Source organism: Pseudophryne corroboree, chromosome 4 (genome assembly GCF_028390025.1).
Source record: "Pseudophryne corroboree isolate aPseCor3 chromosome 4, aPseCor3.hap2, whole genome shotgun sequence".
Lineage (NCBI taxonomy): Eukaryota > Metazoa > Chordata > Amphibia > Anura > Myobatrachidae > Pseudophryne > Pseudophryne corroboree.
The window spans coordinates 387,281,400-387,342,347 of NC_086447.1; the positions used below are offsets into that span (position 1 = coordinate 387,281,400).

General features: G+C 46.1%; 1 protein-coding gene across 1 annotated transcript; it reads left to right on the forward strand.

Annotated features, from left to right (window-relative positions):
• Positions 1–25,863: 25,863 nt before the first annotated feature.
• On the forward strand, positions 25,864–51,834 carry TMEM14A (transmembrane protein 14A). Its single transcript, XM_063916685.1, has 5 exons — positions 25,864–25,962; positions 34,878–34,957; positions 35,476–35,577; positions 43,193–43,280; positions 51,382–51,834. The coding sequence occupies exons 2-5, from the start codon at positions 34,882–34,884 to the stop codon at positions 51,419–51,421; spliced, it is 306 nt and encodes a 101-aa protein (XP_063772755.1). The 5' UTR covers positions 25,864–25,962; positions 34,878–34,881; the 3' UTR covers positions 51,422–51,834.
• The last annotated feature ends 9,114 nt before the right edge of the window (positions 51,835–60,948 follow it).

The window sequence follows — 60,948 nt, forward strand, 5'->3', positions numbered from 1 at the left end:
GAGCAGGTGCAGGGTTAGCGGTAGTGTAGTGTGTGTGGGGAGTGAGTGCAGGGTTAGGGATAATGTAGTGTGTTCAGGGAGTGGGTGCAGGGTTAGGGGTAATGTAGTGTGTGCGGGGAGTGGGTGCATGGTTAGGGATAATGTAGTGTGTGCAGGGAGTGGGTGCAGGGTTAGGGGTAATGTAGTGTGTGTGGGGAGTGAGTGCAGGGTTAGGGGTAATGTAGTGTGTGCGGGGAGTGGGTGCAGGGTTAGGGGTAATGTAGTGTGTGCGGGGAGTGGGTGCAGGGTTAGGAATAATGTAGTGTGTGCAGGGAGTGGGTGCAGGGTTAGGGGTAATGTAGTGTGTGCGGGGAGTGGGTGCAGGATTAGCGGTAGTGTGTGTTGGGAGCAAGTGCAGGGTTAAGGGTCATGTAGTGTGTGCTGGGAGTGAGTGCAGGGTTAGGGATAATGTAGTGTGTGCGGGGAGTGGGTGCAGGGTTAGGGGTAATGTAGTGTGTGCGGGGAGTGAGTGCAGGGTTAAGGTTAATGTAGTGTGTGCGGGGAGTGAGTGCAGGGTTAGGGTTAATGTAGTATGTGCGGGGAGTGAGTGCAGGGTTAGTGGTAGTGTGTGTGGGGAGCAAGTGCAGAGTTAGCAGTAGTTTGTGTGGGGAGCAGGTGCAGGGTTAGCGGTAGTGTAGTGTGTGCAGGCAGTGAGTGCAGGGTTAGGGGTAATGTAGTGTGTGCGGGGAGTGGGTGCAGGGTTAGGGGTAATGTAGTGTGTGCGGGGAGTGAGTGCAGGGTTAGGGTTAATGTAGTGTGTGCGGGAGTGAGTGCAGGGTTAGGGTTAATGTAGTGTGTGCGGGGAGTGAGTGCAGAGTTAGTGGTAGTGTGTGTGGGGAGCAAGTGCAGGGTTAGCAGTAGTTTGTGTGGGGAGCAGGTGCAGGGTTAGCGGTAGTGTAGTGTGTGCAGGCAGTGAGTGCAGGGTTAGGGGTAATGTAGTGTGTGCGGGGAGTGGGTGCAGGGTTAGGGGTAATGTAGTGTGTGCGGGGAGTGGGTGCAGGGTTAGGGGTAATGTAGTGTGTGCGGGGAGTGAGTGCAGGGTTAGGGTTAATGTAGTGTGTGCGGGAGTGAGTACAGGGTTAGGGTTAATGTAGTGTGTGCGGGAGTGAGTACAGGGTTAGGGGTAATGTAGTGTGTGTGGGTAGTGGGTGCAGGATTAGCGGTAGTGTGTATGGGGAGCAAGTGCAGGGTTAGGGGTAATGTAGTGTGTGCAGGGAGTGAGTGCAGGGTTAGTGGTAGTGTGTGTGGGGAGCAAGTGCAGGGTTAGCAGTAGTTTGTGCGGGGAGCAGGTGCAGGGTTAGCGGTAGTGTAGTGTGTGCAGGCAGTGAGTGCAGGGTTAGGGGTAATGTAGTGTGTGCAGGGAGTGAGGGCAGGGTTAGTGGTAGTGTGTGTGGGTAGCAAGTGCAGGGTTAGCAGTAGTTTGTGCAGGGAGCAGGTGCAGGGTTAGAGGTAGTGTAGTGTGTGCAGGCAGTGGGTGCAGGGTTAGGGGTAATGTAGTGTGTGCAGGGAGTGAGTGCAGGGTTAGTGGTCGTGTGTGTGGGGAGCAAGTGCATGGTTAGCAGTAGTTTGTGCAGGGAGCAGGTGCAGGGTTAGCGGTAGTGTAGTGTGTGCAGGGAGTGAGTGCAGGGTTAGGGGTAATGTAATGTGTGTGTGGGGAGTGGGTGCAGGATTAGCGGTAGTGTAGTGTGTATGGGGAGCAAGTGCAGGGATAGGGGTAATGTAGTGTGTGCAGGGAGAGGGTGCAGGATTAGCGGTAGTGTGTATGGGGAGCAAGTGCAGGGATAGGGGTAATGAAGTTTGTGCAGGAGAAGGGTGCAAGGTTAGCAGTAATGTGTGTGGGGAGCGAGTGCAGATTTAACAGTAGTACCTGTCGTGTGCCCAGTCCACTGAAGCTGTCTGTAAGGCTGGAGAAGAGATCCTCCTCCAGAGGACAGCACTGCAGAAGATTAGTAATTAAGGACTAATTAAGCTAATTGAAAACTTCCAATTGCTTTGTCATTAAGGAGTGTCCAAAGGGTTTCAAAGCAAGTGCTGATAATATTTTCTTAAAATATAGGTTTTAGGTATAATTGGACTTGCTTTGAAGGCGCTGAAAAAAAACTGAGCGCTCAAAAAAAAAAAAAAACTTGTCCCAACTGATTATCAAAAATCTTGCAGCTGCGGAAAAACCCCCACGGTTGCAAGATTTTTGGTAAACTCGCACCGTATTGAATATTCCCCCAAGCATATCTGTATGTGTGTGTACAGATTTAGCCTTGCTAGTCGTGGCTCCATCTGTGACTAGGCGTGCCCGCCGCGACAGAGACGCACCCCATTCACTTGAATGGAGAGCGTCTCCGTCCGTGCGCCCGGACAGAGACACTCTGAATGGGACTCTAAGTGCTCTCTGTGCTCTCCCGGTGTGACTAGTCACATGCCGGGAGTGCACGTTTGCGATGGAGCTGCCTCAGATGAGATGTATGTATGTACAGTATGTATCTATCTATCTAGGTACCTTTAGCAGGACACTGCGTCCTGCCCGTTATTACATTAGCTATTTAAACCACACCCCCAACATTATTGTCACGCCCATTTTTGCATTGCTTTCCATGTGAGAAGCTGAGCTACTTGCTTGTGTCTGGCCCCCCAGGCTGAAAGTTGCCAGCCAGCCCCTGCTAACAGTCCCTGTATTTCCCAGGGAGTGCTGCTAATTTGGATAATTTTGGCTATAAAAATTATTTGAATAATACAAAGATGATATTTATAGTTCTAAATATCTTTGTATTATTCTAATCAATTTGAAAGTCAAAACTATGGAGTATACTGAAGTATGACATGTGAGGGTTTGCTTACCCTGACTGCACATCACTGACTAATAAACACATTTTCCTGATTTTAATCAGATTTCTTGTTTCCTGTACGTACTATTGTTTAAGCTTTAAACCTAATTATTTCAGGCAACTGCTTTGACTTTTATCACCTCCCAATTGACTAAATTCAGCATTCCAATTAAATAACATGAGTAATTATTCTGTGCATTATATATTATCTCTAAACTTAAGTTAAAATTGGATTTAATGTTTTTGACATATTTTATTGCTGAATTTGGAATGTAATTACCAATTGTGCTTAATCTTAAATCAGGGAAAATACTAAACAGTGCTATAACTCGTACTGAAAATTGGATGAAAACCAGATTTGAGAATGTTTTGTGTAATTTGCAAAAAAAAATAACAAAAACCCATAAAACTGCAATAGAAATGGTTTCAGTGAGCCTGAATCATTTAACATTAAAGCTATACTATACTGTCACCTATTATTATCACCCCATACTCTCCTATAATGTCTGGAATACTCTCATGCTGCATTCAGATCGCAAATGCCGGATCCTACCCGGTAAGAGAAACGTGTACTTACCGGGTGGGATCCGGCATTTGCGCTCCGTTGCTGGCTTTCCGACCCGGCAATATACCGGGTCGGTTGCCATAGCAGCGGAGGGCGCAGCAGCAGCAGGGGCGGGGGTGGAGGCGGCGCTGGGAGATGAGCTCATCTCCTGCGCCGCCTCTCCCTGTGCTGTGAATGGGAGCCGTGTCGCATCGGAACGGCTCCCATTCACACTGCGCCTGACTCGGTAATCAACCCGGTAATAACCCTTCTTTTTTACCGGGTTGAATTACCGGGTCAGGCGACCCACTAATTCTGAAAAGGAGCTTTCACATCGCACACTGACCCGTTTCGACACGGCAATATGCAGCGTCGATACCGGGTTTTTAGTGCAATGTGAAAGGGGTATCAGATTTCGGTGGCTTAGCCAGGCACCCGGATGTCACTCCTAACTGAGGGATCTGATCAGGGGCGGATTGGGAACAAAAAGCGGCCCTGGAAAAATTTGTACTAGTGGCCCCACATGGGCAGCACCAGAGGTGTAAGGTCTAGACATAGGCCCAAAACTTTCCAGATAGTGGGCATGTCCAGCATCAAGGGGGAAGTTAAAAAGAAATAAAATTAAATATTATGAGCACATTATATGATACACCTTCAGATTTAGGAAACTATATCATTCTTTAGAAAGATATATTTACTTGCTTATTACACCAACCGTATCCCAATCACTATTCACTCAATCTTATATGTCAGCCAAGCAGGCAGACAGAGCACAATCACAGGCTAAGTGGCAAAGTAATTTTCATATATGCAAATTATTTTGCATCTTATTCATTATGTCTATAATTAAGACCACATGTCCTCAAACAAAACAGGCCCCACGGGCGCGTCGGCCCACTGGGAATCTTCCCTGTAAACCCTATGGCCAATCCGCCTCTGGATCTGAGTACTCCGAGTTAGATAATGCTGCTCGTATTGAATTGCGTCAGTATGGTCCTGACCCACTTTACAATGCCCCAAATTGGGATTTTGTAAGTTTTCGCACAGCAGGCGATCAGGTAACTGCACGTGTATGCACCGCAATGCACATCAGAAAACAAAGGGCATCGCCAGTCAGTGACGGGATGGTGCGAAAAATCCGATCACACAGGTATTCGCAAGGTGATTGACAGGAAGAGGCCATTTGTGGGTGGTAACTGACCGTTTACTGGGAGTGTCCGTAAAAACGCAGGCATACCCGAGCGTTTTTAGGGAGGGTGTGTGACATCAGCTCCGGCCCCGATCAGTCAGCACACTGGAGGAGTAAATCCTGGGCTGCTTAGAGACTGCACACAGTAGATTTTTGCAGCTCTGCGTACACATGGGATTGCACACTTGCACTGCAAATTTATACTCCCCCTGGAGGCGGCGACTATCTGAATGCAGGACAGCAAAGTTTGCAGCCCAGCAATCAGATCTGAATCACCCCCCTTGTATGGTGGGCAGGGCTGTCTTAAGCAGTATGGGCCCCTGGGCACAACAATACACTGGGGCCCCTACCCATCCTCCAGCGGTAGGGGTTGGGGGTGCTATCAGCGGCAGCTTTGATGTCCCGTGGTCGGTAGGGAGTGTTCTATCTTCAGCTCAGCATGTAGGACCTGGAGCAGTAATTTCTGCTAATTAATCCTTTACTGTACAGATGCGGCGGAGGGAACACTAAACTGTATAAGGGGGCATTGGGCTGAATGAAGGGGCCCGGGTACATGACGTCCAGGGTGGTAGGGGGTGTTTAATATGGAGGGGTGGATAGTGGAGTGGGTTTAATATTCATCATTTTCCAGTGGGTGGGTAGCTTGCTTGACTGTAGATATCTCCAGTTCTTGGAAATAGATTTCTTACCTTTGAATGGGATAAAAATACTAAAGAGTCTCATGTTTCAGGAGGTACTAGGGACTTGGGGATCAGAGTTCAGAAGCCAGAGCAATCCACCGGCGAAAATATAAAACTGCATATTAGGCATGCAGAGCTGTAGCAGGGACCAGCTGCTGGAAGGCTGATATCTCTGGTTTTGGGTATAGTAGAGACAAGCTGCCAGAATTCACCGAAAGGGGAGAGTCACAGCTTTAGGATTATACCTTCAGAAAAACTATAAGTCAAACAGAATCCGAGATATCTGGCTGGGAAGAGCAATTAACAGGCTTGGATGGGGACCACTGCTTTGAAGTCGGATATCTCTGGTTCCCCTGGCCCGATTTTCAAAAATCTGGTACCCCTGGAAAGAGGGGACCCTCAGCTATCAGCCTACGGCCCTTATACTCCTGGGGCCCTTGGGCAAGTGCCCATTGAGCCCATACGAAAAGACGACCCTGATGGTGGGAGCTTTACAACAACGATGCAATCACAGTCCCACACACCTATCCGCTGCTCCTCCAAACAAGCATTCCCCTCCCGGGAGGAGGGGGAGGGGTGTAGCCTAAATGTCTGCAAGCTCCAATGGGGGCTGCTTCATCCATGCAGCAGTTTTTCCCAGGGTCGTCTGGTTTTGCAGTACAGAACAGGGAAATTAGTCAGTGTACTGTATGTGCTTGTGGTTTTTATAGACTATCTGGCACTTAAGGGGCTATTTACTAAGCCTTGGATAGAGATAAAGTGGACGGAGATAAAGTGCGAGCCAATCAGCTCCTAACTGTCATTACTCAAACACAGCCTGTGACATGACAGTTAGGAGCTGATTGGCTGGTACTTTATCTCCATCCACTTTATCTCCATCCAAAGCTTAGTAAATAGACCCTTAATGACAGAATATGGTAGTGCTTGTAGTTCTACAAGTGCCAGTATGGCCAAACACTTTCACATGGTCAGGGAATTCAGGGATCAGAAATGCAACTTGGAAAAATACTATAATGTCTTTAATTCTATAAATTAAATCACAACCACTGCACCAAGTTACAGAACTTTCATTCGGGGCTGTTTCTTGAGGAGGGCCACGTGCTTTTTGTAGCCTTGATCCCCCTAAGGAATACAGCCCCATGCTGACAGGACTAGGGCTGGTTGCTACTATTGCAGTGGGATCCCCACGCTGTATTTACCGATTATAGGGCCAGATTCAGAGCTGATCATAGCTGTGCTAAAATTAGCACATCTACGATCAGAATCTCTGAGATGCGGGTGGATGCCTAGCACAGGGCTAGTCCAACCTGCATGTCAAGCCCTCGCTTTCGCATCTCACTGTGTGCACAGGCGCAATGCGGCCGTGGCATGTGCGCACTACACAAAGGGCTTCAGGCTGCGATCGGGTCTGAATTAGGCCCATAGTCAGCAGTGTAAACAGATCCACAGACAATAAGACAAGGCAGTACTGTGACACTTGCTTTTGTCCTTGTGTTTTGAGACTGGAAAAAAATCCCAGGAGGGTGAGGTTCTGATTTAGGGTTAGGGTTTGATTCTGCTTTAGATTCGAAGGCTTCCTCAAATTTGAAGACTAAAGGATCCACAATTTTTATTAATTATCATGTTTTTTAATTTGTTTAAAAAATAAAAATTAAACTTTATTTCAACTAATGAGTGCCCATTGGCTGTTTTGTTGGGTTATTCTAGTGAGTGGGTACATTTCGGATCCTTTGGATTAATAGATTGCAACACATCTACAATGTTGGCGATTCAGGCAAAGGAAGAAGTACGCAATGGTTTTTAAAGGCTTTTACAACAGATTTTATTGTGATCTTTAGTCAATTACATTATAGCAGTACATATTCCATTATAACCGTCCAGTATACATAGTCTGGTGTGGTAGTTAGCACTCTCTAAATTTTTTGGGGGGACAGCCTGTAACATGAGTAATTGGTTAGCACTTTATCTCTCTCCAAATTATGGTAAATATCCCCCTACAGTATATGTTTACCAGGACCTTCTGTAACATATATTTGCTTGCCAAATGGAACACTTCATTACACCCGTTTCCTCCTCATTGGAGGAGGAAACGGGTGGAGGCTAAGGACAATCCAATGTCTCTGTTTTAAAGTGGTGGTGAATTTAGAGAAGATCATGTCATTATCAGGGGGTAAAGGCTGTTTCCAACACTGAGCTATTGCTGCCATAGTAGCTGTAAGTCTGTGACCCAAAACATATACGAGATGATTAGGGATGTTAGAGGATAAAGATGCAACAGCGCAATGTCTGGTGACATACAGTCAACTTGCAAGACATAGAATATAAGCACCTCTACTTCTTTCCATAGCAGAAGGATCTGATGACATACCAGAATATACAGTATGTAATGTGTCTCCCGTAAGTCCGCAGCCACACCCACACAATAGAGAATGAGAATGCCATATCTTATGCATTGTTTCTGGAATGAATTATATATGTATTGATATAACTTTATAAATATGTCATTATGGTTTATACATTTATTATAACAAGCTAACATACTGTATGGATCTTCCATTCCTTGGGTTCCAGGTTAATGCCTAAATCTGACTCCCCTTAGATGTGGGCAGGTAATTCATCTGGGGTGAGTTTAGATAGCATAAGGGCATAGCAGGAGGAAATCCCCCCTCTCCCATGCTGAGAGGTAAGATGGGACAGAACCTTCTGAGGCACAGTATGCGAAGGGGGAGTAGGAATAGAGAATTGAGCATAGCTAGTGTCCCACGTGGAGAAATGTATAAAAATCCCTTGAGGATATGAGATGACGTGACAAAAGCTGGGAAAAAGACATGAATTAACGATTACTGAATGTGTTCTTTAAAGTTAACCACCCAACCACCACCACCACTGTAACCAGATAGTAAATTATAAATTTTGGATGCGTTGGGAGGCCTAGAACTGAAAAGTTACTAGAGGCAAGGGGCAGGGCAGGCTACTATAGGTGCAGGGAGTGCAGCTGCTATAGGGCCCACAGTTACATAATATGAACTGTGGCACTGTAATGAAGCACAATATAAAGTAGAGGCACTATAGCGTGGCATAATATGAGCTCGGGGCACTGTAATCTCCCAGCAAAAGAATTGCAACGCTTACAGCTGGTGCAAAACAGAGCTGCCAGGCTGTTAACCAACCAGCCCCGTTCTAGCCACATAATACCCATACTCTACTCCCCTCACTGGCTGCCTGTAAGATGGCGAATCATCTTCAAGATTGGCTTACTGAGTTTCAAAGCATTACATGACCAAGGCCCAAGGTACCTGAAGCAACTTCTGACCCCATACTGCCCCACTCGATTGCTGCAACTGTAGATGAAGGACTTTTAGCAGTACCTAGAATCTCCCGTAATTCATCTGGGGGTCGAGATTTTAGTCATGCGGCTCCGACTCTATGGAACTCACTTCCCCGCACAGTGCGAGAGGCCCCAACTATAGAATCCTTCAAAAGTAGACTCAAGACTTTCCTGTTTACTCAAGCATTTCCATAATGTCCCTTTTTTGTATCTTCATGCGTCTGTATTTTATGAAAATGTACTTCATTATTTTCTGTACTATATTATGCTATGTACCTGTTAAGCGCCTTGAGTCCTATTGGAGAAAGAGCGCTATATAAATAAAATTATTATTATTATTATTAATCTGGCATAATATGAACCTTAGACACTATCGGGGGAATTCAATTGCTAATGGGAGATCCTGGGGTGGCTCACCGGTAAGTTAGCTCTCTGTATGGATGTGTTTTAGTAATAGCCTTTATCATGAGGCCCTACTGTAAACAAATCACATGGCTTTATTTGGGCACTGCTATTACTGTATGTAGTGTTTGGACTGCTGATATCAGAGAAGCCGTGAAGTGGCTCAGCAGCTAAACATGTGTTTGCAAACATGTGTGACCAATTCTCTGAATTTCTATTACCAGATAGGTTCAGGTACGTTACAGGTAATTGGAGCTACCGGCCCAGTGTGATTACATCTGCATGAGGTGTGTGCGAATGGTTGCCCTGGAAGCCCAGGTAACTGATCTAGAGCAAACCGTTACGCGACTGAGGGAGATTCACAATCTTGAGCGAAGTTTAGACAGAACGGTGGAGGAGATGCGGGAGGGGTCACTGGTAGAAGAGGATGATGATCAGGTAGCCAGCTGGGTCACAGTTAGAAGGAAGAAAAAGAGGGGGAGGCTCGACATCTCCGAACTATCAAACCCGAACAAATTTGCCCGACTGGACGAGGAATCGGAGGATGATAGTGAAGAAATGACGGTGCCGAGGAGACTGCTCCCTCTAGCATCCAGAGGAGCGGTCCCTCTGGCGCGGTTGGGATAAAAGATAGTGAGGTACCTAGTCAGATGGCGGTGGTAGGGGATTCTATCATCAGGAAGGCAGATAGGGCAATCTGCTACCGGGACCGCGATCGCCGTACAGTCTGTTGTCTCCCGGGTGCTCGGGTACGGCACATCGTGGACCGGGTAGATAGATTGATGGGAGGGCCTGGGAAAGACCCGGCGGTCTTGGTGCACGTTGGCACCAATGACAAAGTTAGCGGAAGGTGGGATGTCCTTAAGACTATAGGGACTTAGGAAAGAAACTGAAGGCAAGGACATCTAAGGTAATATTCTCTGAATTATTACCCGTGCCACGGGCTAGTCCAGGGAGGCAGAGGGAGATTAGGGAGGTAAATGTGTGGCTTAGGGATTGGTGCAGGAAAGAGGGGTTTGTGTTCCTGGAACACTGGGTGGACTTCTCAGTCAGGCGCCATCTCTTTTGTCGTGGCGGATGGCACCTGACTGAGGAGGGGGCAGCGGTGCTGGGGGAAAGGATGGTTAGAAGGTTGGAGGAGATTTTAAACTAAGAGCCTGGGGGGAGGGTTTAGCTAGAAACTACGGGTCATGCAGTGAGAATAGTGGGGATGGCGGTAGTAAACGAAATGGGGGAGAAGTTGGGGGGAGGGTAAGAGCAGGCGGTAAGGTTACTAACATGGGTACTAAAAGAGATTTTACCAAAGCACTAACCAATGACGATTTCAGGTCATCATTGCTACATAAGGTGAAAGATGTCCCTAACGCAAGGGAAAATACTTATCTTAGTTGTATGTATGTAAACGCCAGAAGCATTACTGGTAAAAAGGGTGAACTAGAAATACTTGCAGCAAGCAAACAGTATGATATTATAGGCATTACTGAAACTTGGTGGGATGAATCTCATGATTGGACAGTCAATCTAGAGGGCTATACACTGTTTAGGAGAGACAGACTAAATTAAAAAGGGTGGAGGGGTGTGTCTTTACGTAAAGCCGTTATTAAAACCTGATATACGGGAAGATATTCAGGAGGGGACTGTAGACACTGTCGAGACATTATGGGTAGAAATTGCATGCGGGGAAAAAGGAATAAAAAAGTTAGTATTGGGTGTATGCTATAGGCCGCCTGGTATCAACGCATCTGATGAGAAATTGTTACTAAAGCAAATTGAAAGAGCAGCAGGAGTAGGAGACATAGTAGTGATGGGAGATTTTAACTATCCAGAGATAAACTGGAAAAACGATTCATGTGATACTGCTAGGGGCAATATGTTTTTAAACACACTTAATGATAACTACTTAGTTCAACTAATTGAGGAACCAACTAGGTACAATGCAATCTAAGACCTGGTATTAACAAACAATGGGGATTTGGTATCAGGTATTATAGTAGGGGAACCCATAGGAAACAGCGACCACAATATGGTCACATTTAATATCAGTTTCCATAAACAGCCCTATACTGGCTCAACTAGGACTCTAAACTTTAGCAAAGCAAATTTTGATAAGATGAGGGTATTTTTCAGGGATATTGAATGGGAAGGTTTGTTTTTAAGAAAAAATACTACGGAGAAATGGGAGGTACTAAAATTCCTGCTAGCTAAAAATACACTCAAATTTATTCCTACGAGCAGCAAAAAAAGGAATAAAAATCATAAACCGATGTGGCTTAACAAAAAGATTAAGAAACTTATGGACAAGAAAAGGCGAGCATTTAAAAAATATAAATCTGACGGGGAAGCAGAGTCATTTCAGCACTATAAGGAATGTAACAAAATATTCAAAAAGGAAATAAGAGCGGCTAAAGTAGAAACTGAAAAACTAGTAGCAAAGGAAAGCAAAGCGAATCCCCAAAAATTCTTTAAATACATTAATAGCAAGAGATTAAAGAGGGAGAGTATAGGCCCTTTAAAAGGCAAGTTGGGAGTCTTAAGCAAAAATGATAATGACATAGCAGACACACTAAATGAGTTTTTTTATACAGTATTTACTAGAGAGGACCCAATTCAGGGACTAACATATAATCTCAATAATGAGAATATCCCACTGATAGGTACTTATTTAAGCGAGGAAGTAGTCTGTGACCGATTAAAACATTTAAAGATTAATAAGTCACCAGGTCCCGATGGTATTCACCCAAGGGTTCTAATGGAGCTTCATTCTGAACTTGCAAAACCGCTATTTTTCATCTTTAAGGATTCAGTAAATATCAGGTATGGTTCCCAAAGACTGGCGTATAGCGGAAGTAGTGCCTATATTCAAAAAGGGAAGTAAAGCTGAACCAGGTAATTATAGACCAGTTAGTCTTACATCTATAGTGGGGAAAGTATTGGAAGGTATTCTAAGAGATAGTATTCAGAAGTTCCTTGAAGTCAATAAGGTCATTAAAAGGAATCAACATGGGTTTATGAAGGACAGATCCTGTCAAACCAACTTACTTGGCTTTTATGAAACAGTAAGCGCAAACCTAGATCAGGGTAAAGAGGTGGATGTAATCTTTTTAGATTTTGCCAAAGCGTTCGATACTGTACCACACAGGAGGCTTATCTACAAGCTACAAGAATCAGGGCTAGGAAGCACAATATGCACTTGGGTCAAAAACGGGTTAGATAATAGGAAGCAGCGCGTTGTGGTTAATGGATCTTTTTCAACTTGGACTGAAGTGCTAAGTGGTGTGCCGCAAGGCTCAGTATTAGGACCGCTATTGTTCAATATTTTCATTAACGACCTAACAGAAGGTCTAGAGAGCATGGTGTCAATTTTTGCAGATGATACCAAAATGTGTAAAGTTATAAATGCGGAGGGGGAAGCGGAGTCGCTTCAGAATGACTTAGTTAAATTAGAAGCTTGGGCAGCGAAATAGAGAATGTGCTTCAATACAGACAAGTGCAAGGTAATGCACTGTGGTAACAAGAACAAAAATAACACCTACCTACTAAATGGGGTAAAATTAGGGGATTCAGTACTGGAAAAGGGGTGTAGTATGGCTGACCGGCGGTCTCCTGACCGCCGGTCAGCTTACCTACGCCGGGATCCCGGCAGCATACCGACGCCGGGATCCCGGCGGGGAGGGGCGAGTGCAGCAAGCCCCTTGCGGGCTCGCTACGCTCACCACGCTGCGGGCTCGGTGGCGACCTGCGGTCGCCACGGGTTCTATTCCCACTCTATGGGTGTCGTGGACACCCACGAGTGGAAATAGTCCCTGTTGGTCGGCATGCCGACCATCGGGAAAGTGAGCCGTCGGGCTCGTGGAGGAGGTCATGTGACTGTCGGTCAGCTGACCGGCGGTCACATGAATACCACCCCTGGAAAAGGACTTAGGTGTCCTCATAGATAGCAAACTAAGCAGTAGTACCCAAAGTAGGACTGCAGCAAAGAAGGCTAATAAGATATTAGCATGCATAAAACGGGGAATTGATGCTAGGGACGAGAGTATTATACTCCCGTTATATAAATCACTTGTGAGGCCACACCTTGAATACTGTGTACAATTCTGGGCACCTTACTACAAAAAGGATATCCTGGAGCTAGAAAAGGTTCAAAGGCGGGCGACCAAACTAATTAAGGGTATGGAGACGCTGGAATACGAGGAAAGGCTTGCAAGACTAGGCAGGTTTACATTGGAAAAGAGGAGATTAAGAGGGGACATGATCAACATTTACAAATATATAAGGGGACAATATACAGATCTTGCGCAGGACCTGTTTTTGGTTAGATCAACACAGAGAACTCGTGGACACTCGCTCAGGTTAGAGGAGAGGAGATTCCACACAATACGGCGTAAAGGCTTTTTTACGGTAAGGACGATACGTGTTTGGAATTCCCTGCCTGAGGGAGTTGTAATGGCCAACTCAGTCAACACCTTTAAGAATGGGTTAGATAAATTCCTAATGGATAAGGATATCCAGGGTTACGGGGCATAGTCACGCACTATGGTTATTATAAAAAAAAGGTTAATCGGAACGGCAGTCAACAACTTCAGTCAAAATTTTATACAAAATAATCGTGCATAGGAGACCACAAATAGGTTGAACCCGATGGACAATTGTCTTTTTTCAACCTTAGATAATAAGATTTTACTCACCGGTAAATCTATTTCTCGTAGTCCGTAGTGGATGTTGGGGACTCCGTAAGGACCATGAGGAATAGACGGGATCCGCAGGAGACTGGGCACTCTAAAGAAAGATTTAGTACTACCTGGTGTGCACTGGCTCCTCCCTCTATGCCCCTCCTCCAGACCTCAGTTAAGGAAACTGTGCCCAGAAGAGCTGACATTACAAGGAAAGGATTTTGGAATCCAGGGTAAGACTCATACCAGCCACACCAATCACACCGTATAACTCGTGATAAACTTACCCAGTTAACAGTATGAACAACAAACAAGCATCACTCAACTGATGCCACATAACATAACCCTTTAGTAAGCAATAACTATATACACGTATTGCAGAAAGTCCGCACTTGGGACGGGCACCCAGCATCCACTACGGACTACGAGAAATAGATTTACCGGTGAGTAAAATCTTATTTTCTCTAACGTCCTAGTGGATGCTGGGGACTCCGTAAGGACCATGGGGATTATACCAAAGCTCCCAAACGGGCGGGAGAGTGCGGATGACTCTGCAGCACCGAATGGGCAAACTCAAGGTCCTCCTCAGCCAGGGTATCAAACTTGTAGAACTTTGCAAATGTGTTTGAACCCGACCAAGTAGCAGCTCGGCAAAGCTGTAATGCCGAGACTCCTCGGGCAGCCGCCCAAGAAGAGCCCACCTTTCTTGTGGAATGGGCTTTCACTGATTTTGGATGCGGCAATCCAGCCGCAGAATGAGCCTGCTGAATCGTGCCACAGATCCAGCGAGCAATAATTTGCTTTGAAGCAGGAGCACCCAGCTTGTTGGATGCATACAGGACAAACAGCGAGTCAGTCTTCCTGACTCCAGCCGTTCTGGTCACATAAATCTTCAAAGCCCGGACTACGTCAAGCAACTTGGAATCCTCCAAGTCACAAGTAGCCGCAGGCACCACAATAGGTTGGTTCAAATGAAAGGATGACACCACCTTTGGCAGAAATTGCGGACGAGTCCGCAATTCTGCCCTATCCATATGGAAAACCAGATAGGGGCTTTTACATGACAAAGCCGCCAATTCTGACACACGCCTAGCCGAAGCTAAGGCCAACAGCATGACCACTTTCCACGTGAGATACTTTAGCTCCACGGTCTTAAGTGGCTCACACCAGTGGGATTTCAGGAAACTCAACACCACGTTAAGATCCCAAGGTGCCACTGGTGGCACAAAAGGGGGCTGAATATGCAGCACTCCCTTAACAAACGTCTGAACCTCAGGCAGTGAAGCCAGTTCTTTTTGGAAGAAAATGGATAGGGCCGAAATCTGGACCTTTATGCACCCTAATTTTAGGCCCACTCCTGACTGTAGGAAGTGCAGGAATCGACCCAGCTGGAATTCCTCTGTAGGGGCCTTCCTGGCCTCACACCAAGCAACATATTTTCGCAATATACGGTGATTATGCTTTGCTGTCACGTCCTTCCTAGCCTTTATTAGCGTAGGAATAACTTCATCCGGAATGCCTTTTTCCGCTAGGATCCGGCGTTTAACCGCCATGCCGTTAAACGCAGCCGCGGTAAGTCTTGGAACAGACAGGGCCCTTGTTGTAACAGGTCCTGTCTGAGAGGCAGAGGCCATGGGTCCTCTGTGAGCATTTCTTGCAATTCCGGGTACCAAGTCCTTCTTGGCCAATCCGGAACAATGAGTATTGTTCTCACTCCTCTTTTTCTTACAATTCTCAGCACCTTTGGTATGAGAGGAAGAGGAGGAAACACATAGACCGACTGGAACACCCACGGTGTTACTAGTGCGTCCACAGCTATCGCCTGAGGGTCCCTTGACCTGGCGCAATACCTTTTTAGCTTTTTGTTGAGACGGGACGCCATCATGTCCACCTGTGGCAGTTCCCATCGATTTGCAATCTGCGTGAAGACTTCTTGATGAAGTCCCACTCTCCCGGGTGGAGGTCGTGCCTGCTGAGGAAGTCTGCTTCCCAGTTGTCCACTCCCGGAATTAACACTGCTAGTACGTGATTCTCCGCCCAACGAAGAATCCTGGTGGCTTCTGCCATTGCCACCCTGCTTCTTGTGCCACCCTGGCGGTTTACATGGGCCACTGCAGTGATGTTGTCTGACTGAATCAGCACTGGTTGGTTTCGAAGCAGAGGCTCCGCTTGACTCAGGGCGTTGTATATGGCCCTTAGTTCCAGGATATTGATGTGCAGACAAGTCTCCTGACTTGACCACAGCCCCTGGAAGTTTCTTCCTTGAGTGACTGCCCCCCATCCTCGGAGGCTCGCATCCGTGGTCACCAGGACCCAGTCCTGTATGCCGAACCTGCGGCCCTCGAGGAGGTGAGCACTTTGCAGCCACCACAGAAGAGACACCCTGGCCCTGGGGGACAGGGTGATCAGCCGATGCATCTGAAGATGCGATCCGGACCACTTGTCCAACAGATCCCACTGAAAGATCCTCGCATGGAACCTGCCGAAGGGAATGGCTTCGTATGACGCCACCATCTTTCCCAGGACTCGCGTGCAGTGATGCACCGATACCTGTTTTGGTTTTAGGAGGCCTCTGACCAGAGTCACGAGCTCCTGAGCCTTCTCCTCCGGGAGAAACACCTTTTTCTGGTTTGTGTCCAGAATCATGCCCAGGAAGGCATATACTTTGGAATATTCAGAATCCAGCCGTGCTGTTGCAACACTTCCTGAGAGAGTGCTACGCTGATCAGCAACCGCTCCCTGGACCTCGCCTTTATGAGGAGATCGTCCAAGTATGTGATAATTGTAACCCCTTGCTTTCGAAGGAGCACCATCATTTCCGCCATCACCTTGGCAAATATTCTCGGTGCCGTGGACAGGCCAAACGGCAACGTCTGGGATTGGTAATGACAGTCCTGTACCACAAACCTGAGGTACTCCTGATGAGGTGGATAAATGGGGACATGCAAGTACGCATCCTTGATGTCCAGAGACACCATAAAATCCCCTTCCTCCAGGCTTGCAATGACCGCCCTGAGCGATTCCATCTTGAACTTGAATTTCTTCAGATAAATATTCAGGGATTTTAAATTCAAAATGGGTCTGACCGAACCGTCCGGTTTTGGTACCACAAACATGGTGGAATAGTAACCCCCTCCCTGTTGAAGGAGGGGAACCTTCACTACCACCTGCTGGAGATATAGCTTGTGAATTGCTGCCAACACTACCTCCCTTTCCCTGGGGAAAGCTGGCAAGGCCGATTTTAGGTAACGGTGAGGGGGCGTCACCTCGAATTCCAGCTTGTATCCCTGAGACACAATTTGTATAGCCCAAGGATCCACCCTTGAGCGAACCCACTGGTGGCTGAAATTTCGGAGACGCGCCCCCACCGCTCCTGGCTCCGCCTGTGGAGCCCCAGCGTCATGCGGTGGATTTAGTGGAAGCCGGGGAGGACTTTTGTTCCTGGGAACTAGCTGCATGGTGCAGCTTTTTTCCTCTACCCCTGCCTCTGGCAAGAAAGGATGCACCTCTGACTTTCTTGCTTTTCTGTGAACGAAAGGACTGCATTTGGTAATACGGTGCTTTCTTTGGCTGTGAGGGAATATATGGCAAGAAATTTGACTTCCCAGCCGTAGCCGTGGAAACTAGGTCCGAGAGACCGTCCCCAAACAATTCCTCACCCTTATAAGGCAACACCTCCATGTGTTTTTTTAGAGTCGGCATCACCTGTCCATTGCCGAGTCCATAAGACCCTTCTGGCCGAAATCGACATTGCGTTTATTCTAGAGCCCAGCAGGCAAATGTCCCTCTGGGCATCCCGCATATATAGGACCGCGTCTTTGATATGTCCTAGGGCAGGGGTGTCAAACTCAAATTCATCGGGGGCCGCATCAGCAGTTTGGTCCCCATCAAAGGGCCGGTTGTATCTGTAGGTCTATGTGTCCACTCTTTATTATCATAAATTAATGTCACTGCATTCAATTATTATGTGCCCCCTTTTATAGTGCCCAGCCATGTGCCCCCTTTTATAGTGCCCAGCCATCTGCCCCCTTTTATAGTGCCCAGCCATGTGCCCCCTTTTATAGTGCCCAGCCATGTGCCCCCTTTTATAGTGCCCAGCCATGTGCCCCCTTTTATAGTGCCCAGCCATCTGCCCCCTTTTATAGTGCCCAGCCATCTGCCCCCTTTTATAGTGCCCAGCCATCTGCCCCCTTTTATAGTGCCCAGCCATCTGCCCCCTTTTATAGTGCCCAGCCATCTGCCCCCTCCATTTACTTTACTTACCTTTTACTTCTTTCTTTCTTTCTTTTACTTCTTTCTTCTTGCTCCTCTCCGCGGCGTCCGCGCGCTCCTCTGATCCCTGGAGATGTCGGGCGGACGTCACGTGATGACGTCACGTCCGATACCCAGGGAGCAGTGCGGGGCAGGAAGAAGTCGGGCCAGGTCCCGGAAGGTAAGTAAATTTTTTTTTTTAACTTGAGCCATTTTTAAAATGAATTTACTCCGTGCAGGGGAGGCTGCAAGGCTGGCGGCGGCACCGCGGGCCATCAGACAAGGTCTGGCGGGCCGGATTTGGCCCGCGGGCCTTGTGTTTGACACCCCTGTCCTAGGGTCAGTAAAATAGTCTCCCTGTCCAGAGTATCTAACTCCTCAGACAGAGTATCTGTCCATGCTGCTACAGCACTACACATCCAGGCCGCAGCAGAGTACCAGAATGTGTATAAACAGACTTCAGGATACCTTCCTGCTTCCTATCCGCAGGATCCTTTAGGGTGGCCGTATCCTGTGACGGCAGGGCCACCTTCTTAGATAAGCGCATCAACGCTTTGTCTACCCTAGGGGAGGATTCCCAGCGTAACCTATCCGTTGGCGGGAAAGGATACGCCATAAGTAATCTTTTGGAAATCAGTACTTTCCTATCAGGGGAATCCCACGCTTTTTCACATAACTCATTTAATTCATGTGAAGGGGGAAAAGTCACTTCTTGCTTTTTCTCCCCAAACATATAAACCCTCTTGTCAGGGACAGGGTTTTCCTCCGATATGTGCAATACATCCTTCATTGCTATAATCATGTATCGGATGGCTTTGGTCATTTTAGGCTGCAACTTTGCATCATCGTCATCGACACTGGAGTCAGAATCCGTGTCGACATCTGTGTCAACCAACTGGGATAGTGGGCGCTTTTGAGACCCTGATGGCCTCTGAGCTGTAGAATCAGACACGGGTTGAGACCCTGACTGATTATCCAACCTTTTATGCAAGGAGCTTACGTTATCATTTAACACCTTCCACATATCCATCCAATCAGGTGTCGGCGCCGACACCACATTCACTTGCACTTGTTCTGCCTCCATGTAACCGTCCTCGTCAAACATGTCGACACAAACGTACCGACACACCGCACACACACAGGGAATGCTCTAATTGAGGACAGGACCCCACAAGGCCTTTTGGGGAGACAGAGAGAGAGTATGGCAGCACACACCCCAGCGCTATATAACCCAAGGATTACACAGTAACTTAGTGTTTACCCAGTAGCTGCTGTTTATGATAATTTGCGCCTAAATTTATGTGCCCCCCCTCTCTTTTTACCCTTTTTCTACCTTGATACTGCAGGGGAGAGCCTGGGGAGCTTCCTCTCAGCGGAGCTGTGAAGAGAAAATGGCGCTGGTTAGTGCTGAGGAAGAAGGCCCCGCCCCCTCAGCGGCGGGCTTCTGTCCCGGGTCTGTGTAATAAAATGGAGGGGGCTCGTACATATATACAGTGCCCAGCTGTATATATGTGTCTTTTTGCCAAGAGGTATCCTAATTGCTGCCCAGGGCGCCCCCCCTGCGCCCTGCACCCTACAGTGACCGGAGTGTGTGGGTAGTGTGGGCGCAATGGCGCACAGCTGCAGTGCTGTGCGAACCTCATGTGAAGACAGGAGTCTTCTGCCGCCGATTTCGATGTCTTCTTGCTTCTGCCGGCTTCTGACTTCTGGCTCAGCGAGGGGGACGGCGGCGCGGCTCCGGGAACGGATGACCAAGGTTAAGATCCTGTGTTCGAACCCTCTGGAGCTAATGGTGTCCAGTAGCCTAAGAAGCGCAACCTAGCCGCAGTTAGTAGGTTTGCTTCTCTCCCCTCAGTCCCACGTAGCAGTGAGTCTGTTGCCAGCAGATCTCTCTGAAAATAAAAAACCTAACTAAAATACTTTCTTATTAGCAAGCTCAGGAGAGCTCACTAAAGTGCACCCAGCTCTGGCCGGGCACAGATTCTAACTGAGGTCTGGAGGAGGGGCATAGAGGGAGGAGCCAGTGCACACCAGGTAGTACTAAGGCCCTCATTCCGAGTTGTTCGCTCGTTCTTTTTCATCGCATCGCAGTGAAAATCCGCTTAGTACGCATGCGCAAAGTTCGCACTGCGACTGCGCCAAGTAACTTTACTATGAAGAAAGTATTTTTACTCACGGCTTTTTCTTCGCTCCGGCGAACGTAATGTGATTGACAGGAAATGGGTGTTACTGGGCGGAAACACGGCGTTTCAGGGGCGTGTGGCTGAAAACGCTACCGTTTCCGGAAAAAACGCAGGAGTGGCCGGAGAAACGGTGGGAGTGCCTGGGCGAACGCTGGGTGTGTTTGTGACGTCAACCAGGAACGACAAGCACTGAACTGATCGCACAGGCAGAGTAAGTCTGGAGCTACTCTGAAACTGCTAAGTAGTTAGTAATCGCAATATTGCGAATACATCGGTCGCAATTTTAAGAAGCTAAGATTCACTCCCAGTAGGCGGCGGCTTAGCGTGTGTAACTCTGCTAAATTCGCCTTGCGACCGATCAACTCGGAATGAGGGCCTAAATCTTTCTTTAGAGTGCCCAGTCTCCTGCGGAGCCCGTCTATTCCCCATGGTCCTTACGGAGTCCCCAGCATCCACTAGGATGTTAGAGATACTATGTTACACTGTATATATATATATATATATATATATATATATATATATATACACACACACACACACACACACACACACACACACAAAGACAAATGTACTGTGGGGGCTGCTGCTCTTGACAATCTTGCTCCCTCCACTCAGCGGGGTTAGGGAGCACTGTGCCCCCTCTAGCGGCCTCGCTACCCCCTTGGTGCCAGCTGCACTGACAGCACCTCCCTCCTCTTTATTTCTTCTTCTTGTCCATCTTGGCAAAGAAGTCATCCAGGTTCCGCTCCTCAGGCTTGGCCATGCAGGCAGTGTCTGGGCAATGGTATTTAAGGTGCCACATATGTGATGGGGACACAGCTCACGGCATGCACCAGTCACACTGTCTATGAGAATACATAATTCTGGTATATTGCACTCCTTAGCCAGATGAGAAATGTACCTGATTAGGTGCCTGGACTGGGCACAAATTTCTATCTATTAAGGTTGATAGATCGTGCTAGTAAAACCCTTGGGGGCCTATACGGTCTCAAACAATATTTACAACTATTTTCTCAAAAACACCAGTTTTCGTGGATTAGTTGCAAATATTAAGTATCCCCGGAATATATGTTAAGGAACCGCAGCAGATATCTCTGATACCTGCTGCAATCCCTCCATTCCCGCCGGCAGCAACATTCCCTATAGGTTTCTATGGGGGATGCAATGCTGCCAAATTTACCAATATCTGGAGTGTGAAACATTCCCAATATTAGGGGTCATTCCGAGTTGTTCGCTCGCTAGCAGTTTTTAGCAGCCGTGCAAACGCTAAGCCGCCGCCCTCTGGGAGTGTATTTTAGCTTAGCAGAAGTGCGAACGAAAGGATTGTAGAGCGGCAACAAAAAGAAATTGTGCAGTTTCAGAGTAGCTCCAGACCTACTCAGCGCTTGCGATCACTGACTGTTCAGTTCCGGATTTGACGTCACAAACATGCCCTGCGTTCGCCCAGCCACTCCTGCGTTTTTCCGAACACTCCCTGAAAACGGTCAGTTGACACCCAGAAATGCCCTCTTCCTGTCAATCACTCTGCGATCTACAGTGCGACTGACATGCATCGCTAGACCCTGTGCAAAACTACATCGGCCGTTGTGAAAGTAAGTCACGCGCATGCGCAGAAGTGATGTTTTTTTAGCTTCATCGCTGTGCAGCGAACATTTTCAGCTAGCGATCAACTCGGAATGACCCCCATTGGCCACTGCAGCTTCCGCCATCTGCAGATAGAGGTAGCCCATTGTAGTCTCTAGGCTACACTTCACATTTTCAGCTGGCAGAGGGTTCCCCAGGAAACCTCAGCCGTAAATGTCCACTGTGCATGGAGACTGGTATTGAATCATATTAAATCCTTCTTCACCACTGGGTTTATAGACGGAATCGGTGTACTGATGATGCGATTATTTTATTGTTGCATTCTATTTTGTCTCATTTGAAAGAGAGGAATGTTTATGCCAGGATATTATTTGTTGATTTTAGTTCTGCTTTTAACACAGTGATTCCGGTATCTTTGATAAATAAACTATCTGCGCTAGGCATTGATAATTTTACTTGTAATTGGGTTTTAGAATTTTTGACAAATCGTCCTCAGACTGTTAAAATGGGTAGCATTAGGTCCGGGGAGGCGCAGATAAATACAGGTGTACCCCAGGGCTGTGTTCTCAGCCCTTGTTTATATTCGTTGTTCACTTATGATTGTGTGTCAGCAGATGCATCTGTCAAAATGATTAAATTTGCGGATGATATTGCTGTAGTAGGGTTAATTAGGGATGATGACGAGTTAGCTTACAGGGCGGAAGTTGCGAAGTAAGTCGATTGGAGCAATGAAAATCATTTGTTTTTAAATAGCGGGAAGACTAAAGAACTGGTTGTGGACTTTAGGAGAAGACAGTCGCAGAAAACGCCAGTGTTTGTTGGTGATCAGGCTGTCGGAATCGTTATTTCGTTCCGCTTTTTGGGCATTCAGATTTCGTCATGTTTGACATGGTCAGAGCACCTGTTAGTTACAGTAAAAAAGGCACAACAACGACTTTTTTTCCTGCGATGTTTAAGGGCGGCTGGTGTTGGTGCTCAGACCATGTTAAACTTCTGTAGGTGCTCGGTAGAGAGCGTCCTTAGTTATGGTATTGTGGCATGGTATGGTGGTTGCACTTTTAAAGATCGGTGTGCATTAGAGAGAATCAGGAAAACTGCCAGTAAAATCATTGGCATGCCATTGCCTAGCTTTGACGAGTTGTACAGGTATAGGGTTTTAAGCAAAGCTAGGTGTATTTTATCGGAAAGCGAGCATCCTTTTAGTGAGTTCTTTATCAAACTTCCATCCCGAAAGAGGTTTCGTGCTTTGTTAACCCGAACCAGTCGTTTTAGGATCAGTTTTATTCCATCTGCAGTACGCATGTTAAATGTATGATTGTATGTTTTGTTAGTTTTGATGATGTCGCCTGCTACTTGATGCTATGTACTATTGTAATTTAGTCTGTCAAATTTGTTTGGCTGATGACAATAAATTGAACTTGAACTTGACAGTGCATGCGCGGCAGACCGAGCACCACATTCAGCACATAACAGGGATGTGCTCCTTTTAGACCCCCTGTCCCTGCCAGAGCCGGATGAAACATCCCGCCAATGTGATTGCATTCTGCAATGCGATCTTGGGCACAAATATAGCACTCAGATCGCATTGCAAATGCGATCAATTATAAATGTGCCCATTGGTGTGTAAATAATATTTATTTCAAATCCCAATAAGACAAGGTCCTATTCAAATTTAAGCATTGCTATAAAACATTACAAACATTAAAAGCGTGAAAAGTATTGGATAAAAAGATAGATAATTACATCATCCAAATTAAAATGCATTACAATTAAAATGAAACAGAAAAATGCAATAAAGAAGTTATTTAGCAATTAAAATAAGTTTGTTAATGCAGTCTATTCTGGCCCTATGTTAGAGTCCCACATTCCATTTTACTTCTATGCGAGCCTGCCCTCCATCCTCCCATTGTCTCCTCTATACAGTAGATGCCGCTTAGTGAGGGTAAATTACTGGGATGTGAGAGTGCCGCACTGTCTCCTCCATCCATTTTCGGAGCCTCTGTGGATTTTTGCCCACAGCCATGAGGGGTGAGTGCCCACATTGTACACGCCGAGCGCTCCTTCTGGATTCTCTGGACCTCAGGATTGGGGCGTGTCTGACTACCTGGGAAATGTCTCTCTGCTCCTGCCTCTTGGAGCTCAGGTGACAGGTCTGTAAGTGGTCGGGTGAGATCGGCACAGCCGTAGCGGAGAGGATTGGTAGTGGAGCGGGGAGTACAATGCCCTGGACAGCGGCGCCCCCCTCTGCAGGGACTGCTGCAGCGCTCAGGGCACGTACCCTGCTCGCCCCGTGCTTGTTACACCTCTGTTTATGGGTAAAACTTCTGTTTTGGATGTATTTCATTTTTATTTATAGCTGAATCAGCAGAATAATTATAGACCTGTAGATGTTGCTTATAGCAACCAATCAGATTGTGATGCTGTGTAGACACGGCGTGATGTGCCGTACAGCCCAACATTGACTATTCGACGTGGCCGGAGCCCAGCCCCACCGATATAGTCATTGGGGGTAATTCAGAGTTGATCGTAGCATCAAATTTGTTAGCAGTTGGGCAAAACCATGTGCACTGCAGGTGTGGCAGATATAACATGTGCAGAGAGAGTTAGATTTGGGTGGGTTATTTTGTTTCTGTGCAGGGTAAATACTGGCTGCTTTATATTTACACTGCAATTTAGATTTCAGTTTGAACACACCCCACCCAAATCTAACTCTCTCTGCAGTGCACATGGGCCCTCATTCCGAGTTGATCGCTAGCTGCTTTCGGTCGCAACGCGGCGCTTAGGTGAAAAAGCGGCCTTTCTGCGCATGCATACGGGCCGCAGTACGCACGCGCGAAGTACTTTCACACAAAACTATGTAGTTTTACACAAGGTCGAGCGACGCTTTTCTGTCGCTCTGCTGATAGGTGAGTGATTGACAGGAAGTGGGTGTTTCTGGGTGGTAACTGGCCGTTTTCCAGAGTGTGCTAAAAAACGCAGACGTGTCAGGTAAAAACGCAGGTGTGCCTGGGGAAACGGGGGAGTGGCTGGCCGAACGCAGGGCGTTTGTGACGTCAAAGCAGGAACTAAACTGACTGAGGTGATCGCAAGGAAGGAGTAGGTCTGGAGCTGCTCAGAAACTGCATGAAAATTTTTACGAGCAGTTCTGCTAACCTTTCGTTCGCACTTCTGCTAAGCTAAGATACACTCCCCGAGGGCGGCGGCCTAGCGTGTGCAATGCTGCTAAAAACAGCTAGCGAGCGATCAACTCGGAATGAGGTCCCTGGTTTTGCCCAACTGCTAACAAATTTGCTGCTGCGATCAACTCTGAATTACCCCCAATGTTGGGCTGCCTGCACAGTTTTCCTTACGATGCAGATTCCACGAGACTGCGCATCGGCATCTCAAGGACTATACACACAGTGCGATATGCACTATATTTTTTTTTTACGATTTTGACTATGTAACAGTCTCCATATTTGACTATATAACTATATACGTGTCCTGGAGACCCAAAGTCTCCAGGACACATGACTAGCCGGATTACATACCCTCTCCAGGAGGGACAGAATGCTCTGCTCCTGGACTTCCCTCTTAATGTATGATTACCATCACCTGTGCTGCAACACCTTTTTATCCATTGACCTGTTCAAAACAGGTGCCAGCAATCAAAATTAGGAGAAAAGTGCCATGTTGGGAGGTATGGGATTACAAAATCCAGTTTATTAAAGGGATTGTCAATTTGCGGACTTGTAGTTTATTGTAGATACATTTATCAATGTGATAATAACAGAGATTTTCTATTGTCACTTTATCATTGAAACATTAACTGAATGGCCATAGTAAGAATAATCTTGCATCTTTGCCAGGCCAGTGTGCGTAACCTGGATTGCTGCTTCCCGAGTGCACACTAGAAATTGGGCTTTCATATCTAATTAGGGAAAAACAACTTCCAGCTGCAAATAGAATGTTGCAGTACCGCGAAAAAACACAAGATGGCAGCAACAGACAGAAAATGGCAAACAAAAAAAAAACTTGCTGTTTGTAAAACGAAAGTTACTGTTTAACTAGTTTTGGGGAAGTTCAACTTAAAGAATCATTAAATAAAAATGAATAAAAGTGATAATTTGAACGTTTTATCCATATTCTAACGTATTTACTCATGAAACCAACATTTCTAAAGAAAATAGGAAGAATACACTCTAAGGATTGATTTAGTAAAAAAAAAAAAAACCCCTCAGAAGTTGTCATAGTTGAAAGGTTAGAGCTTGGAGGAGGCGGGGACCAGAGACAGGTACGTTGGGCTCTGGGTCCTGTCAATTCTTATGCTGTAATTAGGGGTTAATAATCTGCTTTGATTTATAATAGAGGTGAGGGAGTACACGTTACGGTGCCGTCCATAGCTGACCATTCTAGTCCCAGGTCATTGTTCTAGGTGTGATTGAGCAATAAGCAGGGAGCAGCCGCAGGCACTCCTCCGTATCTACTTCCTCACTGTTCCTTGTGCCTCTGTAGGGGGATATGGGGGCTGAAAACGGAGACACCAATTAGATGTAACAGATTTGGGAGGAATCTTTGCGTTTATATGCAGACTATAGGGATACATTAATATGGTGTGAATAATCTAGCTAATGGGGATCATAGGGCACATGTAAAAAGGCTTCTCCAACCAAGGCCTCTTCTGAAGTATGTGTTGCTGCAACGCAATAATCATACATACAGTAGTGGTCAAGAGACTTTTCTCCAGTATAGCGTTTCCCAACTCCAGTCTCCAGTCCTCCTCAGGGACCCCGTATGTCAAATGAAATAAATAGCTCCACGTGTGGATCTTCTGAAATGTATCAGCTGGTAATGAATACACCTGTGCTCAAACCTGAGATCTGTAAAACATGTTTTTACAGTGACGTGCAGTGGGGTGGGGTGGGGTGAGGCGGAGCATTTCCTGTCATACTAACGTTTTGGTCAGAATTTTGACTGTTTAAGTATATGGAAAATACAAAGAATATGTTAGAAATATCTTCTTTGTATTATTCTAATAATTTTTATATTCAAAACTCTGGTGTAAAAAGTCTATGGATGTCTATCTTTTCCACACATCTCTGATCAAAACTCAAAAATTAGCCAGCAGTGGGTTCTCCAGCAATGGGCGCTGCCCATCAGTGGCGGATCTTGCCACGGGCAAGCAGGACTTTTGCCCGGGGCGCCACCTTCCGGAGGGCGTCGACGCCAACCGGAGGGCGCCACACCATGGCAAGATCCGCCACTGTGCCCCCCCGCTTTGAAGGGAACCAGACGCTACGGTCTAGTTTCCCTTCATGGAGAGGACCTTTGTTGTGCGGTGCGCGATGACGTCATCGTGCACCGCACAGCAAAGGTCCTCTCCACGAAGGGAAACTAGACGCTACGGTCTAGTTTCCCTTCATGGAGAGGACCTTTGCTGTGCGGTGCGCGATGATGTCATCGCGCACAGCATAGTGGCACAGACACTAGGGGTCATAATTGACCTCTAGTGTCTATGCTGTTCTATGGGAGAGACGTAATAACGTCTCTCCCATAGATCGAGGAGAAGAAAAGAGCGGCGCCGGCGGGGGAGGTCTGCAGCGGTCTGGATCAGGAACGGGGATAGTAAGTATACTTTTTTTCTTTTCTTTTTACTTTCAGCGGCGCTACAGGGGGCATAAATGGGGGCGTAACTGACCACGACCCCATTTGAAGCCATGCCCCTATACTTTGCCCGGGGCGCCACAAGGCCAAGAACCGGACCTGCTGCCCATGTGTGGTCGGCTGGACGGCGCATGCGCAGCAGCCCTGACAGCACAGGGGCGGGTATCCCTGCATGTGTTAATACATTGGTAAAGTATAATCACATACTACAATACGATTCTGAGCACAGAGAGCTTAATTCACTAAGGAAATGCTAAGCTGTTCAGTCTTGCCGTCACAGTGTGGCTTCCGAGGCCAAGGTAACTGCATCTCACGACGCGGTCCTTGGACTCGCCACTCCCAGAAAACGGGGGCGACACGTCCCTGTTTTCCCCAACGCCATCCCCACGGACGCCTCTGCGTCTGTCACTCAGGCAGAGGCGTTCACATATCTGTGCTACGATCGCCGAGTCCGTTCTGCACATGCAAACATAGGGGAAATGCAGTAAAGATCACATCAGCGATCCCTACTGAATTAGCCCCACAGATCGCCTTGAGTATGCGATTAATGATAAATAGACCCCTTAGTAAAGGTAATGGGGAGAAATCACAGCCTTTTTTTTTGTCGTCTCGGCTTTACAGGAATAATATTGCGAAAGTAGCAAAGCAAAGTTTTTGTGCAAACATGTGGATGGCGCTATGTATGCTTGCACTGGAGAAAAGCATGTTTTCTTCCTGTTTTCTCCCAGAATGCACTGCTTTCACTGGTCCCCTGGACCCTTAACTGCGCATATGAATGATTAAATATGTCAAATGCAACAGATGTTACTGAAGGGAGTTATCTTCCTGCCAAGACAGTCCAATAACGCATGCAGTGTCCCGGCATGCTTACTGATATAAATGAGAAAAAGATAGACTACTGATGTTTTGGTATACCTTATCGGCTCTGTTACTAAATAGGGGATCCGGTCTGAAGTTCGACACTGTCTAGGTCGACCACTATAGACCGACAGTCACTAGGTCGACAGGGTTGGAAGGTCGACTGGGTTTCTAGGTCGACATGTGCTAGGTCGACAGGTCAAAAGGTCGAACTTTTTCATACTTAACGATCCACGTGGACTACGATTGGAATGGTAATCTGAGGCTTCGTGAGCCATGCGAGGGGACACGGTGCCCTAATTGGGGTTCCCGGTCACTCTACGAAGAAAACAACACCAAAAAAAAAAAACTCAGGTCGACCTTTTGACCTGTTGACCTAGCACATGTCGACCTAGACACCCTGTCGACCTTCCAACCCTGTCGACCTAGTGACTGTCGACCTATAGTGGTCGACCTAACCATTGTCGACCTAAACACTGTCGATCTGATGATCCACACCCCTAATTAGACCCTATAATGCGGAAACTAACCCCTGCCTTGAGCAAAGAATAAATACTTGGAAAAATCTAGTAGAATGTTTGGCTGTGAGACTTTTTATTTATAAATGTTTCAAACAGCTTGACCACCTAGTAAAATATTTTATTATAGCGGCCCTCCTGCTAGCCAAAGCACTGGAAGCTGCTGCGTGGAACTGCTTTTCCCAGTGTTCTGATCAAAAATAGAGATAATAAAGACATCGTGGCTTTGCAATTGGTCCTTCACCCTACACCTCCCCCTCCCCCCCCACACACACACACAGTTGTTGTTTTTAGTAATCTCTTTTTTGGACCATGATCTATGACTTCTATGCTGTTGGTCCATATCCTGGGCTGCCTGTCATGAATACCGTGGTTCTGTCATGTGGAAATGTATCTAACCAGGCACCCTTCACACACAAAAAACACAGAAGCCCTTAGACCCAGCTTTAAGATATAATTTGGAATCTAGAGGCATTTCACAATTGCATATATTATAGGAACTTTCCTCAGCAAGGACGACACAATAACCAGGATTAGTCTTACCCCCATATGGGGCAACAAAGCAAGTAGAATGAGTCGAGACATGTGGGGTTCCACTGTTTTTACTATTGATACCATTGCTGAATTTTTCTATGATTACTACCCTAAACTGTACAATTTGAAGAAATTTCCCCCGGCAAGATAACTTTCAAAAGTCAAATTACGTATTAAATACTCTACAATTTCTATGGCTCAGATGGGTTTCCAGTTTTCTACTAAAAGGCTTTCTGAGACACTCTTCTGCCTCTTACAATGCCCTGTCAATTGAGAATGCTCCCCCCCAATCCCTGGAGGCCCACATTACAATTATTCCCAAAAATGGGTAAGGACCCATCCCGAGTTACTGGTCAAATTTCTATAAATATAGACCTCAAACTGTTTGGTTGGTGTTGACCACCTGATTGAATTTTCATCTGATTCATCAGGACCAGGTGGAGTTCATCAGAGTAGCGAAAGACAGTTGTGCTAGAATGATCAATCAAGTCAAGGTCAAGTAAAGTCATGTGTGATATTCCTATTGAAGGAAACAGAGAAGGCGTTTGATAGGGTGGACTGGCAGTTCATGATGGGCTTGATAGAACACCTGGAATTGGGTCCTCAATGCCTTTATAGAATACTTGCTCTCTATGCCTTTCCATTGACCAGGATACAGACAAAAATACCCTATCGGACTTCTTTCCCATTTGTAATGTAAACAGACTAGTTTACACTCTCACATCTTACGTTTGTTCTTTGCATGGAGTCCCTGGCGAGAGCAATTCGATCTAATGACTCCACCAAGGGGCTCAGCTTGGAGAGGTGGAGCACAAACATGCCCTATTCACAGATGATTTCCTTATCATCATTACAGACCCAGTGATTTCACTCTCCTCTATAATTACTGATTTTTTTAAAATTCACTTTCCTAAATCAGTTCTAAACATATCCACACCTGAGATCACAATGCAGGGGCTCCAGCTGCACTTAGATTTAAATCGCATCCCATGCAAATTCACTACCTCAAGGTCTCTTGACTAATAATAATTTTAATTAACTAAGCATTTTATCTGGAGAAAGCCGTACTTTTGTTTTCTTTATATTTAATTAATAGAAAAGTGCAGAGAAATCTCATATTTCTCCTCCTTTACATTTCTCCATTTTGATCCTGCAGCCCCTTTAGTTTCAGTGGGGGCTGTTCAGGAAAGGTATTTATATAGACAAGTGTTATGGGTCTTTTTTGCCAGCTTAAGTTGGAGAAAAGTCCGACTGAGACATTCTCTTCCTGCTTTCTTGCATAATCCAATGCTTGACCCGCCACTCCCCCCCCCCCCCCCCCATCCCACACACACACACACACTCCCCTCCTCCCCCCACCGGTTCTCCAATCACTGTCTGTCAACACCATTGCGGATTCCCAAGTGTGGAGTAGCATAATAGCAGTTTCAGTCTTCCGTGAACATTTATATGCTCAGCTCTCCCAATTTCGGTTCCAAGCTCTCTTTCCACCACTGTCAGAGAATTGTTTGTTTGGTGGGGATCAGAGACTGTTTGACTTAGGAGATTCTGGTTAGTAGTAGGATTGTGTGGCAGAATCCTCATGTTTTTAGTTATTATAATTCATCTCATCTGGCATGGGCAGCTAAATGTCCTCAAAAGCTGAAGATCAGATCTTTTTAGTCCAGCCCATGTCCTTCTCCGGCTGACAAAGCTTCCTTTGGAAAGGTCTGACACTCCACACCCTAACTTCAACTTAAATTATGGCAAAAAAAGAGAGGGGAATAGGGACTGGGGAAGGCCGCACAGGATAAATTGTTGAACAAATTGTAATTATCTCAGAAAAACTGACACTCTTGGGATATTGTTTTCCCTTTTATTGATCAATTGTATACCTATAACCTAATGGTATAATGGTTACAATAAATTATGACGGTCAGTGGTGCTCCCAAGGGTATAGAGACACAAATCATGAAAATGACCACAAGGAAGACCAAAAAAACCCTGGTTGGAAGCACTCTTGTCTGAGATAACGAGAAAAATTTAATATATACTGATGAAAAATTATTAGTCTTAAAATTACAAATTTTATTTGGTATGCCTTAAAAATTATTTATACAACATCCATATGAATAAACTATTAAATATGTGATCTTCTTGCAAAAATATGTAAAAAGAGTATGGTCTGATCTAAATAACCTCAGTCAAAGACGATTAATTATGTTTGAGTCCGTCTGTGTGATAATTCCCTTCTCATAAGTATAAGAAAATATACCAAAATTTTGATAATGTGACCATCATCTTTATCATTTATGTGCCCATGTGTAAATTCTCAGGGCAGTAGTTTTGAATCATAGGTCACTTGAGGGATTATTTTGAGTTGGGTCACCTATGTATCAGTTTGTGGCCCAGTTAACGAGGTAAAATGTCTGTGTAGCCGTTTCTTTCGAGACATAACAGACCAGGGCATGCCATCAATAGGACATAAAGAATGGTACCACCTGTGTAAAGAGACAAGGAATTAAGGTTTGTGTTGATTCACATACATATATAATGGGAGGATACAAGGCACCCGTATCATCAACAAATTACCCCGTGTAATCTATCCCAATTATTTATAGGTTAATCACCCAAGGAGGGAAAAGATCAAATTACCTTAGAAATAGATCATAAAGGTTACTATATGGAGGTACGAGGTGCATGTGCCTTCATTTCCAGCAGTCTATCAGGCAATCCGCCTGCTGGATTTAAGGGAGGAAATGTTGGGGCAGAAACACTCAAGACAATTGTCTGATTGATAAATTGCTTTGTGTCAACAATTATATAGTGGTTCTCCAAAAGTAATTTACCTTAATTATCCACAACTGAGTATTCCTATGTCTCAAAGGCAAATCTTTTCTGTGAAGAACCCTGGACGTATCACTCCAAATCTCCTTGTCATGATTTCTTTCACATATATCCCATAGTTTTGAGCAAGAGTCCTGACAGAGGTATGGGGCACAATTGCCTCAGTTATTTGTCAATGGCTATCAAATAGTTAGTTTAGCAACAATCTGATAATTTCAAATGCTGAAGTGAAGAAAGTTGTTATTTACAACCATGTCCAAACGGAAGTATGAGGCACCAATCCCTCGATTTCTTTTAAAGGCTATCAGATGATTTCAAATACATGACAGAGGTGTACAGCATAAAGAGCTTTAGTTCTTTTGACAATTACCAAGTGGTTGTATATATTGATATCGTTAATTGTCAGAGGTATGAGGTACCAATACCTCAGTTTTTATCAATATCATAAGTGATTTTATTGCTTGACAGAGGTCAGAGACCCAAAAACTTCAGGTCTTACCAGCAGCTACTAATGCATTTGGCTAGATTATAAACATGATATATTGAGCACATAGAGGTATAAGAGAGTGGCCAAGATATAGGCAAACCTCCCTTCTACTGTTCTCCCGTCTTGCCAGCAGGTATAGGACGAGGAATGAGAGAGGGTAGGTGCATCCAAATTGGCCAGAAAGAAGAGAAAAAGGAGGTATCAAGCAAGGAGACTTAGGCAGGTATTCCCTGGTGCCTTGTAACAGGTAGTGCAGAGATTTTAAACCTGCACATATGTCTCTAATGCGGTACACTCCTGAAAGGTTAATTGAGATTTTAATTACTGTTAATTTTTATCAGTGTCAACCAAAATAACGATAATATTGCTTCTTCTCTCTTTGCCCTATTGTCTTCCCATATATACCCCAACACAAGACAAAAATGAAAAAAATGAAAAAATTGAATAAATAAATGAATGACTTCACAATAACTGACAAAACCCGTTTGTCATGTAATAATCAGCTGTTCTCTCTAATGCAGTATTACTGCTACTGCCAGTGTAGGTAACCACTGTTATCATTTGCTAATTATAGCAATGGGTAACTCCCAAAAGGCTCATTAGCATATCATAATGAGCTGTTTTCTCTGATGCAATATTGCTGCTACTGCCAGCATTTGTAGCTAGTATTGATACTTGCCAGAGATGTTATATGTATCAAAAGAGAGAGATACGATACATCTATCATAAGACATGTAGCTGTTTTCGAAATAACACCTCTGAGAGTAGAACTATAAATTTAACCAATTTGTATCCTCATAGTTATTATCCTGATCTTTTGAGATGGAAACAAGATGTTTGAATGTCACGTATAAAGTTGTATATATATTCACTGGCCACCACTCTGTCTATATAGTTACCACTCCCGGGACAGGGTGCGGAGAAAAGGGGGAAATGCCACCCCAGAGTTTCACATGTAGACGTCTATACTTGCGGACGATCCCCGCCGTCTATCACCGCGCGGCGTCCCGTTCTCCTGCGGCCGCTCTGGCCAGCGGCAGACAGATACTTCCTCCGTTCCCAGCTGCCACACTACTGTTTCACTGACGGACCGGTGGGTCACGTGTGCGCACCACGTGACTCACCCTCTAGAAGGACCTGACGTACGTTTCACAAGGCTTGATCACAGGTCTTAAAAAAAATATGGAACGCTTCACGAATTTGCGTGTCATCCTTGCGCCTTTTTTTGGTCTTCCTTGTGGTCATTTTCATGACTTAAATTATGGAGCAAATTCTGAGGCCCTTTGCTCCTGGGACATCTCCAGTGACATCCAATCCATATTTTGCACTGGGACTCCACATCGCCCACCTACATGGATGGATGCCAGGGGGTGGCTTGACTAATATGTGCACTCATGAGGGATGAAATAATTTGCTGATCTGCAGATACCTTTATCATGTCTGCTCGCTCATTTTGTCTTTTTTTTTCACTTGCCACATTTTGTGCATTTGCTGCTCAACCCCTGGTATAGACACGGGTGTAGAATTGTATGCCGGCGGCCGGGCAACCGGCATACCGGTGCCGGAATCCCGACCGCCAGCATACCGACAGCGTGGCGAGCGCAAATGAGCCCCTTGCGGGCTCGCTATGTGCGCCATGCTATTTATTCTCCCTCCAGGGGGGGCGTGGACCACCAAGAGGGAGAATATGTGTCGGTATGCCGGCTGTCGGGATTCCGGCGCCGGTATACTGTGCGCCGGGATCCCGACAGCCGGCATACCAACAGCGTGGTGAGCGCAAATGAGCCCCTTGCGGGCTCGTTGCGCTTGCCACGCTGCAGACACGGTGGCGCAATACGCACACCACGCTATTTTTTCTCCCTCCCGAGGGGGCGTGGACCACCAAGAGGGAGAATGTGTCCGTATGCCGGCTGTCGGGATTCCGGCGCCGGTATACTGTGCGCCGGGATCCCGACAGCCGGCAAACTAAAGACCACCCATAGACACATCCATAAATGCACACATACACTTAATAGTTTCTCTCACCACTATGGATGGTATGAAGTACAGTGAACTCTATCTTGTACATTTCTAGCAACACAAACATATTATTTGGATATGTCATATGCAGTCATGTAAATAAGGCCTTGCTGTATTCAAAATAAAATGTTTTTTGAAATAGAACTCCTCTACAATACCATAAGGACAATACCCTAAGGAACACCTGGTCGTACATCTCAAAACTCACATTTCCTCTTAGATCTGCCTCTGTCTGCCTCTGACATGGTCATTGAGTACAAACTTGCAATATGTAATCTGTAATCCATCTTCTAATGTTACCAGAATCATGGCAGTAGACTGGATTGGTTTTGCATACGCTGCCATCTTGGCTCTTGGTGGCCTACTGGGATTTGTTCGCAAAGGTAAGTGACAGCTGCATTTATGTTCCTGCCTCATATTTGTTCTTTTCATTGCTTGCCGTGTTCTTGCCAGGATCTTGTAGTGATGTTCTGCCAGGCCCCTGTAGTGACAATTGGGCATACCCAAGTGTGGTGTAAAAATAATTATATAATGGTAATAATTTCTTCCCCATTTCCAGCACTTGCCAGGTCTCTGCCTTGGGTGTTTGAAGGGCAGAGGGCAGGAGTGTATACTCAGCAGTAAACCAATATGTCCATGTCTTATTATGGACCCATTACATGTACACAGAAGAGGCTGAACTAGTATCTAGCCTATTAACTAGTGACATCACTGAGGCAAAAGTCACTTCATGCCACAGTGATGTCACTAAATAACAGTGAATTAATGGATTAAATATTGGTTCAGCCTAAGAAATGTATGCCTCTGCTTTGTGTTATGTGACACGTCCACTGTAAGGACCTCATAAGCCATTAGATAACTATATACTGATGCCTCAACGTCTATTTTCTTTGTTTGGCAGGCAGTATTGTTTCCCTCGCTGCAGGTCTTACCTTTGGCTTGCTTGCAGCTTACGGTGCATTCCGTGTTTCATACAGTCCACGCGATATCAAGATTTCATTGAGTAAGTAAAATAACATACATTCAGGAAAACATTTTCATTTCCAGTTATGCTATCTGGACAGATGCGATATTGTAGGATTAGTATAGGTTTGCCTGGAGAATATTTACAGAAAACAGAAGCAAAGCTCTTAAAAAATCTTAAGACAGAGCTCAAGTACCTGCACCTCTGCAAATTGCATTGTATAACTATGGAATCAGAAACAGCATCTTACAGCTGATATACACTCAGATTTATGACACTCCTGGAATACAGGAACATCTCCCATCTGTGATCATGACTGCATCATGCATGATATAGACAGCTCACACTAAAAAGATCAGTTCTGATATACAAAATATGTAGGGTGTACATTCAGTTTGTGCAAATGTGCCTAATTACCCCCCTTACTAGTAACAAAGAGCATATCCAGAGCACACCTTCACTCCATTGTTTTTTTACTGCCTCTATTAACACACATTTAAGGCTATCACCTGAATTGTGTATGTTGTAAAGTCAATTAAAAGTCTATCATACTTTCATTACAATTTTTCCAGTTTTTTCCTAAAGTGTTGCTAAGTTTACCTCATTAATATCTTAAATCAACCATGAAACCAAACCAGCCACCATGAAACCATACCTGCCACCATGAAACCATACCAGCCACCATGAAACCATACCTGCCACCATGAAACCATACCTGCTACCATGAAACCATACCAGCCACCATGAAACCATACCTGCCACCATGAAACCATACCTGCTACCATGAAACCATACCTGCCACCATGAAATCATAACTGCCACCATGAAACCATACCAGCCACCAAGAAACCATACCTGTCACTATTAAAACCATACCTTCCACCATGAAACCATATCATGCACCAAGAAACCATATCAGCCACCATAAAACCATACCAGCCAATTAGCAGATCTTTGAATCGGATGGGTGGGGGCCATGTCACAATATGGTCTTGCAGAGCTGGCCACATATTCTCTCCGAAAGTTTTTACATATTTAGAGTGAGACAACACAATTTGGTATTGGTGAGCAGTACTACTAAGAATTAGACAATGTGAATATAAATGTAATCATTAATATATCTTGACCACATTCACTTATACGTTAGGGTACAAAATGCATACCATTGACATTATGGACTGAAAGTATAGACAGGGGCCAGGTCTCTGCCACTTCCAAGAATGTGAAAAACTACTATGGAGGAAGAATATGGTTAGCATCCGCTTTCCCTCCAAACTCAAATGTGCCCTCCTACATGGGCCTTCTCCACCTGTTCAAGCTCATTTACTTAGTTACTTCACAAAAATCAAAGTAGTCTATTTACTAAGCCTTGGAGAGTAATAAAGTGGAAAGGGATAAAGTACCAGCCAATCAGCTCTTAACTGCCATGTTACAGGCTGTGTTTGAAAAATGACGATCTGGTTGGTCTCTATACTTTATTTCTCTCCAAAGTTTAGTAAATATACCCCTTAGTTATTCATGCATCCAGCCCACACTCAGGTAGCATGATCCCTAAAATTGTGCAGGACAGGAGGTGCATTTTGAATTTCTGCCCATTTTGTGATTTTGCATCATTAGAAATCTATGTGAGGTTGTAGGAATGAATGGATGCACTGCTCTCTAAGGGATCTATTTACTAATCCTTGGCTGGAGATAGAGTGGACGGAGATAAAGTACCAGCCAATACGCTCCTTACTACCATGTCACAGGCTGTGTTTGAAAAATGACAGTAAGGAGCTGGTTGGTTGGGACTTTAACTCTAGCCACACTATCTCCATCCAGGGCTTAGTAAATAGACCCTTATACTTGCACTTGTAACACCTCATTTATCCTATGACCAGAACTCACCATACCCAGGGTATATATAAGATGTATGAGGCTGGTTTTGTGCATAGGCTTAGAGGTCTTAAGTGGCCATAAACAACTGTTAATAAGTATAATAACCATTTTATTTATGGCTACTGATGAAATATGTTAACAAAGCATTTCTATGTATATTTCTCTATCGTCCTAAGTGGATGCTGGGGTTCCTGAAAGGACCATGGGGAATAGCGGCTCCGCAGGAGACAGGGCACAAAAGTAAAGCTTTTACAGGTCAGGTGGTGTGTACTGGCTCCTCCCCCTATGACCCTCCTCCAGACTCCAGTTAGATTTTTGTGCCCGGCCGAGAAGGGTGCAATTCTAGGTGGCTCTCATAAAGAGCTGCTTAGAGAGTTTAGCTTAGGTTTTTTATTTTACAGTGATTCCTGCTGGCAACAGGATCACTGCAACGAGGGACAGAGGGGAGAAGAAGTGAACTCACCTGCGTGCAGGATGGATTGGCTTCTTGGCTACTGGACATGAAGCTCCAGAGGGACGATCACAGGTACAGCCTGGATGGTCACCGGAGCCACGCCGCCGGCCCCCTCACAGATGCTGAAGCAAGAAGAGGTCCAGAATCGGCGGCTGAAGACTCCTGCAGTCTTCTTAAGGTAGCGCACAGCACTGCAGCTGTGCGCCATTTTCCTCTCAGCACACTTCACACGGCAGTCACTGAGGGTGCAGGGCGCTGGGGGGGGGCGCCCTGGGAGGCAAATGAAAACCTTTAAAAAGGCTAAAAATACCTCACATATAGCCCCAGAGGCTATATGGAGATATTTACCCCTGCCTAACTGTACTAAATAGCGGGAGACGAGCCCGCCGAAAAAGGGGCGGGGCCTATCTCCTCAGCACACGGCGCCATTTTCTGTCACAGCTCCGCTGGTCAGGAAGGCTCCCAGGTCTCTCCCCTGCACTGCACTACAGAAACAGGGTATAACAGAGAGGGGGGGCAGAATAAATGGCAATATATTAATATAAAAGCAGCTATAAGGGAGCACTTAATCATAAGGCTATCCCTGTCATATATAGCGCTTTTTGGTGTGTGCTGGCAGACTCTCCCTCTGTCTCCCCAAAGGGCTAGTGGGTCCTGTCTTCGTATAGAGCATTCCCTGTGTGTCTGCTGTGTGTCGGTACGTGTGTGTCGACATGTATGAGGACGTTATTGGTGTGGAGGCGGAGCAATTGCCAAATATGAGGATGTCACCTCCTAGGGGGTCGACACCAGAATGGATGCCTTTATTTGTGGAATTACGGGATAGCGTCAACTCGCTTAAGCAGTCGTTTGCCGACATGAGGCGGCCGGACACTCAATTAGTGTCTGTCCAGGCGCCTCAAACACCGTCAGGGGCTGTAAAACGTCCCTTGCCTCAGTCGGTCGACACAGACCCAGACACAGGCACTGATTCCGGTGGTGAAGGTGACGAATCAACCGTATTTTCCAGTAGGGCCACACGTTATATGATTTTGGCAATAAAGGAGATGTTACATTTAGCTGATACTACAGGTACCACTAAACAGGGTATTATGTGGGGTGTGAAAAAACTACCAGTAGTTTTTACCGAATCAGAAGAATTAAATGACGTGTGTGATGAAGCGTGGGGTGCCCCGATAAAAAACTGCTAATTTCAAAGAAGTTATTGGCTTTATACCCTTTCCCGCCAGAGGTTAGGGAGCGCTGGGAAACACCTCCTAGGGTGGACAAAGCGCTAACACGCTTATCAAAACAAGTGGCGTTACCCTCTCCTGAGACGGACGCACTTAAAGATCCATCAGATAGGAGGATGGAAAATATCCAAAAAGGTATATACACACATGCAGGTGTTATACTACGACCAGCTATTGCGACTGCCTGGATGTGCAGTGCTGGGGTAGTTTGGTCAGAGTCCCTGATCGAAAATATTGATACCCTGGACAGGGACAATATTTTACTGTCGTTAGAACAAATAAAGGATGCATTTCTTTATATGCGTGATGCACAGAGAGATATCTGCACACTGGCATCACGGGTAAGTGCTATGTCCATTTCGGCCAGAAGAGCTTTATGGACACGACAGTGGACAGGCGATGCGTAGAGGAGTTATTTGAGGTCGGTCTATCGGATTTGGTGGCCACGGCTACGGCCGGGAAATCCACCTTTCTACCTCAAGTCACTCCCCAACAGAAAAAGGCACCGACCTTTCAACCGCAGCCCTTTCGTTCCTTTAAAAATAAGAGAGCAAAGGGCTATTCATATCTGCCACGAGGCAGAGGACGAGGGAAGAGACAGCAACAGGCAGCTCCTTCCCAGGAACAGAAGCCCTCCCCGGCTTCTACAAAAGCCTCAGCATGACGCTGGGGCTTCGCAAGCGGACTCGGGGGCGGTAGGCGGTCGTCTCAAAAATTACAGCGCGCAGTGGGCTCACTCGCAGGTAAATCCCTGGATCCTGCAGATAATATCTCAGGGGTACAGGTTGAAATTAGAGACAGAGCCACCTCGCCGTTTCCTGAAGTCTGCTTTACCAACGTCCCCCTCAGAAAGGGAGACGGTTTTGGAAGCCATTCACAAGCTGTATTCTCAGCAGGTGATAGTCAAGGTACCTCTTCTACAACAAGGGAAGGGGTATTATTCCACTCTATTTGTGGTACCGAAGCCGGATGGCTCGGTAAGGCCTATTCTAAATCTGAAGTCCTTGAACCTATACATAAAGAAGTTCAAGTTCAAGATGGAGTCACTCAGAGCAGTGATAGCGAACCTGGAAGAAGGGGACTTTATGGTATCCTTGGACATCAAGGATGCGTATCTCCACGTTCCAATTACCCCTCACACCAGGGGTACCTCAGGTTCGTTGTACAAAACTGTCACTATCAGTTTCAGACGCTGCCGTTTGGTTTGTCCACGGCACCTCGGGTCTTTACAAAGGTAATGGCCGAGATAATATTTCTTCTTCGAAGAAAAGGCGTATTAATTATCCCATACTTGGACGATCTCCTAATAAGGGCAAGGTCCAGAGAACAGCTAGAGATGGGTTTAGCACTATCTCAAGAGGTGCTAAAGCAGCACGGATGGATTCTGAATATTCCAAAATCCCAATTAATGCCGACAACTCGTCTGCTGTTCCTGGGGATGATTCTGGACACAGTTCAGAAAAAGGTTTTTCTTCCCGAAGAAAAAGCCAAGGAGTTATCTGACCTGGTCAGGAACCTCCTAAAACCAGGAAAGGTGTCTGTACATCAATGCACAAGAGTCCTGGGAAAAAATGGTAGCTTCTTACGAAGCAATCCCTTTCGGCAGATTCCATGCAAAGGGATCTGTTGGACAAATGGTCAGGGTCGCATCTTCAGATGCACCTGCGGATAACCCTGTCGCCGAGGACAAGGGTATCCCTTCTGTGGTGGTTGCAGGAGGCTCATCTATTGGAGGGCCGCAGATTCGGCATGCAGGATTGGATCCTGGTGACCACGGATGCCAGCCTGAGAGGCTGGGGAGCAGTCACACAGGGAAGAAATTTCCAGGGAGTGTGGTCGAGCCTGAAAAAGTCTCTTCACATAAGCATTCTGGAACTAAGAGCAATCTACAATGCTCTAAGCCAGGCGGAACCTCTGCTTCAAGGAAGACCGGTGTTGATCCAGTCGGACAACATCACGGCAGTCGCCCATGTAAACAGACAGGGCGGCACAAGAAGCAGGAGGGCAATGGCAGAAGCTGCCAGGATCCTTCGCTGGGCGGAGAATCACGTGATAGCACTGTCAGCAGTATTCATCCCGGGCGTGGACAACTGGGAAGCAGACTTCCTCAGCAGACACGACCTTCACCCGGGAGAGTGGGGACTTCATCCAGAAGTTTTCCACATGCTATTAAACCGTTGGGTAAAACCAATGGTGGACATGATGGCGTCTCGCCTCAACAAAACACTGGACAGGTATTGCGCCAGGTCAAGAGATCCGCAGGCAATAGCTGTGGACGCGCTGGTAACACCTTGGGTGTACCAGTCGGTATATGTGTTTCCTCCTCTGCCTCTCATACCAAAGGTATTGAGGATTATACGGCAAAGAGGAGTAAGACTAGTGGCTCCGGATTGGCCAAGAAGGACTTGGTACCCGGAACTTCAAGAGATGGTCACGGACGATCCGTGGCCTCTACTTCTGAGAAGGGACCTGCTTCAGCAGGGTCCTTGTCTTTTTCAAGACTTACCGCGGCTGCGTTTGACGGCATGGCGTTGAATGCCAGATCCTAAAAGGAAAAGGCATTCCAGAAGAAGTCATTCCTACCTTGATAAAGGCAAGGAAGGAAGTCACCGCGAAGCATTATCGCCGTATTTGGCGAAAATATGTTGCGTGGTGCGAGCAGCGGAGTGCTCCGATGGAGGAATTTCAACTGGGTCGTTTTCCTACATTTCCTGCAATCAGGATTGTCTATGGGTCTCAAATTGGGATCTATTAAGGTTCAAATTTCGGCCCTATCAATATTCTTCCACAAAGAATTGGCCTCAGTCCCTGAGGTCCAGATTTTTATCAAAGGAGTACTGCATATACAGCCTCCTGTGGTGCCTAAGGTGGCACCGTGGGATCTAAATGTAGTTTTAGATTTCCTCAAATCCAATTGGTTTGAACCACTAAAGAATGTGGATTTGAAATATCTCACATGGAAAGTGACTATGTTACTGGCCCTGGCTTCGGCCGGGAGAGTATCTGAACTGGCGGCTTTGTCTTATAAAAGCCCTTATTTAATTTTCCATTCGACATAGGGCAGAGCTGCGGACGCGTCCGCATTTTCTCCCTAAGGTGGTATCAGCGTTTCACCTGAACCAGCCTATTGTAGTGCCTGCGGCTACAGACGACTTGAAGGACTCCAAGTTGTTGGACGTTGTCAGAGCCTTAAAAATATACATTTAAAGGACGGCTGGAGTCAGAAAATCTGACTCGCTGTTTATACTGTATGCACCCAACAAGTTGGGTGCACCTGCTTCTAAGCAGTCGATTGCTCGTTGGTTTTGTAACAAAATTCAACTTGTACATTCTGTGGCAGGCCTGCCACAGCCTAAATCTGTTAAGGCCCATTCCGCAAGGAAGGTGGGCTCATCTTGGGCGGCTGCCCGAGGGGTCTCGGCATTACAACTCTGCCGAGCAGCTACGTGGTCAGGGGAGAACACGTTTGTAAATTTTTACAAATTTGATACCCTGGCAAAGGAGGACCTGGAGTTCTCTCATTCGGTGCTGCAGAGTCATCCGCACTCTCCCGCCCGTTTGGGAGCTTTGGTATAATCCCCATGGTCCTTTCAGGAACCCCAGCATCCACTTAGGACGATAGAGAAAATAAGAATTTACTTACCGATAATTCTATTTCTCGGAGTCCGTAGTGGATGCTGGGCGCCCATCCCAAGTGCGGATTATCTGCAATACTTGTACATAGTTATTGTTAACTAATTCGGGTTATTGTTTAGGAAGCCATCTTTCAGAGGCTCCTCTGTTATCATACTGTTAACTGGGTTTAGATCACAAGTTGTACGGTGTGATTGGTGTGGCTGGTATGAGTCTTACCCGGGATTCAAAATCCTCCCTTATTGTGTACGCTCGTCCGGGCACAGTACCTAACTGGAGTCTGGAGGAGGGTCATAGGGGGAGGAGCCAGTACACACCACCTGACCTGTAAAAGCTTTACTTTTGTGCCCTGTCTCCTGCGGAGCCGCTATTCCCCATGGTCCTTTCAGGAACCCCAGCATCCACTACGGACTCCGAGAAATAGAATTATCGGTAAGTAAATTCTTATTTTCTGTAGTTGCTGCAGGTTCTCTGGCTGTAATAATGGGGCTCAGGTACAATCGATCACGTAAAGTAATGCCAGCTGGTCTGGTTGCTGGAATTAGGTGAGTCCCTTATATTTACCTGATATTACCAAGTATGGATTGCCTCCTCAGATGTGTGCTATCAATAGCAGAAATATACAATATACTTTATAGTAAAAGGGCATCTATCTCCTACACTCAGCCTGGGCAACTCTCCAACATAAAAGGTGACAACATATAAATTGGAATATATTCCAGTATAGTGACCTACATGGTTTCTATTATGTTACGATGCTGCCTAAGGCAGTTATATGCAATGGAGTATTTGACACTACCTGAAATGATGGTGCCTTGGTGTTCAAGAAACGCAACCAAAAGTAGTGGTTCTGATGCAGAGTTGTTGGCACAGTGGTCACATATAACTAAAAGGGAAAATAGTGTAGGCCCACCCATATGCAGAGCCATATATATCTTGAGACGCTTCCACATCAGCAGCATACGGCATATGTGGTAGAGCACAGGTTCTCAAACTCGGTCCTCAGGACCCCACACAGTGCATGTTTTGCAGGTCTCCTCACAGAATCGCAAGTGAAATAATTAGCTCCACCTGTGGACCTTTTAAAATGTGTCAGTGAGTAATTAATACACCTGTGCACCTGCTGGGTTACCTGCAAAACATGCACTGTGTGCGGTCCTGAGGACCGAGTTTGAGAACCACTGTGGTAGAGTATATGTGGGTGTGTCATATGGATTGCTCTGCCCAGTTAAACCAATGTAGTCATGAAGTGTTAATGTTCACAACAGAAGTTGATTATAGAAGTCTGCTCTATAAGGAGCCCACAGCCACGGGTTAGTATAAGCCTTGAAGAAGACACCTGCTGTGTCTCAAAACGCGCCTGCGTACTCCACCTGTGTCACCTAGAAAACTACCCATTGGGATCGGACAACCACCTCTGGTACAAGCACATGGGCCATATGCAGGGTATAACTGAGAACACTGCATACATTTCAGCCACATCTGCGGCTCCTCCACACCAGTTGCGGTATGATCCACCCCTAATTTGACTCACCAACTGTGTCACTATTTTAGATTACTTTCACTTTTAAAGAGAGCCATCTCTTTTACATTGTTTTATTGTGAATGTTTTCATATTGCTCTTATCCATATGCTATTTGTTTTAGAGCCTTGTAAGAACATTTTATCACATTTGTATTTTGAAAAAATAAATACCTATTGTTTTATTATACTTCACTGCTATAATCAACTTCTGTTATGAGCATTAACACTTCACGACTACATTGGTTTAACTGGGTAGTGCCATCCATATGACACACCCACATATACTCTACCATATATTTAGGTTTCACTAGGGAAACCTGGTGTCATAGGAGGTTAGCCTACACCCAGAGAAGCACCCAATGTAACCACTCAGCACAAGTTCAGAGCATACTGCATATGGCTGGTTTAGGAGAAGGCCTCTTCATCAGTAAGTATGGTCACATGCCCTGTAGCCTCCTAACAGATGTGAATGCATGTCTTTGCATGTCTGCAGGAGCTGCATTTTGTGTAAGTACACCTTGAGCTTACTCGGCTATGTCACAGCGCCCTTTCCCACCCCACATTATGCAGATTGCTGTAGTACTCATTCTACATCACACCCAGTGCTTGTATAGCAGCCAAAAAAAGTTGTGTTGCCCAGGCATGCATTTCTGATAATGAATTCATCTCTGTCCTGTGTTAAATGACCTAGATAACCTTATCCTATAAAGCATTTTTGTAAACTGGTGCAGGGCTGTCACCCTACAGTAGCCCCTGAACCATATTGCAGCATTTAGATAATGCAGTTTCATAGTGGTTATGCCTACATGTTATGCAAATATTGGTACTGTGAAAGGATCATGTTTTCACTCTGCTCATGCTCTGAAGCCCAGCAAACTCATCTACGAATGATCCAAAGTCGGACACAACCCAGATCCATCACTGCTGGCAGTTAAAGGGGCATAACTTGGTGTAGTGGGGTGTTCACGCATAGGCCAAGTTCAGAGATGAAGCGTCATCGGATTTTGCTATGCATAGATACACCTGTTTTCATATGTATCTTTTCCACCAGGAATAGGGCTGGTGCAAGCTTGCACTAATAATGATGATGGCTATAAAACCAGGCGCATGGATAGTGCTGATGCAATTGCATGGATGCGCACAACTCAACATACAATAAGGGTGAAGGTCCATGTAATTATGGGCGACTTGCAATCAGTTCTTCATCTGCCCCATCGCCTCTTGCTTAGAATAGAATCGATCAGTTTAGGTTAATTACTACGTAACTTTGTGTAATAGTAATTTACCATAGTTTAGGCAGCGCTGCACCAATTTATTTAATGTTTCTCTAACGTCCTAGTGGATGCTGGGGACTCCGTCAGGACCATGGGGAATAGCGGCTCCGCAGGAGACAGGGCACAAAAAGTAAGCTTTTAGGATCACATGGTGTGTACTGGCTCCTCCCCCTATGACCCTCCTCCAAGCCTTAGTTAGGTTTTTGTGCCCGTCCGAGCAGGGTGCAATCTAGGTGGCTCTCTTAAAGAGTTGCTTAGAAAAAGTTTTTAGGTTCTTTATTTTCAGTGAGTCCTGCTGGCAACAGGCTCACTGCATCGAGGGACTTAGGGGAGAGAAGTGAACTCACCTGCGTGCAGGATGGATTGGCTTCTTAGGCTACTGGACACCATTAGCTCCAGAGGGAGTCGGAACACAGGTCTCGCCCTGGGGTTCGTCCCGGAGCCGCGCCGCCGACCCCCCTTGCAGATGCTGAAGATTGAAGAGGTCCGGAACCAGGCGGCAGAAGACTTTCAGTCTTCATCAGGTAGCGCACAGCACTGCAGCTGTGCGCCATTGTTGTCAGCACACTTCACACAGCGGTCACGGAGGGTGCAGGGCGCGGGGGGGGGCGCCCTGGGCAGCAATGTATAATACCTGTATGGCGAAAAATACATCACATATAGCCCTTGAGGCTATATGGATGTATTTAACCCCTGCCAGATATCACAGACTCCGGAGAAGAAGCCCGCCGAAAAGGGGGCGGGGCCTATTCTCCTCAGCACACAGCGCCATTTTCCCTCACAGAAATGCTGGTGGGAAGGCTCCCATGCTCTCCCCTGCACTGCACTACAGAAACAGGGTTAAAACAGAGAGGGGGGGCACTGATTTGGCGATATGAATATATATTAAAATGCTATAAGGGAGGAACACTTATATAAAGGTTGTCCCTGTATAATTATAGCGTTTTGGTGTGTGCTGGCAAACTCTCCCTCTGTCTCCCCAAAGGGCTAGTGGGTCCTGTCCTCTATCAGAGCATTCCCTATGTGTGTGCTGTATGTCGGTACGTGTGTGTCGACATGTATGAGGAAAATGTTGGTGAGGAGGCGGAGCAAATTGCCTGTAATGGTGATGTCACTCTCTAGGGAGTCGACACCGGAATGGATGGCTTATTTATGGAATTACGTGATAATGTCAACACGCTGCAAGCCGGTTGACGACATGAGACGGCCGGCGAACAAATTAGTACCTGTCCAGGCGTCTCAAACACCGTCAGGGGCTGTAAAACGCCCATTTACCTCAGTCGGTCGACACAGACTCAGACACGGACACTGATTTCAGTGTCGACGGTGAAGAAACATACGTATTTTCCTTTAGGGCCACACGTTAAGGGCAATGAAGGAGGTGTTACATATTTCTGATACTACAAGTACCACAAAAAAGGGTATTATGTGGGATGTGAAAAAACTACCTGTAGTTTTTCCTGAATCAGATAAATTAAATGAAGTGTGTGATGATGCGTGGGTTTCCCCCGATAGAAAATTATTGGCGGTATACCCTTTCCCGCCAGAAGTTAGGGCGCGTTGGGAAACACCCCTTAGGGTGGATAAGGCGCTCACATGCTTATCAGAACAAGTGGCGGTACCATCTACAGATAGGGCCGTACTTAAGGAGCCAGCTGATAGGAGGCTGGAAAATATCCTAAAAAGTATACACACACATGCTGGTGTTATACTGCGACCAGCGATCGCCTCAGCCTGGATGTGCAGAGCTGAGGTGGCTTGGTCGGATTCCCTGACTAAAAATATTGATACCCTTGACAGGGACAGTATTTTATTGACTATAGAGCATTTAAAGGATGCATTTCTATATATGCGAGATGCGCAGAGGGATATTTGCACTCTGGCATCAAGAGTAAATGCGATGTCCATATCTGCAAGAAGATGTTTATGGACACGACAGTGGTCAGGTGATGCAGATTCCGAACGGCACAAAGATGTATTGCCGTATAAAGGGGAGGAATTATTTGGGGTCGGTCCATGGGACCTGGTGGCCACGGCGACTGCTGGAAAATCCACCGTTTTTTACCCTAAGTCACATCTCTGCAGAAAAAGACACCGTCTTTTCAGCCTCAGTCCTTTCGTCCCTATAAGAGTCATATCTGCCCAGGGATAGAGGAAAGGGAAGAAGACTGCAGCAGGCAGCCCATTCCCAGGAACAGAAGCCCTCCACCGCTTCTACCAAGTTCTCAGCATGACGCTGGGACCGTACAGGACCCCTGGATCCTACAAGTAGTATCCAAGGGGTACAGATTGGAATGTCGAGACGTTTCCCCCTCGCAGGTTCCTGTAGTCTGCTGTACCAATGTCTCCCTCCGACAGGGAGGCAGTATTGAAAACAATTCACAAGCTGTATTCCCAGCAGGTGATAATAAAATTACCCCTCCTACAACAAGGAAAGGGGTATTATTCCACACTATATGGTGGTACTGAAGCCAGAAGGCTAGGTGAGACCTATTCTAAATCTGAAATATTTGAACACTTACAAAGGTTCAAATCCAGAGGCAGTCACTCAGAGCAGTGATAGCGAACCGGGAAGAAGGGGACTATATGGTGTCCCGGGACATCAGGGATGCTTACCTCCATGTCCCAAAATTTGCCTTTCTCACCAAGGGTACCTCAGGTTCGTGGTACAGAACTGTCACTATCAGTTTCAGACGATGCCGTTGGATTGTCCAAGGCACCCCGGGTCCTTACCAAGGTAATGACCGAAATGAGGATTCGTCTTCAAAGAAAATGGACGACCTCCTGATAAGAACAAGGTCCAGAGAACAGTTGGAGGTCGGAGTAGCACTATCTCAAGTAGTTCTACGACAGCACGGGTGGATTCTAAATATTCCAAAACCGCAGTTGTTCCGACGACACGTCTGCTGGTCCTAGGGATGATTCTGGACACAGTCCAGAAAAAGGTGTTTCTCCCAGAGGAGAAAGCCAGGGAGTTATCCGAGCTAATCGGGATCCTCCTAAAACCAGGAAAAGTGTCAGTGCATCATTGCACAAGAGTCCTGGTAAAAATGGTGGCTTATTACGAAGCGATTCCATTCGGCAGATTTCACGCAAGAACTCTTCAGTGGGATCTGCTGGACAAATGGTCCGGATCGCATCTTCAGATGCATCAGCGGATAACCCTATATCCAAGGACAAGGGTGTCTCTCCTGTGGTGATTACAGAGTGCTCATCTTCTAGAGGGCCGCAGATTCGGCATTCAGGATTGGATGCTGGTGACCACGGAGGCCAGCCTGAGAGGCTGGGGAGCAGTCACACAGGGAAAAAATTTCCAGGGAGTGTGATCAAGTCTGGAGAATTCTCTCCACATAAATATACTGGAGCTAAGAGCAAATTTATAATGCTCTAAGCTTAGCAAGACCTCTGCTTCAAGGTCAGCCGGTATTGATCCAGTGGGATAACATCACGGCAGTCGCCCACGTAAACAGAAAGGGCGGCACAAGAAGCAGGAGGGCAGTGGCAAAACTGCAAGGATTTTTCACTAGGCGGAAAATCATGTGATAGCACTGTCAGCAGTGTTCATTCCGGGAGTGGACGACTGGGAAGCAGACTTCCTCAGCAGGCACGACCTCCACCCGGGAGAGTGGGAACTTCATCGGGAAGTTTTCCGCATGATTGTGAACCGTTGGGAAAGACCAAAGGTGGACATGATGGCGTCCCGCCCGAACAAAAAACGGGACAGGTATTGCGCCAGGTCACGAGACCTTCAGGCGATAGCTGTGGACGTCCTGGTAACACCGTGGGTGTAACAGTCGGTGTATGTGTTCCCTCCTCTGCTTCTCATAACCAAGGTATTGAGAATTATAAGACGTAGAGGAGTAAGAACTATACTCGTGGCTCCGGATTGGCCAAGAGGGACTTGGTACCCGGAACTTCAAGATATGCTCACAGAGGACTAATGGCCTCGGGAGCTAAGAAGGGACTTGCTTCAGCAAGTACCATGTCTGTTCCAAGACTTACCGCGGCTGCGTTTGACGGCATGGCGGTTGAACGCCGGATCCTAAGGGAAAAGGCATTTCGGAAGAGGTCATACCTACCCTGGTCAAAGCCAGGAAGGAGGTGACCGCACAACGTTATCACCACATGTGGTAAAAATATGTTGCGTGGGTGAGGCCAGGAAGGCCCCACGAAGAAATTTCAACTAGGTCGATTTCTGCACTTCCTGCAAACAGGAGTGTCTATGAGCCTCAAATTGGGGTCCATTAAGGTTCAAGTTTCGGCCCTGTAGATTTTCTTCCAGAAAGAATTGGCTTCGGTTCCTGAAGTCCAGACGTTTGTCAAGGGAGTATTGCATATACAGCCCCTTTTGTGCCTCCAGTGGCACCGTGGGATCTCAACGTAGTGTTGGGATTCCTCAAATCATATTGGTTTGAACCGCTCAAATCTGTGGATTTGAAATATCTCACATGGAAAGTGACCATGCTGTTGGCCCTGGCCTCGGCCAGGCGATTGTCAGAATTGGCGGCTTTGTCTTACAAAAGCCCATATTTAATTTTCCATTCGGACAGGGCAGAACTGCGGACTTGTCCCCAGTTTCTTCCTAAGGTGGTGTCAGCGTTTCACCTGAAACAACCTATTGTGGTGCCTGCGGCTACTAGGGACTTGGAGGACTCCAAGTTGCTAGACGTTGTCAGGGCCCTGAAAATATATATATATATATATATATATATATATATATATATATATATATATAATTCCAGGACGGCTGGAGTCAGAAAGTCTGACTTGCTGTTTATATTGTATGCACCCAAAAAGCTGGGTGCTCCTGCTTCTAAGCAGACTATTGCTCGTTGGATTTGTAGTACAATTCAGCTTGCACATTCTGTGGCAGGCCTGCCACAGCCAAAATCTGTAAATGCCCATTCCACAAGGAAGGTGGGCTCATCTTGGGCGGCTGCCCGAGGGGTCTCGGCTTTACAACTTTGCCGAGCAGCTACGTGGTCAGGGGGGAACACGTTTGTAAAATTCTACAAATTTGATACCCTGGCTGAGGAGGACCTGGAGTTTCTCTCATTCGGTGCTGCAGAGTCATCCGCACTCTCCCGCCCGTTTGGGAGCTTTGGTATAATCCCCATGGTCCTGACGGAGTCCCCAGCATCCACTAGGACGTTAGAGAAAATAAGATTTTACTTACCGATAAATCTATTTCTCGTAGTCCGTAGTGGATGCTGGGCGCCCATCCCAAGTGCGGATTGTCTGCATTACTTGTACATAATTATTGTTACAAAAATCGGGTTGTTATTGTTGTGGGCCATCTTTTCAGAGGCTCCTTCGTTGTTATCATACTGTTAACTGGGTTCAAATCACAGGTTGTACGGTGTGATTGGTGTGGCTGGTATGAGTCTTACCCGGGATTCAAGATCCTTCCTTATTGTGTACGCTCGTCCGGGCACAGTACCTAACTGAGGCTTGGAGGAGGGTCATAGGGGGAGGAGCCAGTACACACCATGTGATCCTAAAAGCTTACTTTTTGTGCCCTGTCTCCTGCGGAGCCGCTATTCCCCATGGTCCTGACGGAGTCCCCAGCATCCACTACGGACTACGAGAAATAGATTTATCGGTAAGTAAAATCTTATTTTTTACCTTTGCTACATTTAATACACATATATTATTTGGTTTCATCAGGATATTACATTACAGAAAAAAATATTTTGAGAGTTACATATTTTGTTAGAAAAAACAGTTGTTTCCTGGAAAACAGGGACCTATGGAAGCACTAGCTATATGTGATGGCACAGTACAGTAATGTATTCAGCTTCTGTTTGCCGTCAAGCATGAATGTAACAGTGTTTTCCATTGTCTGCAGTATTTTCGTGGTCTTCAGGCTCCTGATGAATTTACTCTGAAGGCCTGCTGGGAAATCCCGGTCCACATGTAAAGATCAAATACTGTACTTCGGTTTATACAATCTGCTATAAGAAGAAAATGCACTGAATCTTTAACATTTGAATTTGTATTAAACTCATTTTTTTGTTAAATCCTTATGACCTACCTTCTTGCCTTGTCTATTCAGCTTTAAAGGATTTCAATGAAACAAGTGTGTTTAACATTCTTTCAGAGAATAATATTACAGAAATCAGCACTGTTCCAGATACAGGGATCTTTTGTAAAACCTGCTAAACCTGTACGTAAATGGATGGTAGTGTCATGTTCAACTGCGCAAAATAACATTCCTGCTTTTCAAAATACTGATCTTGTTTCTTACGGTGACACAAAATGAAATAATGTATTTTGTGTAATAAATACTAATTAACAGTTATTTATATACTGTACAGTTATTTGCATGCTGTAATATTATGAAGTGCTTATATAAAACTACACTATGGGGAATTCTGTCAGAAGCCAATACGCCTACCAGTATGTATATGGAGTGCAGGAAACCAGAGCACTTGCAGGAAGCCCATACAAGCATGGTGAGAACCCTCGGAATACAGACAAGTTATACGCACCAGTATTTTCAAGTAATACTTGCGAGGAATTCAATTACCTGCAGTCTATTTTTGCTGTAAAAAAATTGCGGCAAACACCGTTTTATTGCGATTTTTTTATTCAGGGTATTTCAGTTACCTGTTTTTTCACACCTCTTTCCATGCGAAAAACATGTGTTTTCGCACTCGCAAACGCGAAAACACAGCACTATATAATTGAATGGCGTTTCTTATTCACTGACCCTTATACAAGCAGTGATAGCAGTTTTTGGGAGTGTGCTTCTTAAGCTGGGTTACACACTGAGCGATACGTCATCTGATGCGGCTGATCGTTACGACATATAGCTCATGTCTCTGCGCTTATCGGGCAGTGTGTATGCCTGATATACGGTGTCCGCAGTCTCTAGCGACGTCATCAGGTTTCATGTGCTGCACATCAAACCTGACAATATCGCTAGCGTCCTGTAGTATGCTAATGAAGGACGGAACGTGTTTAGTCTTTCATTAACATAGTTCCAGTATGTACGGGCAATCTGGGCTGACGGGGCATTCATTCCAATGTCAGAACGAATGCCTGTCGCTCAAGTGTGTACCAAGCTATAATTTGGTTTGTTTGAGACTAATAAATTATACAAAGTTGAAGCTGGCCTTTGGTCTGGCAACAGAACACAGGGAAAATGTTAGTCCAGGTATTGATTATGGCTTTGCCACAGTGTCTATGTGCAAGCATTGCTATAGTGAGATGCTAACCAGGACTCAGGAGGAAGCAGGTCCTGCTGCTGCATCAGGGGGAGAGCGGCCAATAGAATAGATGGGCCATACACTGTAACAATAGGCAGCATTCGCTCTTTTTTTTTCTTTACACTCCTGCAAAGAGACAGTTGTTAAAAGAGGACAGCGCTGGTGCCATGGCCGTAATAATAGGAGTCAGAGCCATAACTAGACATTTTTGTGCCCTGTGCCAGAAGAGAATTGGTGACCCCTCTCCCCCATATAAAAAATAGGGACAGTGGCCAGAAATATAGGGGTGTGACTCATGGGGAAGGAGCATGGACACAGAATAGTACCAATTCACACTACACCACACAGTAGTGCACGGCTTGACAATTTTTTCTAAAATCTAGGAGCCAGGCTGAAAGTGTAGGAGCCAGACCACTCCCCCCACACCTGAAAAAAAAAAAACAACCTAAAATAACTGAACCCGACAGCCACATTACTGTGCAGCTTCTCCCCACCCCCAGGCAAACCATCCCCAATGGACACATTACTATAGGGGTCCCTCCAGACAAACCAGCCCTCCCCAGCCACCCTGCTGTGCAGTTACCACCCGGGCAAACAACAACCTCCCCCCCCCCATCACGGTCACAATGAGAAGCTAACACCCCTGGGCAACCAACCCCCACAGCCTCACAACTAAGTGGGTACCTCCAGGCAAACCACCCCTTCGCAGTCACACTCTGGGCATACAATTCCCCCCGCCTTGTGGCCACATTACTACCTCTTCCGAAGCCACAATCCCCAGCCATGTATAGGCTCTCTTATTGGAGAACTCTATGCAGATGGAGTTTGAAGACAGTATGCAGCACAGGCTAGGATGGACAGGCTCATCAGTCAGGGCAGGTTGGGACGGACAGGCACAGCAGTCAGTGCACTCCTGTGCATGAAATGGCCACCATAATACAGGTACAACCACAAATCTCTGCTGGGGCTGAAGAGGAGCTGCTTCCTCCCTCCCTGCATAATCTGGTAGCCAGGCAGCAAAATCTAGGGGCCATGGCGACTTGGCCCCTGGGATTTGTCAAGCCCTGCAGTAGTGTCCCTTATACACATTACACCAAACAGTAGAGCTCCTTATACATGTTATACACAGTAGAGCCGCTAATACATTATGCCGCAGAAGAGCCCCTTACGCACATTAAACCACAGTGGAGGGAGGGCGTGGCCACGGCAGCTAAGGAGTAGGTTGCGGATCTTGGGAGCTCCCCGGCTGCAATAATCCTTTCATCCATCCTGACCCCCTCTGGTGTCCCTACCCAGGCTGAATACCTCCCTCATACTGCTGGGCACCGGCGGGCATCCTCCTTCGCAGTCTCCGGGACTCGTGGGGCGACGACGGCTGACTTCCGGCCCTGCGGCCTGTGCCTCCTCCGGATCCCCGGCCTCAATTTCGGCTCCCTCGGCCGCATGACACCCGGAGCTCGAGCGGCGGCTGCCGCTGCCGCCAGACACCCCGGGACGACTGGGAGGTGGAAGCTGCCTCTCCTCTCCACGACAAGCTGCGGCCCGGAGCCCCGATACCCGGAGAAGAAACAGGTACTCCTAGGGAAGGGGAAGGGACACAGCGGCCATTTTGGGAGAAGCTCATACAGACGGCCCCACTGCTCTGGGCTAATATCCATGCTTGGAAAGGCTACATTCATTTGAAGGGGATTCTCATGTGCCCTGTGAACTGTCTCTGCACACTGGGTCCTCACTACATGTTGATCTCTCCCATTCTTAATCTCTTAATAAATATGCTAAACTCCACCTGGGATTGGAGGCAAAGTCAGCTACTTCCACTGCACAGCTCTTCCATTCTACCACACAGGAGCTGCATATAGATTGGAACTGACTACACTGCTGTACTGCACTAATATCCTACAGTGTACCGCACACCAATATCCTACTTTTGCCTCCCGGAATTTACGGCAGGATATTCCCGTCCGTACTGTTACTTTTACTTGTCTGGGAGGCGGCTGACATTATCAGAGGGGAACGAGGACGGCAGAGACGGGGGATCCACCATACTACCAGTAACAGGTACATGAGCGCTGTAATCGGCTAAAGTGTCACCAGAAAATAGTGGATTTACCCCCATAAAGTTATCTATATGACTGTATGCTGCGGAAAAGTTCCCAATGTGGATTAAGCTATTTACAGAGCAAAGTGTAGAAAGACAAGAGGCTGTACCGTTGGAATACTGCTATAGACTGGTTTAATAAAATACATCATAAAGCCTATTTGGCTAAGGATACCAGGTCTCAGGACAATTTTTGCCGTTGAGGCATTGACTTTTAATTTTGAATTGGTTCATTACAGAGTGGACTATGGCCCTCATTCCGAGTTGATCGGTCGCAAGGCGAATTTAGCAGAGTTACACACGCTAAGCCGCCGCCTACTGGGAGTGAATCTTAGCTTCTTAAAATTGCGACCGATGTATTCGCAATATTGCGATTACTAACTACTTAGCAGTTTCAGAGTAGCTCCAGACTTACTCTGCCTGTGCGATCAGTTCAGTGCTTGTCGTTCCTGGTTGACGTCACAAACACACCCAGCGTTCGCCCAGGCACTCCCACCGTTTCTCCGGCCACTCCTGCGTTTTTTCCGGAAACGGTAGCGTTTTCAGCCACACGCCCCTGAAACGCCGTGTTTCCGCCCAGTAACACCCATTTCCTGTCAATCACATTACGATCGCCGGAGCGAAGAAAAAGCCGTGAGTAAAAATACTTTCTTCATAGTAAAGTTACTTGGCGCAGTCGCAGTGCGAACTTTGCGCATGCGTACTAAGCGGATTTTCACTGCGATGCGATGAAAAAGAACGAGCGAACAACTCGGAATGAGGGCCTATATCCATTGAATGAACTTATCATTTTTTAATTTAATTTTATGCTTATTAAACTTTTTTAACTTGATATTAAATGTTATTTTCAGTCTGACATCAGTCTTTGTCTTTAAATGTTGCGCCAAGAATTCTGCATGTAATTACTTTTACATAAGCCTGTGCTTCCTATCCATTGATATTTTGACCTACAGACCGGGCATGGTTGGTTCCCGCCACTGATTATACACACCCTTGCTGCAGCCGCCTTCTAATTACACTTCTATACTGTAACCCTAACTTGGGGTGAGTGTGACTGCTCCTGTCCAATATGGTTAAGGGCGGCCAGAGTGCGGCCGCGGCCAAACTAGAAAGATTTGCAAGACAATCCAATCTCAAGGTAACAACGGCTCCTTCTCATGGAGCCTCTCCAACACACTCAACCTCCCCTCCTGAGTCTGCTGTCAATTCCCCGGAGGCAGCGGAGGCGCCGTCTATTCAACAAGTGCTGGAGGCTATAGCTGGCAGTGAACGGCGTCTCTCCGATAAGATGGAGAAGGTGCAGTGCGATCTCTCCTTGCTCCGACAAGATGTTCAGCGTATCCGAGAGAGAGTGGGTGAGGCGGAGACACGGGTCTCCAACCTGGAAGATATGTGTGGCCCCCTAAAGCAGTCCGTATCCACGGTGACCCAGCAGGTTTCCTCCCTCCAGACCAAGCTCTTAGACATGGAGGGACGGCTGCGCAGAAATAATGTAAGATTTGTAGGCTTGCCTGAGAAAGAAGAGGGTTCGCTGCCGGAGGACTTCCTCGAGTCCTGGCTTAAGGAGATGTATGGCTCTGAGTCCTTTACGGCCCAATTCACGGTGAGCGAGCACATAGAATACCGTCTCGGCCGCTACCTCCTGGTGCCCCTCCTCGCACCTTCATCGCCAAATTCCTGCACTATAAGGACCGTGACTCGGTTCTCCGCTTGGGTCGCACGAAGGGCCCGTTGGTCCGCAATGGAGTCAAGGTGTCGGCCTTCCCAGACTTTGCCGCAGACGTCCAGAAGGACCGTGCCCAGTTTATGCCCATTAAACGGCGTCTGCGAGACCTCAACATTTCATACTCCTTGCTGTTGCCTTCAAGGCTCCGGGTTGTGGCGGATGGGGAGACCAAGTTTTTTAATTCCCCTAGAGAGGCGGCCCAATGGCTGGACAGATTTGCGCCGGGTGCTCGGCAACTGGCTCCGGACTGACCTCCTGCGTTGAGGTCACCCAAAGGGCCTCAGTTTTTTCTTCAATACTTTGTATTAATGTAGTATTTATGGCATTTTTTACATACATTGCTAATCCTCCTCCGATTTTTCCAATTCTGTCCTTCCTAAATAAAGTATACCGGGATATACTTTATTTAGGAAGGACAGAATTGGAAAAATCGGAGGAGGGGTAGCAATGTATGTAAAAAATGCCATAAATACTACATTAATACAAAGTATTGAAGAAAAAACTGAGGCCCTTTGGGTGACCATAGAAACAGGGGAAAAGTTGATTATTCGTATTGGCGTGATATACAGGCCACCAGGTCAGGAAGAGGAACTTGACAAGAACCTATTGCAGGACATAACTAAAATGGCATTAAAAGGAGAGGTAATAATCATGGGAGACTTTAATCTTCCTGATGTAAACTGGGAGGTGTCTGTTGCTAGTTCCACTAGAAGTAGGAACATTTTAAATTCCCTTCAGGGAGCATCCCTCCACCAATTGGTGAGGGAGCCCACTCGGAAAGACGCAATATTAGACTTAATACTTACAAATGGAGACAGATTATCGGACGTAAAAGTGGGTGAAAACCTGGGATCCAGTGATCATCAAGCAGTATGGTTCAGCATTAAGACAGAGACTGACTCGTCCCATACAAAAACAAAGGTGTTGGATTTTAGGAAGGCTGATTTTGTAGGGATGGGAAAATGTGTAAGCGATTCTTTGGCAGAGTGGAGGAACTTGGGAACAGTGCAGGAGAGGTGGGAAACATTCAAATGTGCAATATTGAAGGCAACAGACCTTTGTATCAAAACTGTTAGGAAAAACACAAGGAAAAGGAAGCCAGTGTGGTTTGCAAAAGAAGTAGCAAATATTGTGAGAGCAAAAAAGATGGCTTTTAGGAAATATAAGCAGACACAAAATAATGAAGACAAAAAGATATATCTTGTTAGACAGAAGGAGACAAAGAAGGTAATCAGATGTGCAAAGGCACAAGCTGAGGAGAAAATGGCCCAGTCAGTGGGTAAAGGAGGCAAAACTTTTTTTAGGTATATAAGCGAAAAGAGAAAAACAAAAGTCGGAATTATAAAACTAAAGACGGACACTGGGAGTCTTGTTGAAGGAGACAATTTAATAGCAGATCATCTTAATGATTATTTTTGCTCAGTATTTACTACTGAAAGAGAGGGGAAGGGGCCACAGTTAAGTTGCAGGGATATTCAGGAAAATGAAACAAGTACATTTACAGAGGAGAAGGTCCTAACAGAACTCTCAAAGCTGAAAGTGGACAAATCTATGGGGCCAGATGGGATACATCCAAGGATATTAAAAGAACTTAAAGAGGTGCTGGTAGCACCATTGACAGAATTATTCAACCAGTCATTAGCTACAGGAGAAATTCCAGGGGACTGGAAAAGAGCAAACGTAGTCCCACTACACAAAAGTGGAAGCAAGGAAGAGGCAAACAACTACAGACCAGTGAGTCTTACATCAGTAGTAGGGAAATTGATGGAAACACTCTTAAAAGAAAGAGTTGTAGATTATCTCAAATCCGGCAATTTACTGGATCCCAAACAGCATGGATTCACTGGGGGGAGATCATGTCAAACAAATCTTATTGACTTTTTTTATTGTGTGACTAAAGTGATGGATAAAGGTGGAGCCATGGATATAGCTTATCTAGACTTTAGTAAGGCTTTTGACACAGTTCCACATCGCAGATTGCTAAATAAACTTGAAAGTTTGGGATTGGATATTAGGATTATTGAATGGATAAGATCTTGGTTGAAGGATAGAAAACAGAGAGTTGTGGTAAATGGAGTGCATTCACAGGAGGGAAATGTTACCAGTGGGGTACCCCAGGGATCTGTACTTGGACCAGTGCTTTTTAATATCTTTATTGGTGACATTGCAAATGGCATTAAAGGGAAAGTATGCCTTTTTGCAGATGACACAAAGGTATGCAACAGGGTAGACACACCAGGTGGGGTAAAACAAATGATTGAGGATCTAGGTAGACTAGAGGAATGGTCAAGAGTCTGGCAATTACAGTTTAATGCCAAAAAATGCAAAATCATGCACTTGGGTCTCAAAAATCCTAAAGCTAAATACAGTATTAATGGCACTATACTGGAAACTACTGAGGAGGAAAGGGATCTAGGAGTCACTATTTCAGATGACTTAAAAGCAGGTAAGCAATGTAACAAGGCAATGAGGAAGGCTAGTCAGATGCTTGGCTGCATTGGGAGGGGAATCAGCAGCAGAAAGAAAGAAGTAATAATGCCACTGTATAGGTCATTGGTACGGCCTCATCTAGAATACTGTATTCAGTTCTGGAGGCCATATCTTCAAAAGGATATTAATACATTAGAAACTGTACAAAGGAGGGCAACTAAAATGGTGCATGGCCTACATCACAAAACATACCCAGAAAGACTAAGAAATCTCAATATGTATAGTTTGGAGCAGAGAAGGGAAAGGGGGGACATGATAGAAACTTTCAAATATATGAAGGGTTTTAACAAAGTCCAGGAGGGAAACATTCTCCAAATGAAGAGAAGCAATAGGACACGAGGACATGCACTGAGACTGGAGGGGGGGAGGTTCAGGGGAAATTTGCGGAAAAATTATTTCACAGAAAGGGTAGTGGACAAGTGGAATAGCCTCCCATCAGAGGTGGTAGAGGCTAAGACAGTAGAGCAATTTAAACATGCATGGGATAGACATAAGGATATCCTTACAAAGAAATAAGGATCAAATAAGGTTAGTGTTAAAAAATAATATAAAAAAAAATAAGGGGCAGACTAGATGGGCCAAGTGGTTCTTATCTGCCGACAAATTCTATGTTTCTATGAGCCTGGGGCCTGGTCTGCCGGAGGAAACGATTTAAGATCGGGGAGCCCCCCTCCTTTGCATTGGTGGCTCAAGACTTTTACGTCCAAGTGGTGTTGGTTAGAGAGGGTTAGAGGTTCAGTTGAGAATCTAGGCCTTCTTAGTGCTTGGTAGTTTGGGTTGATTGTTCGGGATATAAGTATGCCGGAGTTTGGGGTGGTGTACGGGGAGGGAACGGTTAGTTGGGAAGCTGCTAGTTGCGCCTCCTTTTGCTGCTTTTGGTTTTCTTTCTTTAATTTGTTATTTTTCTTATTTAAATATTTTCTGAAGCAAGGATGTTTAATATTTCAGATGCAATGGTTTATAACGCGGGGCTCATATACGTCATGTGTTGCTGGTGTTAATAATGCTGATTCTCAAGAGATATTTTGGGAGATGTCTATCCGGGTGGTACATAGAGCTTACATGGGGTCATGATTAACCTAAAATTTCTGGCATGGAATGTCCGAGGTCTGAATAACAAAATCAAACGATCTCTGGTTCTGAATATGATTAAGAAATATGACCCGGATATTGCATGCCTCAGTGAGACCCACTTGGAGGGACATAGGTTAACTGTCCTTACGACGGGCCTGGGTGGGTTGGGCTTACCATGCCTCTCACTCCTCCTTTTCTAGGGGTGTCTCGGTTCTGATTAAAAAGTCAGTGCAATTTGAGTTGTTATCGATTAAAACTGACCCGTATGGAAGATTTGTGTTTATGGAGTGTAAGCTGAGTTCCCAGCCCTATTACATTTTAGCGGTGTATGTCCCCCCTCCTTTTTCATATGCTGTGCTGCAGCAGGCTGCTTCTTTCATTGCTCCTTCTCCTACCACCCCAGTGATTTGCTTGGGCGATTTTAATAACATCCTAGATTTATCTTTGGACCGATGGCACTCCCCGAGGGTTGCGCTGGCGGGTGGTGCTCCTACCAAGTTTGCTGATTTTTTGAATAGTTTGCAGTGGGTAGATGTGTGGAGGCTTCGTCACCCTGCGGTCCGTCAGTTCTCCTGTTTTTCCAGCACTCATGGCTCCTTCTCCAGGATTGACCTGATGTTGGTGTCCCCCGCCCTCGTCCCTGGGATTATTGACATCCACTACGAGGCTCAAGGGGTCTCTGACCACTCCCCTCTGTTGATGACTCTTGCTGTGGAAAGTCAGAGGGGGCACTCTTACTGGAAGTTGCACCCCTCTTGGCTGGCCCAGCTGGGTGACTGCGGTGATCTGGAGACTCAGTGGGAGGGCTACTTTAAC

What these genes read in the sequence shown, in the direction of transcription:
- TMEM14A (XM_063916685.1), top strand. Translation starts at nt 34,882, where the DNA reads ATGGCAGTAGACTGGATTGGTTTTGCATACGCTGCCATCTTGGCTCTT. An exon ending in ACTGGGATTTGTTCGCAAAG is followed by an intron (nt 34,958 to 35,475) that starts GTAAGTGACAGC and finishes TTTGTTTGGCAG; the next exon opens with GCAGTATTGTTTCCCTCGCT. An exon ending in GGTCTGGTTGCTGGAATTAG is followed by an intron (nt 43,281 to 51,381) that starts GTGAGTCCCTTA and finishes CATTGTCTGCAG; the next exon opens with TATTTTCGTGGTCTTCAGGC.